Raw genomic sequence first — 51,430 nt, forward strand, 5'->3', positions numbered from 1 at the left:
TGGCTCGGAGACAACAGTCAATATCAAGTCACATAAAGAAACAGACCATGATTACCTCAACGGGCCCTCAAAACAAAGAATCCAGGGATCTTCTAGATGAAAGTGCATTCCTGGAATTACCAGATGCAGAATACAAAAGTTTAATATACAGAACCCTTCAAGACATCAGGAGGGAAATGAGGCAATATGCAGAACAAGCCAAGGAACACACAGATAAAGCAACTGAAGAACTCAGAAAGATTATTCAGGAACATAATGAAAGGTTTAATAAGCTGGAAAAATCCATAGACAGGCAGCAATCAGAAATTCAGAAGATTAACAATAAAATTACAGAATTAGATAACTCAATAGAAAGTCAGAGGAGCAGAACTGAGCAAGTAGAAGCTAGAATTTTTGAACTCGAAGATAAATCACTTGATACTAATATATTTGAAGAAAAATCAGATAAAAGAATTTTAAAAAATGAAGAAACCTTAAGAATCATGTGGGACTCTATCAAGAGAAGTAACCTACCAGTGATTGGAGTACCAGAACAGGGAGGGATAACAGAAAATACAGAGAAAATTGTTGAGGATTTGTTGGCAGAAAACTTCCCTGATATTGTGAAAGATGAGAAGATATCTATCCAAGATTCTCATCGAACTCCACAGAAGGTAGATGTTAAAAGAAATTCACCAAGACATATTATAATCAAGTTTGCCAAAACCAAAGATAAAGAGAGAATTATAAGAGCAGCAAGGGATAAATGAAAAGTCACCTACAAAGGAGAGCCAATAAGAATAAACTCGGACTACTCGGCAGAAACCATGCAGGCAAGAACGCAATGGGATGACATATTTAAAAAACTGAAGGGAAAAAATTGCCTGCCAAGAATCATATATCCAGCAAAACTGTCTCTTAAATATGAAGATGAAATTAAGACATTTCCAGATAAACACAAGTTGAGGGAATCCATAAAAATGAAACCAAAACTACAAGAAATACTAAAGGGAGTTCTTTGGTTAGAAAATCAATAGTATCAGATATCAACCCAAGACTAAAACACTGGGCAGAGCAACCAGAAGTCAACCCAGACGGGGAAATCAAAACACAAAGCAAGATTAAAAAAAAAAAAAAAAAAAGTTCAAAACAGGGTAACAGTGATGTTATTATACGAAAGAAGACAACATTAAAATAATAGAGAGGGGGAGAGCGGAGCCAAGATGGCGGACTAGGCAGACGCTACCTCGGAGCCCTCTTACAACAAAGACATGGAAAAACAAGTGAATCGATCACATACATAACAATCTACGAACCCTGAACAACAAACACAGATTTAGAGACGGAGAACGAACTAATACGGGGAAGCAGCGATTGTTTTCAGAGCCTGGAGCCAGCGTACCAGTCAGGTACAGCACAAGCACAGACAGCTGCTCCACCCCCCTGAACTAACCCCAGGAGGGGGACCAGCCGGTTCCGCGGGCGGCGTGGGACACAGCCGGTAGAAGAAGTCCCCGGGAGGCAGTGACGGGTCTTGGAACGGGGAGAGCAGCGTCCCAGCCAGGGAACCATCCCACCGGGATTTGGACTGGATGCAGGTATGGCATAAACACGGAGAGCTGCTCCACCCCCCTGAACTAACCCCGGGAGGGGGGCCAGTTGGGTCGCGCGGGCGGCGTGGGACGCAGCCGTAGGAGAAGTCCCCGGAAGGCAGTGACTGGTATTGGAGCGGGGAGAACAGCGTCCCAGCCGGGACACTCGGTCACGGCACAAGCACGGGGAGCTGCTCCACCCACCTGAACTAACCCCGGGAGGCGGCCCAACTGGTTCCTGGAGGCGGCACGGCAACACGGCTGGAGGGACGAGAAGTCTCCGGGAGGCAGCGACTGATTTTGGAGTCGAGATTGCACTGTCTCAGTAGGGGAGCCTTGACTCTGGGCGTGGGGCTGGAAGCGGAGGATCTGACCTTGACTCCAGCGGGCCAGACCCCCCGGGGGCAATCTCCACACAGCCAGCACACATAGGCGACGCGCCCGCGGGGATCTCAGATATAATAGTCATTACAAGCAAGACAAGCAACTCTGGCTATATTCTGAGGTGCTACTCTCCTATCTCTCTGTTCCCCCCCCCACCCTCCCCAGGCGGCTTCATTAACATCCGAATAGCCTGAGCCAGAGGGAGAACTCTGATAGGGATCTGACTGCATTTTTTTTTTTAGCGGATTTTCTGGAAAAACTAGTTTCCCAGTGATGGCTCGGAGACAACAATCCATATCAAACCACTTAAAGAAGCAGACCATGACAGCTTCTCCAACCCCCCAAACAAAAGAATCAAAATCTTTCCCAAATGAAGATACAATCCTGGAATTATCAGATACAGAATATAAAAAACTAATTTACAGAATGCTTCAAGACATCACAAATGAAATAAGGCAAACTGCAGAACCAGCCAAGGAACACACTGATAAAACTGTTGAAGAACTCAAAAAGATTATTCAAGAACATAGTGAAAAAATTAATAAGTTGCAAGAATCCATAGAGAGACAGCATGTAGAAATCCAAAAGATTAACAATAAAATTACAGAATTAGACAACGCACTAGGAAGTCAGAGGAGCAGACTCGAGCAATTAGAAGGCAGACTGGGACATCTGGAGGACCAGGGAATCAACACCAACATAGCTAAAAAAAAATCAGATAAAAGAATTAAGAAAAATGAAGAAACCCTAAGAATCATGTGGGACTCTATCAAGAAGGATAACTTGTGGGTGACTGGAGTCCCAGAACAGGGAGGGGGGACAGAAAACACAGAGAAAATAGTTGAAGAACTCCTAACAGAAAACTTCCCTGACATTATGAAAGACGAAAGGATATCTATCCAAGATGCTCATCGAACCCCATTTAAGATTGATCCAAAAAGAAAAACACCAAGACATATTATCATCAAACTCACCAAAACCAAAGATAAACAAAATTTTAAAAGCAGCCAGGGAGAAAAGAAAGGTTTCCTTCAAGGGAGAATCAATAAGAATAAGTTCAGACTACTCAGCAGAAACCATGCAGGCAAGAAGGGAATGGGACGACATATACAGAACACTGAAGGAGAAAAACTGCCAGCCAAGGATCATATATCCAGCAAAACTCTCTCTGAAATATGAAGGCGAAATTAAGATATTTACAGATAAACACAAGCTTAGAGAATTTGCAAAAACCAAACCAAAGCTACAAGAAATACTAAAGGATATTGTTTGGTCAGAGAACCAATAATATCAGATATCAGCACAACACAAGGTCACAAAACAGAACGTCCTGATATCAACTCAAATAGGGAAAGCACAAAAACAAACAAATTAAGATTAATTAAAAAAAAATACACATAACGGGGAATCATGGAAGTCAATAGGTAAAAGATCACAATAATCAAAAAGAGGGACTAAATACAGGAGGCATTGAACTGCCATATGGAGAGTGATACAAGGCGATATAGAACAATACAAGTTAGGTTTTTACTTAGAAAAATAGGGGTAAATAATAAGGTAACCACAAAAAGGTATAACAACTTTATAACTCAAGATAAAAGCCAAGAAAAACGTAACGACTCAACTAACATAAAGTCAAACACTATGAAAATGAGGATCTCACAATTTACTAAGAAAAACGCCTCAGCACAAAAAAGTATGTGGAAAAATGAAATTGTCAACAACACACATGAAAAGGCATCAAAATGACAGCACTAAAAACTTATTTATCTGTAATTACGCTGAATGTAAATGGACTAAATGCACCAATAAAGAGACAGAGAGTCACAGACTGGATAAGGAAACACGATCCATCTATATGCTGCCTACAAGAGACACACCTTAGACTTAGAGACACAAACAAACTAAAACTCAAAGGATGGAAAAAAATATATCAAGCAAACAATAAGCAAAAAAGAAGAGGAGTAGCAATATTAATTTCTGACAAAATAGACTTTAGACTTAAATCCACCACAAAGGATAAAGAAGGACACTATATAATGATAAAAGGGACAATTGATCAGGAAGACATAACCATATTAAATATTTATGCACCCAATGACAGGGCTGCAAGATACATAAATCAAATTTTAACAGAATTGAAAAGTGAGATAGATACCTCCACAATTATAGTAGGAGACTTCAACACACCACTTTGGGAGAAGGACAGGACATCCAGTAAGAAGCTCAACAGAGACACGGAAGATCTAATTAAAACAATCAACCAACTTGACCTCATTGACTTATACAGAACTCTCCACCCAACTGCTGCAAAATATACTTTTTTTTCTAGCGCACATGGAACATTCTCTAGAATAGACCACATATTAGGTCATAAAACAAACCTTCGCAGAGTCCAAAACATCGAAATATTACAAAGCATCTTCTCAGACCACAAGGCGATAAAACTAGAGATCAATAACAGAAAAACTAGGGAAAAGAAATCAAATACTTGGAAAATGAACAATACCCTCCTGAAAAAAGACTGGGTTATAGAAGACATCAAGGAGGGAATAAGGAAATTCTTAGAAAGCAACGAGAATGAAAATACTTCCTATCAAAACCTCTGGGACACAGCAAAAGCAGTGCTCAGAGGCCAATTTATATCGATAAATGCACACATACAAAAAGAAGAAAGAGCCAAAATCAGAGAACTGTCCCTACAACTTGAACAAATAGAAAGTGAGCAACAAAAGAACCCATCAGGCACCAGAAGAAAACAAATAATAAAAATGAGAGCTGAACTAAATGAATTAGAGAAGAGAAAAACAATTGAAAGAATTAACAAAGCCAAAAGCTGGTTCTTTGAAAAAATTAACAAAATCGATAAACCATTGGCTAGACTGACTAAAGAAATACAGGAAAGGAAACAAATAACCCGAATAAGAAACGAGAAGGACCACATCACAACAGAACCAAATGAAATTAAAAGAATCATTTCAGATTATTATGAAAAATTGTACTCTAACAAATTTGAAAACCTAGAAGAAATGGATGAATTCCTGGAAAAACACTACCTACCTAAAATAATAAAGAGGGACTAAGAAATGTAATCATAGATCTTCCATATGGAGAGGAAGATACAGCAATACAAAGAAATAAAAGTTAGGTTTAAATTTAGAAAAATAGGGGTAAGTAATAAGGTAACCACAAAGGAGACAAACTATCCTACTCATCAAAATAAAATACAAGGGAAAAATACAGACTCAGCAGAAAGAAAATCAACACAACAAATATGAGGAAAGGACAATATATAAAGAAAATCTACTCAGCACATAAAATCAAGTGGGAAAAAGAAACTGTCAACAACACACAAAAAAAGACATCAAAATGATAGCACTGAATTCATACCTATCCATAATTACCCTGAGTGTAAATGGACTAAATGCACCAATAAAGAGACAGAGAGTGGCAGAATAGATTAAAACACAAGATCCGTCTATATGCTGCCTACAAGAGACACACCTTAGACTTAGAGACACAAACAAACTAAAACTCAAAGGATGGAAAAAAATATATCAAGCAAACAACAATCAAAAAAGAGCAGGAGTGGCAATATTAATTTCTGACAAAATAGACTTTAAAGTTAAACCCATCAGAAAGGATAAGGAAGGAAACTATATAAGGAGTAAAGGGACAATACACCAAGAAGATACAACCATATTAAATATTTATGCACCCAATGACAGGGCTGCAAGATATATAAAACAAACTCTATCAGCATTTAAAATTGAGATAGATGGCTCCACAATAATAGTAGGAGACTTCAACACACCACTTTCGGTGAAGGACAGGACATCCAGAAAGAAGCTCAATAAAGACACCGAAGATCTAAATGCCACAGTCAACCAACTTGACCTCGTAGACATATACAGACCACTCCACCCAACGGGAACCAAATATACTTTCTTTTCTAGTGCACATGGAACATTCTCTAGAGTAGACTACATATTAGGTCATAAAGCAAGCCTTAGCAGAATCCAAAACATTGAAATATTACAAAGCATCTTCTCTGACCATAAGGCCATAAAAGTAGAAATCAGTAACAGAAAAAGCAGGGAAAAGAAATCAAACACTTGGAAACTGAACAATACCCTGCTCAAAAAAGACTGGATTATAGAAGACATTAAGGATGGAATAAAGAAATCCAGAGAATCCAATGAGAATGAAAACACTTCCTATCAGAACCTTTGGGACAGAGCAAAAGCGGTGCTCAGACGCCAATTTATATCAATAAATGCACACATCCAAAAAGAAGAAAGGGCCAAAATCAAAGAATTATCGCTACAACTTGAACAAATAGAAAGAGAGCAACAAAGGAAACCCACAGGCATCAGAAGAAAACAAATAATACAAATTAGAGCTGAACTAAATGCAGTAGAAAAGAGAAAAACAATTGAAAGAATTAACAAGGCCAAAAGCTGCTGCTTTGAAAAAAATCAACAAAATTGATAAACCACTGGCCAAACTGACAAAAGAAAAACAGGAGAGGAAGCAAGTAACCCAAATAAGAAATGAAGTTAAAGTGAGGGCACTGATTAGGAAGAAAGGGGATCCTGAAACTTGAGATGGGGACATATGGGCAGATACTTAGGAAGCTAGGGATACTGAGCCCCTAGTTCCTTTGAATCACTCCTGCCAACAGAACCAGCCCTCTCACTCCTATCTGAAGAGATTACTCCATCTTTGTCTGCTAAGCTACCCTCCCCAGTAAAACCATTAGCCCCTCCACCCCCATCTAATGAGATTAACCCAGCTGTGTCTAAGAGCCTTTATCTGAGCCATTGCTGGGGCATTGCCTACGGCAAATGCCTTACAAGGCAATGCTGAGTGTTCTCATAACACATCCCCACCATCCATTTTGGCTTATAGACCTATAGCTAGACTTAAGTCCCAGCAAGCCCCAAAAGGTGAAATACAAAGTGTGACCCAAGAGGAGGTATGCTACACTCCAAAAGGACCTCTTCAGTTTTCTAATATGTATAAACAAACCTGAGGAATATGTGTGGGAATGGCTATTAAAGGTGTGGGATAATGGTGAAAGGAACATAAAGATATATCAGCCTGAGTTTATTGATACGGGCCCACTAAGTACAGATTCTTCTTTCAGTGTTTCATCTCGAAAGGTTAAAAAGGATCTAATAGTTTATTTGGTTGGGTTGCTGAAGCATGGATTACACGGTGGCCCACACTAAAATCAAGTTGAAGTACGAGACCTGCTTTGGTATATACTGTAGAAGAAGATATCCAAAGGGTTAGGGAAATTGACATGTTAGAATGTATTTATCAGGTTAAACCCATAGACCCACACATGGAGCACCCAGAGGACACACCTTTTACCACAAGGATGATGAACAAATTTGTGAAGGAAGCCCAAACATCCTTGAAGACTGCTGCGATCGTTATTTTATGTAAGTCAGATTTGACAGTGGGAACTGCCCTAACTTAATTAAGACACCTAACTATAATGGGGCTGATTAGACCCCGTGGTGGTAGGGGCCAAGTGGCAGCACTCAATTTGGGTGTGGTTACTGTAATGGACAGTGGAGTCAAAGCAGTAATCAGAATAGTCTAACCCATATGGACTTATGGCTACTTAGTCATTGTGTCCCAAGAGTGAAATAGATTGGAAATCTGCTATTTGCTTGATCTCTACAAACGGAAGAATTCCAGGTCAAGGGAACAACAGTATAATTCAAATTGCCAGAATAGAGAGTCACAGCCCCTCAATCAATTCCCAGACTTGAGTGACTTTACAGACCCACAACCCCTTGAATGAAGGGGAGGCTGGGTCTCCTTGCAGAAAGACCTCACTACACTGCCAAAAATTTATACTGTTAATCTTTCTCCCAGCCTTCCCAAAAGGAATATATTGCCTTTTACAAGAGTGACTGTTCATTGGGGAAAACGAAATAATCAGACTTTTCAGGAATTACTGGATGTTGACTCTGAACTGACACTAATTCCAAGAGACCCAAAACATCACTGTGGCCCACTAGTCTGAGTGTAAGCATTGGGAGGTCAGGTTATTAATGAAGTCTTGGCTCATGTCTGTTTCACAATAGGTCCAGTGGGTCCCTGAACACATCCAGTTCCAGAATGTATAATTGTAATAGATACACTCAGTAACTGGCAGAATCCCCATACTGGATTCCTGACAAATGGAGTAAGGGATATTATGATAGGAAAAGCCAAGTGGAAGCCATTAGAACTGCCCCTAACTAGGAAAAGAGTAAACCAAAAGCAATGCCACATTGCTGGAGTGATTGCAGAGATTACCGTGACCATCAAGGACTTGAAGGATGCAGGGGTGGGAATTCCCACCACATCCCCATTCAACTCACCTATTAGCCTTGTGCAAAAAAACAGGTGGATCTTGGAGAATGACAATGGATTATCAAAAACTTAACCAGGTGATGAGTCCAAGTGCAGCTGCTTTTCCAGATGTAGTTTCATTGCTTGAGCAAATTAATACATCTCCTGGTACCTGGTGTGCAGCTGTTCATCTGGCATATGTCTTTTTCTCAATACCTATTTTGAAAGACCACCAGAAGCAGTTCGCCTTCAGCTGGCAAGGCCAACAATATACCTTCAATGATCTACTTCAGAGCTATATCGACCTTCCAGCCCTATGTCATCATTTAGTCTGCCTCTCCCTTCCACAAGATGTCACACTGGTCCATTACACTGATGACATTATGCTGATTGGACCTAGTAAGGGAGAAGTGTCAATCACTCTAGACTTACTGGTAAAGCATCTGTGTGCAGCAGGTGGAAAATTAATCCAACAAAAAGTCAGGCACCTTCCACCTCAGTGAAATTTCTAGAGGTTCAGTGGTGTGGGGCATGTCAAGATAGTCCTTCTAAAGTGAAGGATAAGTTAATGCATCTGGCCCCTCCCATAACCAAAAAGGAGGAACAATACCTAGTGGGCTCTTTGGATTTTGGAGGCAGTGAATCCCTCATTTGGGTGCACTACTCCTGTTTATCGAGTGACTTGAAAAGCTGCTGGTTTTGAGTGGAACTCAGAACAAGAAAAGGCTCCGTAACAGGTTCAGGCTGCCATGCAAGAGGCTCTGCCACTTGGGCCATATGGTCCTGCTGATCCAATGGTGCTTGAAGTGTTGGTGACAGATGGAGATGTTTGAAGTCTTTGGCAGGCCTCTGTTGGTGAATCACAGTGCAGACCGTTAGGATTTTGGAACAAAGCTCTGCCATCCTGTGTAGATAACTACACTCCTTTTGAGAAACAGCTTTTGGTTTGTTACTTGGCCTTAGCAGAGACTGAATGCTTAGCCAAGGGCCACCAATTCACCATGTGGCTTGAGGTGCTCACCATGAACTAGTTGTTGGCTGACCGACAGAGTCATAAAGTTGTACATGCACAGCAGGACTCCATCATTAAATGGAAGTGGTGTGTATGAGATCAGGCCAAAGTAGGGCTTGAAGTCACAAGTAAGTCGCGTGAGGAAGTGGCCCAAATGCCCATGGTCTCCACTCCTGTCACATTACCTTCCATCTCCCAGTCTGCACCTGTGTCCACAGGGAGAGTTCCTCATGATCAGTTGACTGAGGAAGAGTAAACTTGAGCCTGGTTTACAGATGGTTCTGCATGATATGCAGACACCAGTTGAAAATGATCAGTTGACTGAGGAAGAGTAAACTTGAGCCTGGTTTACAGATGGTTCTGCATGATATGCAGACACCAGTTGAAAGTGGACAGCGGCAGCACTGCAGCCCCTTTCTGGGAACTCCCTTAAGGCAGCACTGCAGCCCCTTTCTGGGAACTCCCTGAAGGACAGTGCTTAAGGGAAATCCTCCCAATGGGCAGAACTTCGAGCGGTGCACCTGGTTGTTGATTTTGCTTGGAAGGCGAAGTGGTCAGATGTGTGACTGTATACTGATTCATGGGCTGTCGCCAGTGGTTTGGCTGGATGATCAGGGACTTGGAAGGAACATGATTGAAGAAAGAGGTATGTGGATAGACTTCTCTGAATGGGCCAAAGAAGTGAAGATATATTAGTGGTCTCATGCAGTATTTGTCCTTTTGTGATTCACTTATTTCAGTCAGCACAATGACCTCCAGGTTTATCTATGTTGTGAAATGTTTCACAGATTCATCATTATTCTTTAATGTTGCATAGTATTCTGTTCTGTGTATGTATTGTAGTTTGTTTATCCATTCATCCTTTGATAGGCATTTAGGTTATTTTCATCTATTTGCTATTGTGAATAATGGTGTGATGAACCTGGGTGTGAGTACATCTATTTAGATCACAGCCCTTATTTCTCTAGGATATATACATAGTAGTGGGATTGTTGGGTCACAAAGCATCTCCATTTCTAACCCCAGAGTGTTTCTTAGGCTGTAATCTTTATGGAAGCAGACTGCCACATCTTTCTTCCATGGAGTGGCTAGTGAGTTTGAGCCACAGACCTTTCGGTTAGCAGCTGAGCAGTTAAGCACTGCACCATTAGGACTCCTTTGGATAAGAATGAGATAAGAATAGAGGGGCATAAAATCAAGAGTTATTTAGGTGATGGATGAACTTCCCTTACTATTGGTAAAATAGAAATAGTTTTAAATGTTCAGGGATCTTTTAAATTGGTTCTACACTAAAACAAAAATTAACTTTCTGTGATTGGGGTAATATTTCTTGTGGAAAGGAAACAGACTTAGAAGTAACAATGGATAAAGACATTTCTCTGGATGGAGAATTGCAATAATAGAGTTCTTAGTAAGAGAAAACAAGTTTCTAGGAACAATAAGCTTTTACCACAAAGCAAAGTAACAAGCCACTCTACCTGACATCAAAGAATATTTTTAAAATATGCGATTAAAACAGTGTAAATTAGTGTAGGTGTAGACAAGTGAATCAGTAGAACCTAACAGAGTCCAAAATGGACTCTTGTGTGTATGGCAATTTAGTATATGATAAAGGTGGCTTTTCAGATCAGTGGGAGAAGGAAGGACTAGTCAATGAATGGGAATGAGAACTTACCATCTAAAAAAAACTAGATTAGTTCCCTGCCTGGTGCCATTTATAAAAAAAAAGTTCAAGATGAATTAAAGTCCCAAGTATTAAAACAAAGCAAAATAAAACAAAATTCTGGAAGTAATAGAAGAAAATATGGAGAATATTTTAATGCTTTGGGGTAGGGAAGGTATTAATCAGGTAAAAGACCATATATTTATAAGATTAACCACATAAAAATTTAAAACTTCTCAATGATTAAAAAAAAAGTTCCATAAACAAAATTGAAAGATCAGTGCCAGACCGGGAGGAACTTTTTGTAGCATATATAACCAAGACATTATCTATTTATCTGTTTGTCTGACTATCCATCCATCCATCCATCCGTCCATCCATCCGTCCATCCATCCGTCCATCCATCCGCCCATCCATCCGCCCATCCATCCGCCCATCCATCCGCCCATCCATCCGCCCATCCACCCACCCACCCACCCAACCATCCACTCACCCTTCCAATCAAGAAGAAAGGGAGATACAACCAAATAGGAAAAAAAAAAAAAGCCATAAGATATAGATACTTCATGAAAGAGGCAATACAAATGGCCAGTAAACATGAAGACATGCTCAACCACATGAGATGTGAGAGCCACAAGCAGAGAGCTACTATATTTCACCATCAGGTTGACATACGTAAAAGTGTTTGATGTAGTAAACGGTGGTGGTGTAGGAAGTGGATGCCTGCGTATGCTGTGGGTAAGGGTGGAAATTGCTGGGGCAATTTGTTGCCTCTTTGAAATTTAAAATTACAGTAATTTTATATCTTGCTGCCTTTCTTACAGAAGCACATGGGAATATGAAGGTATGTTCAAAATTTTGGAAACAACTTAAATGTCTGTTCAATTACTTTGTCCGTAATTTAATTAGGTGGCCACCTGTTAAGTGGTGGTGCTCTGATTGTGTGGTCAGTGGTTGAAACTTGACACTCACTTTAATCTGAGATTTGGTTCAGCATAATGTCTGTTCCATTCGTTTTCTTTGAGATATAACGTAGAATACTGAAAACCTTATTTATAATAGCAGTAAGCAATGGAGTAAAGAGTTTTAATGGGCAGTATATGTAAGAAAACAAAACTATAAGATCTGTTTTGCTAAAGCTTGATTACTGGTATAGTCCAACTCTTCTCTTGTGAGGCAACTAATTTCCTTTAATTTAGAGTAAAAGCCCTTCCAAGGTCTGGCCTTTCCCCCTTGTTCTTGCTCTTTGCCCTAAGAGTTCCTCTGTTTTCTCTGTTCAGCGATTAAAAGCAGGGAAATTACAGCCACCAAGTCGTCTTTCCCTTTTCTGATGTGAAACTCTGTAATTATCCCATCTTCAACCAGAGGAAGCAGCTTGCCTTTCACAAAGCAAAAAGGAGCATCTCAATGCCAAAGGGGAATGTTATTTAGATTCATACATGTTCTTGGGTATATCAGTAGTTCATTTCTTTTTGTTGCTGTGTGGTATTCCATTGTAAGGATATACCATATTTTGTCCATCCTAATTCTCTTGAGGTTAAGAGCTTGGCTGCTAACCAAAAGGCCGTCAGTTCAAATCCACCAACCACTCCTCAGAAACCCTATGGGGCAGCTCTACTCTGTCCTATAGGGTTGCCAAGAGTCAGAATCGACTCCCTGGCAGTGGGTTTAATTCTCTTGTTAATGAGCATTTTTCTTATCTTTTTGTGGACAGATGCTTTCATTTTTTAAATACTGAGGAGTGGAATTTCTAGATCAAAATCTGAAGTATCTATTTAACTTATAAGAAATGGCCGATTGTTTCAAAGTAGTTGAAAAGAAAAGGCGCTTGTACCATTTTACATCCCAACTAGCAATAGATGAGGAATCTAGTTGCTTGGCGTATCCTCTCCAACACTTGGCATTATTAGTCTTTTTAATTTTAACCATTCTTGAGGGTGCATAGTAAAATATTCTTGTGGTTTTAATTTGCATTTCCCCAAACCAAAATATTGAGCATCTTTTAATGCGCTTATTAGACATTCATATATCTCCTTTTTGAAGTGTCTGTCCAAGCCTTTTGCCCCTTTTTATAGAATTGTTTTTTTTATTGGATTTTGTTTCTTAATACCAATTTGTATGTGCTCTTTACAAACAAGTTGTTTACTGGCTATGTGTGTTACATATATTTTCTCCCAGCCTGTGACTTGTCTTTTCATATCATTAATGGTGTGTAGATAAGCAGTAGTTTTAATTTTGATGAGGACCAGCACACCATTTTTTTCTTTTATACTAAGTGCTTGTCATGATACTATTTCTTCCCTGAATGTTTAAGAAATTTTGTCCAAGATATTCTTCTATGTTTTCTTCTAGGAGATTTATAATTTTAGTATTTACATTTATTTAGGTCTGTCATTCATGCAGAGTTGATTGTTGGATATGGTATAAGATATGGGTCAGGTTTTGTTTTCGTTTTTTTCCCCCGTACAGATGTCCAATTGATCCAGCCTTATTCCTTGAAAAGTCTTCCCTTTCAACATTGACTTAAACTGGCAACTTAGTAAAAAGTCATTTTCCTGTGTATAGTTGACCTATTTCTGAACTCTGCTCCTCTCGATCCTGTCGCATTGATCGATCTATTTGTACACCGTTATGCTAATACCACCTTCTTGATTACCGTAGCTTTATGTTTTGAAATCTGATTGTGTAATTCCTCCAACTTTGTGCTGCTTTTCCAAGACTGCATTGTCAATTCTAGGACCTTCGTATTTCCACGTGCATTTTAATGTTAGTTTGCCAATTTCTACAAAAAAAAAAAAAAAAAATAGGCCCAATGAGATTTTGATTGGGGTTGGCTTACATTAACTCTATAGATTAATTTGGGAAGAATTGGCAGATTCACAGTAATTAGTCATCTGATTCATGAACATAGGATCTTTCTCTCTACACACACACACATACATGCACACACACGATTTATTTAGATCTTTAATTTCTCTCAGCAGTTTTTCAGTTTTCCATGTAGAGGCTAATTTTTGCTGCTATTGTAAGGGATACTGATTTTTTAAATTTCATTTTCCAGTTGTTTGGTGCTAGCATAAAAAAATACAATTTAATATATTGACCTTGTAATTTGAAACATTCTCAATTTTCTTCTCGGATCAAATAGTTTATTTTATAGACTTATTTACTGACCTAAATATACAATCATGTATCTGCAAATAAAGACATTTTTACTTCTTTTCTCACAATCTTTGTGCCTTTTTATATCCTTTTCTTGCCTTGTTGCATTAGCTGGGACTGCCAGTGCAGAAAGGTGAGAGTGAACTCCCTTTCTTTAGTCCCAATTTTCAGCAGGAAGTGCCCACTCTTTCGTCATTAAGCGTGATGTTTTAGCTGACTTTCATTTGTAGGTGCCTTCTAGATGGGGCAAGTTTCCTTTTGTTGCTCGTTTGCCGAGAGTTTTAATCATGAATGGATGTTGAATATCGTCAAATGCTTTTACTGCATCTATTGAGATGATCGTATGATTTTCTCTTTTATTCTCTTAATGCGATATATTACATTGATTTTTGAATATTAAACCAGTCTTGCATTCCTGTGGTAAATCCCACTTGGTCATGATTTTTTATTATTAGTGTTTTCATATAGTGTTAGGTTCGACTTGCTAATATTTCGTAAAGGATTTCTTGCCTCCATGAGGAATATTTGAGTATGTTTTTCTTTTCTTTGTAATATTCTTGTCAGAGTTTGGTATTTGCTGCTCTCATAAAGTGAGTTCGGGAGGCTTGCTTCCTCTAGTTTCTGAGGGAGTTTGTGTAAGACTGATACTATTTCTTCTCAAAATGTTTGCTATAGTTCATCAGAGATGCCATCTAGGCCTGGGTTTTCTTTTTTGGGAGATGTTAAATTATGAATTCAATTCAAAATGAACCATTCAAATTTTCTGAATTTTTGTGTCATTTTTAATATTTTGTATAAATCTGGAATAACCACTGGGAGATGGTCCCCCACCCTAAACAGGGGCAATGAATAATATCCATTACCACAGGGGCCTTCCAATTTTATTATCCCCCTTATACCTCTTATTATGCTTTCATTACTCCTTTCCCCTTCTTGAGCTCTGTACATGCCATTTGGCACCTAGACATGGCTGACCTGTTAGTGTATTAAACCTGGGAGAGAGGGGCTCCCGTGTTCCTCTTCCATGGCGTGAGATGGGGCACACTTGGATGCGATCATAAGATCACACTCTGGGACGAGAGCCGAACTTCGAGGAAACTTGGCTGACGCTTGTGTTTGCCATTACGCTAATCCCTGTCCTGTTTATTCTGTGAGTGATAAACGCCTGTTGACCACACCGTTAGAACAGCGTCTGTTCTGTGCTTTTGCTCCAAACAGTCTTCACTTAAAACTTGCGAACGCAGCACATTGCAGCATTCATCCTGACACCATCCAGTGCAATGTTAGCTCTAGGCTTTTTGCACATGCTCTTTATCAAGTTGAGGAAGTTTCCATCCATTTCTATTTTGCTGAGAGGTTTTTTCTTTAATAATGAATGAGTATTGAATTTTGTTAACTGCTTTTTTGTATCGGTTAATATGGTCATGTGAATTTTGTAATTTAGGCTGTTGATTTTTGACTATTGAACCAATAAATCCCATTTGGTTATGGTATATAATTCTTCTTAAATATTGCTGAATTCTATTTGCTAATATTTTATTAAGGACTTTCGCATCTATATTCAATCTATATTCATCAAAATTTTTGACCTGTCTTTTTTTTTTTTTGTTCTGTCTTTGTCTGACAGTTTTGATATCACGTACCTTATTCCCCAATTCTCTCCTGTTAACTAGCAGGCCTACAGTTCAGCCTGTATCTTGAATCTCCTTCTAACCGCGTTTCACCACAACCTCCAGCTTACTTAAGAGTGGCCTCAGACTTGAACTTCTCCATGTTTTGTTGCAAATAAAGCCAGTTTCTTTGGGAAGAGATTAGGAGTTCTTTGTTTTACTGCCTGTATCTCCACCCAGACAAAATCTCTGAGCAAAGGCTCTGGAGATGGGTGGGAACAATGACAAGCTTCTCTTTGGGTGACATCCTCACTCAAGGAACAGAGTGTTAAGTGTGTGCGTGTGGGAGGGCAGCAGCTTGAGTTCTCTTGGCTTGCCTTGCCTTGCCTGGTGTAGAACCTCCACCTTGAGGGTCAGGTCAAGGGTTATCTTAGTTTCCTAAAGATGCTGTAACAAAATATCACAAACCTGGTGGCTTATAAGAACAGAAATATATTGTCTCACACTTCTGGAGGCTAGATCTGCGAAGCAGGGGATGGCCATGTTGAACCCTTCTGAGGACTCAGAGAGAAACTGTTCCATGCCTCTCTCCTAGGTCCTGGTGGCTCCCAGCAATCCTTGGCATTTCTTGGTTTGTAGATGCATCTCCACATGGACATCTCTCCTCAGTCTATTTCTGTGTATCTTCTTGTTTATAAGGATACTAGTCATATAGGATTAGGATCCTACTCCAACATGACTTCACCTTAACCTAACTGATAATATCTTTAAAGACCCTATTGCCAAGCAAGGTCACATTCACAGCTACAGGGGTAGGACTTCAACCTGTCTTTTGGGGGCACACAGTTCAATCCATAACAAGGGTGATCAGGGCCTCAGTATTCTCAGTACGCTGCACCCCAAAAAAAAAGACAACATCTATTCCACAGGTGGGGGCTGGGTGGAAGAAGAGAGCCAGGACTTAGCCTCGGCAACAGGTAGCAGGGGGCATGATGAGAAATGCTGATGTCCTGCTCCTCCCACGAAGAAAGCTCTCCAACTAGGAGTGGGAGTGAGAGGGAGCCCTGCTGCAGCAGCCTGGGGTCTTCACCTCACAAACTTGGAGGGGAGAAGGAGGGAGCAGTCTTGTTTCAAATACCACAAATTCTTGTATTTCTTACCAAATTTTCATACTTTTTTTCTTTTTTTTTATTATATTTTAGATGAGGTATTAAAGAACAAACTAGCTTCTCATTAAACAGTTAGTAAACATGTTATTTTGTGACATTGGTTACCAATCCCAGGACATGTCAACACTCTTCCTTCTCGACCTTGGATTTCCTGTTACCAGCTTTCCTGTCCCCTCCTGCCTTCTAGTCCTTGCCCCTGGGCTGGTGTGCCCCTTTAGTCTCGTTTTGTTTTATGGGCCTGTCTAATCTTTGGCTGAGAGGTGAACCTCAGGAGTGACTTCATTACTGAGGTAAAAGGGTGTCTGGGGGTCATACTATCGAGGGTTCTCCAGTCTCTTTCAGACCAGTAAGTCTGGTCTTTTTTTGTGAGTTAGAACTTTATTTTACATTTTTCTCCAGCTCTGTTTGGGACCCTCTATTGTGATCCATGTCAGAGCAGTCAGTGGTTGTAGCCAGGCACTATCTAACTGTACAGGACTCAGTCTGGTGGAGACCGTGGTAGATATGGTCCGTTAGTCCTTTGGACTAATCTTTCCCTTGAGTCTTTAGTTTTCTTCATTCTTTCTTGCTCCTGAAGGGATGAGACCAGTGGAGTATCCTAGATGGCTGCTCATAGGCTTTTAAGACCCCAGACGCTACTCACTAAAGTAGAAATGTAGAATATTTTCTTTATAAACTATGTTATGCCAATTGATCTATATTTTCCCTCATATATTTTCTTGATAAATGTTTCTTCATTGGCTGTTTGTCCTTAGAACCATTTCCAGAGGATTTAAATGGTTGTTTTTAAAATAATTTTTACCATTTTCTCTGGGGAGTGCTTCAGAGACCTCCTCATGCTGTCATTCAGGAAGTTAATCCTGTTTTTAATGTTTTTTTACTATATGTCTTTGTACATCATTTTTAGTCATTACTCCAGGCATTTGTACACACATACACACATCTTATCATTGTCTACCGATGTTGTTATTTTACCAGTTATAATGAAATACAGAAACCTTACTCCCCCTTAAGTCCCTTTACCCTTTTCCATTTATCATGTAATTGTCTTAAATATTTCTTCTACGTACATTTAGAACCACATCAGACAATGTTATAATTTTTGCTTCAATCATCAAATATAACTTAGAAAACTCATGTGGATAAAGAAAGTCTACTGTATCTAGTCCTATTTTTGCATACCACATTTTTTCCTACTTTTTGATGTCCCAAGTTTCTTCCTTTTATTGTTTCCTTTCTGTTTAGAGAGCTTCCTTTAGCCTTTCTTTTAAGTTAGGTCAGCTGGTGACAAATTCTCTTAATTTTTCTTTATCTGAGAATGTCTTGATTTCATTCTTGAAAGAGTATTTTTGACCGTTCTGTTTTTTCAGCACCTGAAAAATATTGTCCAACTGCCTTCTGTGGTTTCTGGTGAGAAATGCACTAGCATTTGAGTGGTTTTTCTTCTAGAGGTAAGATGTCATGTTTTCTGGATGCTTTCAAGATTTTTTTCTTTGTCTTTAATTTTCAGAAGTTTAACTATGTGTTGGTGTGAATTTCTTTGAGTTTATCCTGCTTGGATAAACTCCTTGAATTTGTACATTTATGACTTGTGAAATTTGTGGAGTTTTCCATCATTATTTTTCAAGTACTTTTTCATTCCTTCCCTTTTCCTCCTCTCCTTACAAGATATTAGATCTTTTGTTATAGAGGCACAGAACTCTGTAACAGTCTATTTTCTCTCACTTTTTCAGGGGGGGTGATTTCCATTGCTTTATTTTCCAGTTCACTGTTTCTTTCCTCAGTCCCCTCCATTTTGTTCCTTTTTAATTTTGGTTATTGTATTTTTCAGCTCTAAAATTTCCATTTCAGTCTTCTTTATATCTTTTTTTTTTTTTTTTACGATACTTTCTGTTTCTTTGCTGAGATGTTCTGTTCTTTCATTTGTTTCAAGTATGTTTATAGTGGCTCTTGGAAGCATTTTTATCATAACTGCTCTAAAATCTTTGTTAGAAAAATCTAACATCTGAATCATCTTGGTTTGGGCTTTTTTTTTATTCATTTGCCTTTTTTCATTTAGCATGAAATTGTCTTGATATGAGGAGTGATTCTTAGTTGAGCCCTGGACATTTTTGTATTATGTTCTGAGAACCTGGATCTTATTTAAACCTTTTAGCTGCCCGTCTCTGACAGTGTTCTGGCAGGGGAAGGGGGAGTCACCACTTCATTACTGGCAAGTGAAGGTAGAAGTCCAGGTTCCCTGTTTGGCTTCTGTTGACACCCAAGGGGGAGCTCCTCACTACTTCTGGGCAAGATGGGAGTTCTGGCTCCCCACGTGGTCTCCACTGACACCACGGTGGGGCTGGCCTCCGTGGGCCGTGGTGAAAGTCCTGACTCTCCAGTAGGGCTCCTCTGACACCACGGTGGGGCTGGCCTCCGTGGGCCGTGGTGAAAGTCCTGACTCTCCAGTAGGGCTCCTCTGACACCACCCAAGTTAGAAGGATAAGAGATACCTTGTTATTGCTAGGTGAGGCGGAAGTCAAGGATCCCCATGTCATTCCCACTGACACCACAGAACCCATTACTAGCCAGTAGGGATGAAAGTCCTGTCTTCCCACCTGGTCTTTCCTGACACGACTCCAGCAGGGGTGTTCAGGTACCTCATTACAGCCTCAAGAGGGTGGAAGTATGGCTTCCCCTGTGGCCTTTCCTGAGGGACAGTATCACAGTTTTCTCTATGGTGTTTGGTTGGAGGAGAGCAGTTATTGTGTACAAGTTTTCTGTCTTGCTAAGTTGACCCTTTCTCTTAGATATTAAACAAATAAATTAATAGGTGATGATGAGTATCATGGACAGTTATAAAACAAATCAAAGGGATAAGAATTGTAATTTGTGAGGGCAGGAGAAGGGCTTTCCTTTTGATATGGGGTGGCTAGGGAAAGCCTTTCTGGTAAAGTGTAATTTGACCAGAATCCTGCAGATGTAAAGGGTCAAGGCATATAGATATCTGAGTGAAGAACAGAGACCCTTCCTCTGCTCTGGTGAAAGGACAGATTACTGACCTTGTTTTAAGGGAAGAATGTCATCATAACTTTTCATGGAACCTTTGTCAGGACATTGAGAAGAGAAGAAATGGGCCTCAGGACGGATTGTTAGGAGATGTTATTGTTGCCTTGATGTCTGGCTAGATACCAAGATCACTAGAGCATGATCAACTCTGCCTAGTTCCCTGTGTGTTATAAATAAGAGAAAAAGGCCCTCGCCCTGTGCCACACTTCAGTCTTCTTCCAGTTGCTTTTTGTCTTCCCGCATTGCAGTGAGTCTTAGTGCTGTGATCAGGGAGGAATCAGACTGAACTACCTGCCTTGCTCCTGATTCATGGTTGTTTGTTCTGGGGGATAGCCTCCTGCTTTATTGCACGCATTCTGTTTGGTGCTCTTATTGGGCATTAATAGGTTAGAAATAATTCCCAAATCTCAATGATCCCTCATATTAACTAAAGAAAAGGTGAAGAGTATTGTAAGCAGTCCTAGACTATAATAGGTAAGGACTTTGTTATAACAAAACCAAAATAATAGATAAGAAAATAAGTCAATAAATCACGTGGTCTGTAAGAAGATAAGGAAGAAATACTAACTGGGATAGTTTTGATCTAAATCCTTGCTACTTTGATCAGGGAACCAAGAATAACTGACCCGCGTATAGTGGAATCCACTCTCAACTCTTTACATAACCAATTATTTAAAGAGTTAAGAGGTAGGATAATAAAGCCATTACCTGGTGCTTTTGAGGTCAGTAGGTTAACCCTACAGAGTTTAATTAAAATTTGATAATAAATGCCTACTCTGGGCAGGAATATGTCATTAGTCTTCTTTATGGCATAGGTGAAATATTTCTCATAATTACTTTCTACCCTTTAAAAATTCTGTTCTTATGAGGCAAGCTTCTCATTGCTAATTAGAATTCTCACACTGGTAACAGAGATTTCCCGAAGCAGCTTCCTCCTTAGAAACAGATTCCTACCACTGTCAAAGAACAAACCGGTATTTTACCGTTTTTTAAAGTGTCCACACAATGAAGCCAAATTATAAGCTTTAAAAAGGTATCAAAGAAAAAATCCAACTGGCAATGGCTATGTTAAAATCTCAGCCATATCCCCTTTCTGGTTCTTTCTTAAAATGTTAGGTACTGAGAAAAATAAGGCTCTTTGGTACACAGAATTATATGTAGAAATTGTAAGGTCAATAGGAATATTTGTCTAAAAAGTTCTGTCCTTCTCCTTGGAGAGGGAGAAGGTTCAGAAGAAAAGAATTTCCCCCCACAGGAAATAAAATTTGTAATGACAAAGTGACTGGGAGGTGTGAAAGCTGGGAAACTGTTTGAGCTTTCCAGTGCTTTCCCAACCATTTCTTTATACCAGCGTTTGACCTTTGCTTTCATTCATTTCCATCATCGTCATCTCTAATTTGGACCATTTCAGTGGCCTTCTAAACTGGTCTTTCCATCCTATTCCATCCTCCATACACTGCCAGAATTGTGTCAACTCTTCTTGTAGCCAGCCTGATGCATATCCTAATTCCTGGACTGCAATACATTTTAGTCAGGCCTTAACTTTCATCTCTGGCTTCATCTGCTGCCCTTTGCACATAAAGCCTACACTTAAACTACTCTGAAATCTCATGTCTGTTTTCTTGGAATGCCCATCTCCTCTTGTCTTTCACCTAATAACTGCCCGTCATCTTTTAGGGCCTAGCTCACAGCGTCCTTTGAGAAGCCCTCTGGATTCCTCAGGTTAGTGGCTTCCTCTAGTTATTACCACACTTTGTTTTCATACTTTTATCAGAGGACATATGTTGTACCATAATCTGTTTGAATTGCTGTCTCCTCCACTGGACTGAGCTTCTCAAAGGCAGAGATGATTGTCATATCCTTGGTGTCCATTTCTGTACCAGACACATACTTGGTACTCAATAAAATTGGTTGAATGGAACTAAGGGTGCCTTACTCAACTTTGCATTCCCTCAGAGAACCTTATTTCATTTGCTTTCTATTAACTTGGTTCACTGCCCACATTCATTTTTGTCATCTCTGATTGTACAGAGTTGGAACGTAACAGGTATTGGGTAAACGAACTAGTTTTAATAAAACCCCAACCAAGCCTGTTGCTGTCTAGTCGATTCTGACTTATAGCAACCCTACAGGACAGAGTAGAGCTGCCCCATATGGTTTCCAAGGCTGTAAATCTTTACAGAAGCAGATAGCCACATCTTCCTCCTGCAGTTCTAACAGAGCTTGTAATTAAGAGACAGTGTATTTTTAGATTGCAAAATTCTCTGCAGATTTTATTTCCTTGATATTACAGGACAGTGACCAAGAACTTCACATTTTGTGCATTTCTTTGGTCACCTTTCAGCATTAGAATGAATTACTCTTCACTTTTGACTTTTGTGTGAACCTCCCGGCTCTTCATCCTCAGTTTATTGACCTGGGACTCGGCAATGTCAGCCCGCTCCTCGGCCTCCTCTAGCTCGTGCTGGAGCTTGCGGAACTTGGCAAGGTTGACGTTGGATTGTTCCTCCTAAGAACAGAAAAGCATTTGTGAGGAAAAAGATTTTATATTTTCTAATTCTTACTGCTTTTGTTACTAAATTAGACGTAATATTTGCTTCCAGGATGAGAAAGCAAAAGGTTCTGTTATTTGGTGACATATTTTGGGGGACCAAGACATCCCACAAACTCACCTGTATGAATGAATGGGCTTACAACTCCTCTCCCAACACCCTCTCCCCTGACTGTCTTCCTGGTAAGCTTAAAACGCTACAAGGACAACAGGGAGATCAAAGTTTCAGGGATCTGAATCAATCTTGTTTCTCTAGAAGAGAATTTAAGGAGTAGGTGTAATGGTGGTATTGGGTGCAGAGAGGCTTAAGGAAGTTTTCAGAATTAACAGGATGAGAAAGATAACTTCAGTCAAATGAAAAAAAAAGGCAACCCTTCCTGAAATGTGTTTATTATTAAGTTAAAGAGGCTTAGACTTCAGAGCCCTCATTTGTTCAGGCCCATATGTTGGCTGGCAATTGCTGGTAGTTGCTGGGAGTCGTCAATATTCTAGATACGGAGGGAAGGGGATTGCAACCAAGAAGGATTTCTGTGTTAACACATCTGGAAAATTGCGTAAAGAGGTGTCAGCAGAAATGAACCCAAGTCTCTAAGGCTTCAGTAATTTGCGATAGTTTTTTCTCATTTTAAATATTAATTTTTATACCTAATTTTGTATTCATAATTTTGAGTTCTTTGCCTTAGAGAAAGCCCCTTAAAATTCTAAAACTTCACCCTGGATCTGCTCCTGAACCTTTCTTTCTATGAAGATACTCACAGCCTCTTCAGCTTGTCTCTTATAAACTTTAACTTTGGTTTGTAATTTGTCCACTAAGTCCTGCAACCTGAGAACATTCTTGCGGTCCTCCTCAGCCTGAAAGAGGCAGCAAATAGATAGTATTACTTGAAACAACTCATTATTTTTATTTTCTTAAAAGCACTAGGCCTGGAAAACATGAAAAGGCCAGTCACCTGATAAGCGAGCTCCTTTACTCTTCTCTCATGTTTGCGAAGACCCTTGACAGCCTCGACATTGCGCTTCTGTTCATTTTCAACCTCATTTTCAAGCTCTCTTACCTGGATGAGAACAAAGATGTTTCAAAATTTGGCTGTAACTAGCGGGATGAAAAAACTGACAATAGAATGAAGTGGTGAAGACCCACCCTGGCCTCCAGTTTCTGGATCTGCTTCTTGCCTCCCTTCAGGGCCAGCTGCTCAGCCTCATCCAGACGGTGCTGCAGGTCCTTCGCCATCTGTTCCAGGTTCTTTTTCATCCGCTCCAGGTGGGCGCTGGTGTCCTGCTCCTTCTTCAGCTCCTCAGCCATCATGGCTGCCTAATTAGGAATAAAACTAAGTGGTTAAGAGAGGCGAGATGGTACATCAACATTCAAGTTTGACCACCACTGTGTTGCCTTCCACTCACATCAGTGATGGCCTTCTTGGCCTTCTCTTCTGCATTGCGAGCTTCCTGGACAACGTCCTCCATCTCGCCCTGGATTTGGGAAATGTCTGTCTCTAGCTTCTTCTTGGTGTTGAGCAGGCCGGTGTTCTGTTTGAAGTTAATAAAAAAGAAGAAAAGGTCATTTAATTATATTATACGCATTCACGTTATCATTTTAACAAGTGTTCACAGGCAGAAATTGTTGATCATAATGCTGTTCAAAATAAAAACCATATCAGAAGTTAGTTCTAAGATTCTGTCTTCTCCTCTTTCTCCCCTTATCTCAGTTAATAAAAATTCTCCTAAATTTTTCCAGGTAAAACTGAATTTTCATACGAAACATATTTGACTAATATCAGTTGCTACTTCTAAGCATAAAGCATAGCCCAAATAACTTAAAGGGTGATACCATACAGCACCACATACCACATAGCTTGTGAAAAATGGATTTTTAGTTTTTAGTTGTTCATTCACACCGTTTAGCTCCATATTTTAAGTACATGAATAGCATTATTACAGTTAAAAGTATGAACCAAGAATCCTTTATATTTTTGGAAAGTTGTCAGTATTTAAAATATTTAATCAGTTCTGTGATAGTTATAACAAATGAATAAGAACAAGCCTGCATTTTAACTTGATTTTAAAGTTATGTATATAGTATGTGATTTTACCATTTCCATAATGGCTACTTCATATGTTGCCACGTCCAAAATTATACAATAATATGGTTATTTGAAAAAATAGCAGAACATACAGATTAGCAAAAAGAATAATATTGTGCTCTCACTACAAAGATTACCACTGAGAGTACTTTTGCTTATCTTTCTGGATGTTTCCTTATATCTTTAATGTAGAAGATCATGACATATATATATATTTTTTAAATTTTTATTAAGTGGAATTTTACAAATCAAGTCTCTCACACAAAAACTTACATACACCTTCCTGCATACTCCCAATTGCTCTCCCCTTAATGAGACAGCCCGCTCCTTCCCTCCACTCTCTCTCTTCGTGTCCATTTCGCCAGCTTCTAACCCCCTCTACCCTCTCATCTACCCTCCAGGCAGGAGATGCCAACATAGTCTCAAGTGTCCACCTGATCCAAGAAGCTCACTCCTCACCAGCATCCCTCTCCACCATTGTCCAGTCCAATCTCTGTGCAAAGAGTTGGCTTTGGGATTGGTTCCTGTCCTGACCCAACAGAAGGTCTGGGGGCCATGACCACTGGGGTCCTTCTAGTCTCAGACCATTAAGTCTAGTCTTTTTACAAGAATTTGGGGTCTGCATCCCACTGCTCTCCTGCTCCCTCAGGGGGTCTCTGTTGTGTTCCCTGTCAGGGCAGTAATCGGTTGTAGCCGGGCACCATCTAGTTCCTCTGGTCTCAGGCTGATGTAGTCTCTGGTTTATGTGGCTATATATATTATTTTTAATTTGCTTTTTTCACTTACTATATTGTGAACATCTTTTCATAACACTCAGTGCATATCTGTGATGGTTGCCTATTAGCCATCATGAGGATACACGACCACTTATTTAACAAATCCCCTATAAACAACAAATACTAATTAGCAGTAATGACTGCCTCCATGAATTTGAACTTAAGTTTCTTCTTGTATCCCATGAAGATAGCATTATGTGCGTAGGTAATACAGAAACATTATTTGGCAACCTATTCTCTCACCTCTGTTTTATTTGCCAACTATTTGCAGCTTAAAGTTGTGAAAGACAAGATGCCTGACAGTGTCGTTTATATGATTATTAATAAGTAGTATTCTGTGATTCTCTGTAAAAGTTTCTAGAACTCTAGATTATTTCTCATCAACATGATTATGCCAGCCCATAAATACACTTGTGAGTCAGCTACGCCCCAGTATATACTGATGTCACTCTATACATTTCTCAGAACTCTGTGAAGGGGCCAGTGCCAAGATAGCTCGTTACTTTATAAACAGTCTTATCCTCTCAAATTGTCTTCAACTGCAGGTAGTATAGTTACTAAACTATAACCCTGAGCCTCACCTGGGTGTGCAGGAGTTGCACGCGCTCATTGGCATCCAGAAGCTCTTGCTCTGCTACCTTCCTGCTCCTCTCGGTCTGTTCCAGAGATGCTCTTAGCTCTTCAGTCTCAGCCTGCATCAGGTTAGCTCTGCGCTCAGCCATTGCTAGTTGCTCTTTAAGGTCATCTTGGCCTCTAATGGCATCATCCAAATGTAGCTGAGTGTCCTACACAGAAAGAGAAAAGACTCTTACTCATGGTCCAGTTAAAGTGAACACAAATTTAGGGTCATGTTCATACTTAGGTCTTAATAACTTAGAGTATGATTAGATAGAAACAATCTGTAAGAACCTTTTAATGATACATTCTTTGAAGTCTAGGGCAGAACTCTACTCAAAAGAACACAATGTGATATTACTTTAGATCCTGAATCATAGGAAAATACCATGGCCAGTTATACAGAATTTTGGGTCAGGAATGTATTCTTAGAGATCAGTTAGTCTGACCCTGTTATATTATATATTAAACAAATGAACTCCAGATAGAGTGATTCAAGCAATGTCATGTAGTTAAACTCTCTGATCACTTCCTATCTCACCCCATCCCTCACTGCTTCGTTTTCTCTTCAGATGACAAAGTTTTACCCTGGAACTTCCAGAATTCAGTCCTTTTTCAGTTCTGTGCATGCATTCTACCTACTACTATATCTATTTTCATCTTAAAGTTGCAAAAGACAAGATGTCTGACAGTGTCGATTCGTAGCTGATTTGTAGCATATAGTCCTAAAATGTTAAAATTTGAGTTATGCAGTAGTACTCAGACTGTATGACATCAAGTGTGTTTGCCCAACGTACTTTAAGGATTCCTTGTGTGCTTCTCAGGTTCCTTATTGCCTCAGCAGCCTGGCGGTTGGCATGGTTCAGCTGGATTTCCATTTCATTGAGGTCTCCCTCCATCTTCTTCTTGATCCTTAGGGCATCATTCCTGCTCCTGATCTCAGCATCCAGTGTGCTCTGCATCGACTCCACAGCTCTGAGATGGTTCCTCTTCAGCTGATTGATTTCTTCATCTTTCTCAGCAATTTTTTGGTCAATCTCAGATTTCACCTGATTTAACTCCAGCTGGATACGAAGAATTTTACTTTCCTCATGCTCAAGAGATCCCTGAATAAATGCAAACATCTAGGTTACCTAAAGAGCATTTATGTATTTTGCACATCATGATGATTTCTTCAGGAAGGCATTAATAATAATAAAAACCAACCTTCCATACATCTTAATATAGCCTATTCGCTTTGTATTTCCAAGGAACAATTCAGTATTTCTCAATGACTTGCATGCATTTTTCCTTAAAGTTGGCAACGTAATAGAGCTCAGCTGCTATGCCTTTTTTCAGTTTATCTATGGTCCATAGGGGAGTGAGCGAAGCAGGTACCTCCGCTTCCTCTAGGGCCGCCTGGAGTTCACTCTTCTCTTGATCGATCTGTTTTTTTACTTTCTCCAATTCATGAATATGCTTTCCTCCCTCTGCAATTTGCTCAGTCAGGTCAGAAATCTCCTCTGCAGTTTTAATAAGCAAATACCAAAATTCAGGTGAGGCTTTTGAAAAATTTAAAAGACTCCTCTCTACATTTTTTTTTAGATAGAATGATTACAAAGACTCACGCTCTAAGTTCTTATTTTCCCTCTTCAGTGTTTCAAGCTGGTCCAGGGATTCCTCATAGGCATTCTTCACCTTGAACAGCTCAGTGCTGAGAGAGCGGGACTCCTTCTGGGAGGCTTCAAGTTCAGCCTGAGTTTCCTCATATTTTTGTTTCCAGTCTGACAGAATCTGCAAGTATGTTGATATTAAGCCTCTGTAACCAAGAATCATGCCAGTTCCCCCCTAGGGAGACAGTTATGTAGGTCACCTTGTCAAAGTTTCTTTGCTTCTTCTCAAGAGCCGCACAGGCGGCAGTCGATCTTTCCACATCGAGCATGAGGTCCTCCACTTCATTCTGGAGCCGCTGCTTCGTTTTTTCAAGGGAAGCGCATTTGGCGATCGCGGCTTCCACGTGCTCCTCAGCATCCTGCAGACGCTGGGCCAGCTTCTTCCTGAAGAGTTAGTTTGTGTGACCAAGAGCAGAATCAAGGTTACCACGGGGGACTTTATAAAGCTGCTGACTAGGAAGCTGTATTTTCCTCAAGATTTTTTTCTTTTATGTCCACCAGTTGTTACGGTTTTTTTAATATAGCTTCTCAATACCCATTTCATCTCTTCTAGAACAGTATTTTCTCCAGTGACTTCTTATGTTTATCACAGGAGTTATCAAACATATTCATGAGGTCATTGTATGTGTGTGTGTGAGACAGACAGAGAATGAATAAGTAGGTGAGCTGGGTGAGCAAGGTGAGGGTGAGGAATAAGTGGTAACTGTGAACAGGAGCCATATCATCAAAGGGTGTTAGCATTGAATGGTCCCTTTAAATATCTTCTGTGGTCCTCTCTATTTTAGAAATGAGATACCTGTGACCCAGAGCGACATGTCCAAAGCCATACAACTAATCAGTAACTTTCAGGGTTCGGTGACCCCAGACAATAAATGTTACCCCATTATTGTTCTTGCCAAATATTCTCCCAAGTCTTTTTCGCTGCTCTCTCTACCAGTCCACACTCTTACCTAGCACGTTCCTTCTACAACCACACTCTTACCTAGCACGTTCCTTCTACAACCACACTCTTACCTAGCATGTTCCTTCTACAGACTGCTTGCCAACCCTCCTCTGTTTACTTCTAATAACTACTGAGATAAATTTAGGAAGGCTTTTTTCACTGGGAACATATAGTTATTTTTCTTCCATGTGTACCTTTCATGAGTTTTGTCCCACAAACAATATGAATACTTATGCCTTGAGTAAGTCATTGATACTGGTTGTTAATTAAATGATGACAGGGTATGATAGTCCTATATGGAACTTTCAATACTCCAGTAAGCAAAAACTGGTTATTGTTAATTATAATATCCATAACAATGTATTTGATGGTCTCAGTGTCTCCATTTTTTCTTACTTTAAAAAAAAAAAAAAATTGCCATCAAGTCAATTCCGACTGATAGCAACCCTATAGGGCAGAGTAGAACTGCAACATAGGGTTTCCAAGGAATGTCTGGTGGATTCAAACTGCTGACCTTTTGGTCAGCAGCCAAATTCTTAACCACTTTGTCCTTTTTCTTATGTTAAGGGAAATTAATGCTACTTAATTCATAAGAGGTATGCTGATAATTACTTTTTATGCTGATAATTACTAGTTCGTTTTGGAGGAAAGAAATTTTAAGATGCTGTGTTAATAGACCAGAATGGGAGGAGGGCTCTCATCTTGTGCTACTCTCTACTTGGCATACACTGGGATGTAAGAAGAAAGAATATGTCGCAACCTGCCACCCTACAGTCAAATAGCCTGAAATCCTTCACCTACCCTCATGTCTAGAATATTCCTTTTCCTCTCTAATTTTCCTGGGCTGTTTTTTTAACTTTTCTTTCTTTCTTCCCCCTCACTAGAAGTCCGTACTTGGCGTCCTCCAGCTCCTCTGTGCGCTGGATGGCATCCGTCTCGTATTTGGTCCTCCACTGGGCAACCTCACTGTTGGCCTTGGACATTGCCCTCTGCAGTTCGGCTTTGCCTTCCTGCTCCTCTTCATATTGTTCCCGTAGCAGGTCACAGTCATGATGAGCGGACTGTAGGGCATGGGCCAGGGCATTCTTGGCCTAGACCAACCAAAACATGTGTGATGTAAGTTTATCTTGATTGATATTTGATTGACAATTGATATTGTCCATATGAAGTTCGATGGCGGGTCATGCTGTTCAGTTTAAGCAATTGAAAGTATCAACTGGAGAATTCTCACCTTAGACTCCTCTTCTAGCTGCCTCTTTAATTCTTCTACCTGTTGTATATATGCTTGTTTACCTCGGGATAGCTGAGAAACCAGAGCATCTTTCTCGTCTAGCTGTCGTGAAAGTTCACCTGTGGAAGACAAAACATGAACAATTTAGTTCTGTTGTCCAGGTAAAGAAAGAAAAAAAAAAGAAATAATATTAGAACTCCCTTATTTCATGTGATTAAAAAAAATAACTCAAGAGCTTTAGTGCTTTCGAGAAGGTTATTTCTTGCTTTTCCAAAAATTTCTGAGCTTTCTTTGATATTTCAGGATTTGGAGCTTTTTTTTTTTTTAAGTAATGCCGAGACAACAAAAATCTTCTCAGCCAGGGAGCTTCTTTTTTTCCCCTAATTATCGCTTAGAGTCATTACTTTCTAGCATCACGTTGGAAGGATGAAGGAGTAAATAAGAAGTGATAAGTGCATATACATGATGCAAGGAATGATTTGTGTTTGATAGACAGATGCAGGTGGAGGCTCTCCTTTCATTCTTCACCTCCCCCAAACCTGACTGTACTCGTTACTGACCTGATTCTGTGTGTAAACGTGCCTTCTGGGTGGACAACTCATTTATTAAGCGTTGATGCTCTTCTTCCTTTGATTTCACTTCACTGAGCTGGTCCTCTAAGGTGTGGCACATTTTCTCGAGGTTTCCCTGTGGTGGGAGATAGAAAAAAGGAAAAAACAACACATTTCTGTTTGCCAGTCTGGGATTTGGAGATCTGTAACTGCTTGCGGAAAGGTGCTGAGTTGTATGTACGGTTCTATCTACTTAGAGCCCTGCATGGTACTTTGGAAGTACTAGAGACACATCATTTTTGACTAAATGAATAAGTGATAGTCCACATTAGATTATTTTCTTTCGGAAAAAATGAACATTATTTAAGTTCTGCCTTGTGTAGAGTATGGTTTTTCGATAAGTCTGTTTTCCTTGTAATTGCATTTTTCATGTGCTAGTAACAAAGTTTAAAGTGATTTCCACAAATAAGAGATGAAGGCTGAAATGATTCAATGCGATACAGTAATACCTATTAGGAATAATTTTAAAATTTGAGATGACACCTATATTTTGTGCAATTAGACTGAAATACAGACATATATACACTTGATCATTTTGAATCACTGCAATTAAAGATGAAAAGGGGACAAGTTAATAAAGACCTTGGCTTTGGAGACAGTCTCCATGTTACTAGTAAGGTCATCAATCTCCATCTTCAGCTCACTCTTCTCCTTCTCCAGCTTCTGTTTGACCCTCTGCAGATTGTCTATCTGCTCCCCGAGCTCGGCCACGCTGTCCGCGTGCTTCTTCCTCAGGGTGGCCGCGGTGGTCTCATGCTGCAGGGTGGCCTCCTCCAGGTCCCTGCGCATTTTCTGGAACTCAGCCTCCCGCTTCTTGTTCAGCTCAATCTGGGTGGAAGTCGCCCCTCCAGCTTCTTCCAGGCGCTCGCTGATCTCCTCCAGTTCCCGGGAGAGGTCAGAGTGCTGCTTCTCGGCTTTGGCCCGGGAGGCCCGCTCTGCCTCGATTTCCTCCTCTAGCTCCTCAATGCGGGCCTGGGATTGAGTGATATGTTGACATTAGTGTAATTTCATGGCAGTTTTCGTTCCTATAATGATGCTCAGGAAAGGTGGAGGTTTTCCTTACCTGTAACTCCTTGATCTTCTTCTGCAGCTGCATACCAAGGACCTGTTCATCTTCAATCCTGCCTTGCAGATTGTTCATTTCAAACTCTTTCCTGTTAGAAGAGCAACACATTAAAAAAATTAGCTCATAGTAAATTCTTTTAGCAGCCGTCTTTTCTATGTATAATTAAACTTCTTTATATCGCCGTTATTGAGATTGAGTAGTGTAAACTTTACCGGTCAATAATGTGTCACAGCACTGGGTCTGGGTAATGTGTGATTTTCATCAAATAAAAAAGTCAAAGATGGCCTTATGCATTTTTTGGCATGCACTGGAATAATATTCTAGAGACATTTCAAAACATATTCTACCTGAATTGTCAACAATAATTAATTGAATTATAGCATACTTACTTTTTGAGTTTCTCATCAAGTTGCTGTTTGTCATTTTCTATATCCATTGTGGATTCTTGGGCCAATTTTAGGTCACCCTCCAGTTTCCTCTTTGCTCTTTCTAAGTCCATGCGAAGTTTCTTTTCTTGTTCCAGAGATCCTTCAAGCTAAGTTTGTAATGGATTTTATTTATTTGATTTTTAAGCACTGAGCCCTATAGCACTAGCCTTCAAAGATATGCAAGAGAAATTTAAAAGGCACAACAAATAGAATGAGAACTTGAGTTAACATTTATAAAACCCGTAGATAAAGGTTCATAAACATCAGTGATGGTTTCATGCCACAATTGTTTATTTCATCTTAAGGTAAAACGCCACTACCTGTCTGTCAGTTTGCTATACTGTGGTGGCTTGCTTGTTGCTGTGATGCTGGAAGCAATGCCACTGGTATTTCAAATACCGGAAGGGTCATCCATGGTAGACAGGTTTCAGCAGAGCTTCTAGACTAAGACAGACTCGGAAGAAGCACCTGGCAGCCTATTTCTGAAGAAACTGGCCAGTAAAACCTTATGAATAGCTGCAGAACATTGATATAGTGCCAGAAGAGAGCCCCTCAGGTTGGAAGGCACTCAGAATATGACTGGGGAAGAGCTGCCACCTCAAAGTAGAGTCAGCCTTAATGATGTGGATGGAGTCGAGCTTTGGGGATCTTCATTTACGGATGTGGCACAATTCAAAATGAGAAGAAACAGCTACAAACATCCGTTAATAATCGGAATGTGAAACGTATGAAGTACGACTCTAGGAAAATTGGAAGTTGGCAAAAATTGAATGGAATGCATAAAGACCAATATCCTAGGCATTACTGAGCTGAAATGGACTGATATTGGCCATTTTGAATCAGACAATCATATGGCCTACTATGCCAGGAATGTCAACTTGAAGGGGAATGGCATCACATTCATCATCAAAAAGAATATTTCAAGATCTCTCCTGAAGCACAGTGCTGTCAGTGATGATATCCATACAGCTACAAGGAAGACCAATTAATTTGACTATTATTCACATTTATGCACCAACCACTAAAGCCAAAGATAAAGAAATTGAAGATTTTTACCAACTTCTGTAGTCTGGAATTGATCAAACATACAATCAATATGCATTGATGATTGCTGGTGATTAGAATGTGAAAGCTGGAAACAAAGAAAAAGGATCAGTAGTTGGAAAATAGGGCCTTGGTGACAGAGATGATGCTGGAGATCACATGACTTTTGCAAGACCAACAAGTTCTTCATTGCAAATCCCTTTTTTCAGCAACATGAATGGCAACTATATACATGAACCTCACCAGACGGAATACACAGGAATAAGATTGACTACATCTGTGTGGAAAGAGACAGTGAAGAAGCTCAATATCATCAGTCAGAATAAGACTAGGGGCTGACTGCAGAACAATCAATTGCTCGTATGCAAGTCCAAGTTGAAGCTGAAATAAATTAGAGCAAGCCCACAGGAACCAAAATACAACCTTGAGTATATCTTACCTGAATTTAGAGACCATCTCAAGAATAGATTTGAACACTAGTGACCAAAGACTAGACGAATTATGGAATGATGTCAAGGATCCTCATACATGAAAAAAACAAAAGGTCATTAAAAAGGAAAGAAAGAAAAGACCAAAATGGTTGTCAGAAGACACTCTGAAAGTTACGCTTGAACATAGAGTAGCTAAAGCAAATGAAGAAATGATAAGGTAAAAGAGCTGAACAGAAGATTTCAAAGGGTGGCTTGAGAAGACAAAGTATTATAAAGAAATGCACAAAGACCTGGAGTTACAAAACCAAAAGGGAAAAACACTCAGCATTTTTCAAGCTGAAAGAGCGGAAGAAAAAATTCAAGCAATTTTGGAGGATTCTACGAGGAAAATATTCAACGACACAGGAAGCATCAAAAGAAGATGGGAGGAATACACAGCCACTGTGCCAAAAGAATCGGTCGATGTGCAACCATTTAAGGAGGTAGCATATTATCAAGAACTGATGGCACTGAAGGAAGAAGCCCAAGCTGCACTGAAGGCATTGGTGAAAAACAAGGTTCCAGGAGTTGATGGAATTCCAAGTGAGATGTTTCAACAAACGGATGCAGTCCTGGAGGTACTCACTCACTGATGCCAAGAAATTTGGAACATAGCTACCTGGCCAACTGACTGGAAGAGATCCATATTTGTGTCCATTCCAAAGAAAGGTGATCCAACAGAATGCCTAACCTATCAAACAATGTCATTAATATCACATACAAGAAAAATTTTGCTGAAGATCATTCGAAAGCTGTTGCAGCAGTACATCGACAGAGAACTGCTAGAAATTCAAGCTGAATTCAGAAGAGGACATGGAATGAGGGAGATCGTTGCTGATGTCAGATGGATCTTGACTAAAAGCAGAAAATACCAAAAAGATGTTTATCTGTATTTCATTAACTATGCAAAGGTATTTGACAGTGTGGATCGTAACAAATAATGGATAATATTGAAAAGAATGGGAATTCCAGAACACTTAATTGTGCTCATGAGGAACCTGTACAGAGACCAAAAGGCAGTCATTCAAACAGAACAAGGGGATTCTTCACGGTTTAAAATCAGGAAAGGTGTGCGTCAGGATGTATCCTTACACCATACATATTCAATCTGTATGCTGAGCAAATAATCCGAGAAGCTGGACTATATGAAGAAGAACGCAGCATCAGGATTGGAGGAAGGCTCATTAACAACCTACAATATGCAGATGACACAACCTTGCTTGCTGAAAGTGAAGAGGAGTTGAAGCACCTCAAAATAAAGAAAACAAAAATCCTTACAACTGGACCAATAAGCAACATCATGGTAAATGGAAAAAATATTGAAGTTGTCAAGGATTTCATTTTACTTGGGTCCACAATCAATGCCTATGAAAGCAGCAGTCAAGAAATCCAAAGACTTACTGCATTGGGCAAATCTGCTGCAAAAAACCTTTTTATAGTGTTCAAAAGCAAAAATGTGACTTTGAGGACTAAAGTGTGCCTGATCCAAGTCATGGTATTTTCAGTTACCTCAAATGCATGCAAAAGCTGGACAATGAATAAGGAAGACCGAATAATTGATGCCTTTGAATTAAAGTGTTGGTGAAGAATATTGAATATACTGTCATAGACTGAATCGTGTTCCCCCAAAATATGTGTCAACTTGGTTAGGCCATGATTCCCAGTATTGTGTGGTTGTCCTCCATTTTGTGATTTTCCTAGGTGTTATAAATCTTAATCTCAGCCAGTGGTTAAAGAGGATTAGGGTGAGATGTTAACACCCTTGCTCAGGTCACATCCTGATCCAATGTAAATGGAGTTTCCCTGGGGCATGGCCTGCACCACCATTTATCTTACAAGAAAAAGGAAGCAAGCAGAGAGTTGGGGACCTCATACCACCAAGCAACAAAAGCCAGGAGACTAGCACATCCTTTGGACCTGGAGTTCCTGCACCGAGAAGCTCCTCAGCCAGGGGAAGGTTGATGACAAGGGCCTTCCTCCAGAGCCAACAGAGAGAGAAAGCCTCCCCCTGGAGCTGACACCCTGAATTTGGACTTGTAGCCTACTAGATTGTGAGAGAATAAATTTCTCTTTGTTAAAGCCATCCACTTGTGGTATTTCTGTTATAGCAGCACCAGATGACCAAGATATATACCATGGTCTTCCAAAAGAGTGAACAAATCTGTCTTGGAAAAAGTATAGCCAGAATGCTCCTTAGAAGCAAGGATGGCAAGATTTCGTCTCATGTACTTTAACATGTTATCAGGAGGGACCATCCCTGGAGAAAGACATCATGCTTGGTAAAGTAGAGGGTCAACATAAAAGAGGAAGACCTTCAACAAAATGGATCGACACAGTGGCTGCAAAAATGGGCTCAAGCATAACAGTGATTGTGAGGATGGCGCAGGACCAAGTGGTGTTTTGTTCTGTTGTATATGGGGTTGCTATGAGTCAGAACCAACTCTACGTTTCCTAACAAAAACAACAAAGAAAAACATTTTGTTTTTCAAACTTACATCATCCACTTGCTGTTCCAGCTTGGTTTTCACCTTGGTCAGGGTGTTCACTTTGTCCTCCTCTGCCTGAAGATCATCCAGTGTCTGCTGGTGGGCCTCTTGGAGGGCTTTCTTCTCCTTGGTCAACTTTGCGATGGTTTCATCCAGGCCTGCCATCTCCTCTGTGAGGTTTTTCACCTTTTAGATTTGAACAGTTGACAGGAATATTAATGATATCCTGTTGTGTTGAAGAATAACATGGTAATTTTTTAGGACAATGTCAGCCTGAGGTAGAACATGGAAACTAGAAGTTAAAACAGGCCTATGTGGCTGAAATAAATAGGAGATGATGGTCAGGGTAAATAGATGGAAATGGTGGAGACTAAGAAGAAGACATAATATAACAGTATTTTTCTTTCGTATTCAACAGTTTTGGTTAACCTTTCAATTACAATACTTTGGTCACATATTAGTACTTGATTTGTACCTTGTTCTCTGTGGCATGTTTCTCCTTTTCAACCTTGGCCAATGTCAGTTCAAGGTCATCTATGTCTTTCTTCAGTTCTGAACATTCATCCTCCAGTTTTCTCTTCTTGGCAGTCAGCTCAGCATTGATCTCTTCCTCATCGTCTGCCCTTTCAGTTAGCTCTTTGATTTTGACCTCAAGTTGGATTTTGGTTTTGATCAGCTGATCACATCTTTCTTCTGCATCAGCCAAGCCATCTGCTTCCTAGAGTGGGAAATAAACATTTTTATTTTTCTAAGCTATATGTGCACAACAATAATTTATTAAGAGGGAGAAACTTCAATGACTTAGTTTGGTCAACATGTTTTCCAACTTTTAAAAATAAAATAGACCAAATTTTAATAATTTCAATCTACTGGTTAAGTATAGTAACAGACTTCTTCCAAATATCCACATGTGGAAGGCTAAATCATGAAAACCAAACTTTTGGCAAAAATTTGAGATTTATTAACCTTTGCTACCCTGGAAAAGTTACATATTCATTCTAATACCCAGTTTTCTCACATTTAGGTGGAAGTTTGATTTAGCCTTTTTCCTGCCCTGATAAAAAGAACATAATTTCTATTTTATGTGTAAAAATATTTACTAAGGAGAGAATAACCTAAGAGAAGGTTCTATAAAGAAAAGAAAATATCTAGGGGTATTTTTATGACTTTCTCACTGTTGACCAAACTATGTATGAATATAAATATGAGTATATACAGCATAATACGTGACTGCAATTATTGCTTCTTTAGATCTGAGGCTTAGTATTTAAAAAAAAAAAAATTTTTTTTTTTTAATAGGAAGGGCAAATTGAATTATAAACAATGTTTTAGTGGTAACCGCTTATTATAAACCTCAACTGAAAAAAAAAAACCTCTCAGATCCAGTCAGCCAGTAATTGGATAATAAGGTGTGGCTAAGCTGTGAAACGTGTAATACTCACAGATTGAACTTGGAGTTGCAAGTCGTTTTTCTCTTGTATCAGAGCTACCATTTTTTCTTCCAGCTCTTTCCTTTTTGCCTCTGACTTAGCCAGTTCTTCTTTGGTTTTCTCAAACTCTTCCTTCATGGTGGCCATCTCCTTCTCGGTCTCCGCACTCTTGAGGAGGGGCTTGATCTTGAAGTACAGCTTCATCCAGGGCCAGTGCTTGACGTTCATGAAGGCACGGATGTTGTACTGGATGCAGAAGACGGACTCTCTGTAGGAGTACAAGAAATGATGAAAATAAAAAAGAATGTGGAAAGTGACCGTACAGTCAACAAAAGTAATGATCACATTAGATTCAACTATGAAACTGTGGAGGAGGACTTGTGCTTAGTCTCTCACCTCCTCTCCATCATCTTCTTGAACTCCACCCTCATCAGGTACCCTCTGCACAAGGCTTGAGTGCGTGTGATGAGTTGAGCCAGCTTGTCATCTCGCATTTCCTCTAGAGTTCCCAGCAGACCAGCTTTAAAGAAAACCTTGCCAAAGAACAAGTAAAATGTATTATTTCCACTCATGAGAAAGTCCAAAGATGATGAAATTATGATAGATAAAAACTTCAATTGGTGGTACCTTGGTATGACCAAATTTGTACTGGGTATGGTCAATGTCAATAGACCCTAGAAGTTTCTCAGAAGCCTTCTTGCTGTCAATGAACTGACCCTCTGGGATAGCACTTGCATTTAGTACCTTGTATCTGTCAGAATAAAAAGAATATAAAAATGTGGTTTTCTTCCTTAAAAAAAAAAAATGTAGAACTCTGGGTAGCTATCAATGAAAGGACCATGACTTGAGTTTTAAAGAACAAAATGCTGTTAAAAAATCAAACAGTGCTTTACATAAACAGGGAAGATATAATAAAAAGCTTTTGATAATATAAACCAGGTCGTTTTCTTTTATGATCGCCTTTCAAATAATTTGCATTTCAGTTTTCAAGGAAAAGTTTAAAAATGTTTGAACTAAGTGGTGATTTTGATAGGGACTGTGACGTTGAAAGGGAAAAATAAAGGATAAACAAGTGAGACACAAACCGCTGTTTGAAGTCTGCATAAAGGATTCTGCTGGGGAATCCCTTCCTGCAGATGCGGATGCCTTCAAGTACACCGTTACACCTCAGCTGGTGCAGCACGAGTTCATGTTCCATGGCACCTAAAGAAAAAAGATATGTTTTCTATATAACAGTTGAATGAGAAGTCATACTGGAGTCTACTTGGATATCACAAATATCTTACCAGGAGTTTTAGTTTCATTGGGAATGAGACAGCGCACAAAGTGGGGGTGAGTGCTCCTCAAGTTGGTCATCAGCTTATTTAAATTCTCCTATAAAACCACATGAAACATTTTAAAATAATTTCTAGTTGCATCCACGTGAGAGCCTCTACCAATGATCCATAGTGGACCGTGCCACCATTTCACATTTTTTTTTTTTAATCTCAATGAAAGACAAATCATGAAAGCCAAGAGGAACCATACAGGTAGAGTACAGGATAGGAAATTACGGGTTACACAAAAACCAGTCAACGTTGGTAAATTATTCTGACTGCCAGTCAGAGAACATTTGCTTTGAGACTTTGATCATATGGAATAGATTTAACTGAATATAGTGGTTTGAGTTTCATGTGAAATTTGTTCAGTATCAGATCTGCTAGATTTGAGGCTTCAATTGGTAATGTTTCATTCATCATAAGGTTTGATTTGAAGAAACACACGGTGGGTCTTATTTTTGTTAAAAATTTTGACAGCATTTTTCAGGGTCTTTTAGTGCATCATTACTTTCTTTTTTACAGTTATTATTAATTTTTTTTTACAAAAGTACTCCGTTGGAAATCAGGACTATACTGTACCCTGAAAAGAGCAGACACAGTCTGGAAAGAAGAGCCCTTCTTCTTGCCACCTTTCTTTCCACCACTGCCAGCCTCTGAAAAAATGAAATAGAAAAATTAAAATGATTTGCAACAGCTGTTTAAGTACTATCCATACACATCAGGACTGCCAAAATTCCCTCTGCAATTTAAAGTTGCACTAATTCATGTATACCACCCCATCCTTCTTTCCATATCTCGCCTCCTTCAACTATTGATCAAGAGTGTGTCTGTTCTAACTTCTAGTTCATGCATAGTGTGTGAGGTCTTAAAAGCTTGCAAGTGGCCATCCAAGGCACAACAGTTGGTCTGTATTCACCTGGAGCAACAGAGAAATAAGGAAAGTCAGGAATAGGAGGAGGATATGCAATGTGTGCCTCCATGAACAACTATCTCCTTTGCCATGAGACCAGAGGAACTGAATGGTGCCCAGCTACCATTATTGAACATTTTGATCAAAGATTCCATAGAAGAATCCTGATCCAAAGGGGAAAGTGCAGAACAGAATTTCAAATTCTATGGACTCCAGACTTTCTGTAGCCATGGAGGGTGGATGAACCTCTAAAACTATTGCCCTGATATTATGTTTAAACCTGAAGCCAAAAACATCCCCTGAAGTCTTCTTAAAACCAAAGAATAGCTTAGCTAGTAAAAAAAGGTCTGCCTTGAGTATTATGCGCTTTTAAGAACTAACTGTATGGGATCAAATTGACAATAACAACTTGAAAGATCAGGGGGTAGCGAGTTTATGTTAATGGGGAGGAACAACTCATAAAAGGAGGGTGAGAATGGTTGCACAACTGGGAGAATGTAATCAGGGTCACTGAATTGTACATGTAGAAATGTTGAATTGGTATCCGTTCTAAACATAAAGTTTAGAAAAAGAAAGAAATTATAAGATTCTGTTCACAGTACAGTCATTCAGGGTAAAAAAAGATTGTGGGTGAAAAGGGTAGGTTGTGTGTGTGTGTGTGTGTGTGTGTGTGTGTGGAGGGGGTCTGGGACTGTCCTAATCCAAACAGGCAAAGTCTGTTCCCTTAAGTAAGTGCCCAGGGGATAGAGCTTTAATGCCTCCATGGTGCATGACCCCAGAGAACAGGCAGAGTTGCATGCATGGGCCCCAGGTAGGTGAGCTTCTGCAGGCAAGTCTTATTTCCTGTGTTGCTTTTGCTTCTACGTTGTCACCTGTGTTTCTGGTCTACTTAAGAGAACAGAACTTCTAGTTCCTCAGGTACTAGCACCCTGACATAGGACTGCTTCATCTTCAACTTAGCTGGATCCTTGAAGGAACAAATGCTATTAAAATTGTAAAAATGAGTTATATGATCCTGAGCAAGTCGCTTGACCTTTCTGAATCTCTCCTTCCTCATTGGTGAAATGAGACCATGGGACTAAGTGATCCATAGTATCAGTCTGAGCTCTGAAAGTTTATGAGTGTAGGACTGTACCACACTTGTTAAATATACTTCCTTTCATTGGATGCATATTGGTCAGTATTCTCACTGTTAGGTTTTTCTATAACTACATTCTGTCTCTGGTAAACAGTATATTTATTTTTTTGTGACTCTCGGAACATATCAATGCTATTGAATATTACCTGGTTCAGCACTTTGTCCCCCAGCGAAGAGGAAAGCCAGAGTCTTCAGTGCAGACTTCTGGTACAGCCCGACCACGGTCTCATTCAGTGGGTCCTTGTTCTTGTCAAGCCAGCCGGCAATGTTGTAGTCCACGGTGCCAGCGTAGTGTACCAGCGAGAAGTGGGCCTCAGCCTTGCCTTTAGCAAGCCTGGGCTTCTGGAAGTTGTTGGACTTTCCAAGATGCTGTTCATAGAGCTTGTTCTTGAAAGAGGTGTCTGTGGCCTTGGGGAACATGCACTCCTCTTCCAGGATGGAGAAGATGCCCATGGGCTAAGAGTAGGAAAAAAGGGATAATTATGAGTCCCTCAGAAAATTACCCTCCAATAGCTTGTAGACTTGGTGAAACCTGAAAATACAGTGTTTCAAAAGGTTTGGAATGATAAGAAATTAAATAGGTATTTTATTGCTTCTGCTACTGACACGCAAAGCAATCATTACGTACCAAGGATATATGGGAAATATGTCTACTAAGGAGACTCAGTTAAAAGAAAAAGGGGGTCTATCTCTGCCATTTGGTGAACTGTATGTTCAAAGCATAAAATTAAATTTCAGAAGCATCATTTCAAAGCTGAATTCTTTATTCCATAAATATGTATATCTGAATACTTTCTTCCCTGCTGACAAAGTAATTTCCTTCACCTCAAATCTGGACACAACACAAGTGTGAAGAGAAGAGAGATTAGGTATAACCACTAAAAATGATCCATTCCCAGGGGAAGAGTGCGTCTGAAGTCATATCATTAAAACTTTTTGTACTTTAAGCTATGCTTCCACCACTGGAGTTCCATGACGATAATTAGGTTTGCTGCTTTGCTTTCGAAGCAGATTGACTCTTTTCTGTAGTGCATTTGACAGAAAAGATTGAAAGAAATTTCAACATGGATGATTTCATTTCAGTCACAAATTGTCTTCCAAAAACTATTTTGATGGTCCAGAAATGGAAATAATAGAGAATACCAGTGCCTTTCCTGAAGACTGTATCGTTTTCATGCATAGTAAGGAGATTATATCACTAAATGAAAATATTATTTTCCAAGTTGGGCAGACCTAGTCTGCTTTTACACTCGTATCTTTCATATTTTTCTGAATTTTGACCTAAGTATTTAAAGTTTCTCTAGATGGCAATGGTATTTGTGTCTGCTTCCCATTGCTTAGGGTAAGGTTCACACATAACCATATACTTTATTGGTATCAATAGGTACGTGTTGAGCTCTCAATACACTTTTGAAAATGTTTAATGATTGATGGGCTTGAACATCTCCATTTTTGATACACCTATTGCTCCCCTCCTTGATAATGGGGAATTTGGGGTTATTTTTCAGGTAAAGTCATAGAGAGGTATGATATTGATCCAGTAGTCGTCACGAGTAGAGAAAGAAGGGCTAACTTACCAACCTTTCAGACATCTTGACGTGTCCTGCCCTGACACACATGAAGGATGATGCATGCACAATACACTGTCATAGGTACCTCATCACAGGGCTAATTAGAATCCTGGAGGACTAGCTGTAATTTCACCCCTTTCTCTCAGATGCATGATATCATGTAAGAATAAAAGTGCGGGACAATGAAGTTACTAGAGGGATAACTCTGAATCTGTGTGTGTATGTGTGTGTGTGTAACCATTTTTTTTTTTATGAACTACTGCACTTTATTCATCAGTAACAGATCACAGAGCGCCACTGCTCTGAGAGACTGGTCCTTTGAAATTTGGGATTGAAGTGAAGTTTATGTTTTGAAGGCTTGAAAAGTTACACAAACCTTCTCGATGAGCTCAATGCAGGCGGCCAGGTCCATCCCGAAGTCAATGAAGGTCCACTCGATGCCTTCCTTCTTGTACTCCTCCTGCTCCAGCACGAACATGTGGTGGTTGAAAAACTGTTGCAGTTTCTCGTTGGTGAAGTTGATGCACAGCTGCTCCAGGCTGTTGAACTGCAGGATAAATGTAGGAAACAACTGAAACTTGAGTATCTGTATCTACAGAACAGCTACTAATGTTTTCTTCTGTATTTAAGGCATGTTGGTTTATTAAATTACAGACATTCAGACTGTTTTCTTAATATATGACCTAATTTTAAACAAAGGAGAGTTGACTCATCAAATTCTTTGTTTTCCAAAGTAACTGCATGAAATGATGCATATTAGGCAAAATCTTGCGAAATGAGAATGTCTTTTAAATATTGCCTTCAAAAAAACCAAACCCAGTGCCGTCGAGTCGATTCCGACTCATAGCGACCCTATAGGACAGAGTAGAACTGCCCCATAGAGTTTCCAAGGAGCACCTGGCGGATTTGAACTGCTGACCTCTTGGTCAGCAGCCGTAGCACTTAACCACTACGCCACCAGAGTTTCCAAATATTGCCTTAGCTTACTTTAAAAAAGAGTTTGTATGATCTGCTTGGATGCAGGATAGATTTGGGATATTTTAGCCTCTCATGGACCGTTCTTTGAGACCTCCAGACTTGAAAGAATAAAATTCTCTCTCTTTTCTTCCCTGTTGTTTTTGTATCTCTTCAAAAACTCTCTTTCACCATGAATTCCAGTTTGTACTTTTTGTAAAGATAATTTTGAATCCTCTAACAAGATCGATCAAATGGCCGGTGGTTTTGCAGTTAGTAATCTTCGGTCAGTTCACTACTCACATCAAAGATCTCGAAGCCAGCAATGTCCAAGACGCCGATGAAGTACTGCCTGGGCTGCTTGGTGTCCAGCTGCTGGTTGATGCGGGTCACCATCCACAGAAACATCTTCTCGTAGACAGCTTTGGCCAGGGCACCCACGGCGTTGTACACCTGCAAGAAGAGTGGTAGGTTAGGTTTTTGAGTTCGAAACAATGATGAACCCTTGAGTCTCCCGTGGTTCAAATGAATCATGGGGCTTAAATCATGTTTACTTGCTGCACAGTCTGGCCTTTTGTGACGAACTCATTGCCAACCTTCACCCTAGGGTAGCAGAGGGCTTTGAGCAGGTCAGCAGAGTTGAGACTCTGGAGATAGGCCGCCTTGTCAGCAACTGCATGAAAAAGAGGAGAACGATGGCTTACACAACTTGAAATGTGAATGATGATGACAAAGAAAAAATGTTTTCCCAAAGAGTAATCCATGCCAATGTGGCGACATCTGCCATTTGTTTATTATTGCTCTAAAAGTATTCACCGTTCACTGAACACTGTGCACTGCTCACTTTAGTCATTTGTGGCAAAGATAATTTGGAGCTTGGGGACTAGATGCTCTGTGTGATATTTAAAATGTAGCTAAAGTAGATCACAGACAAAAATAGTTTGAGAAACCCTAACCTAAAGAGCAGTGTGCACACAGATTATTCACTCATTTTATTTTTCTGTATATAAAATGGGTTAAAAATGTTTGAATCAAATAGCAAATATAGCTTACAAAAAATCAACGGAAGTATGGAATGGGCAGACATCACATCTCCACAGGTCTGCTCAGTCATGTAAAACGGCAAACAGTGTCATTTCTTTTCTGTAATATTATTTTCCCCTCATTAGATAGGTCAAGGAATGCAAAACCATGATCCCTGCTCCCGAGGGGCTGATGGTGTCAGTTCTGTCAACCGGAAGATACCAACAGGGAGTGTTACCTTCAGTTCCATCTGGCTCAGCTTGCTCTTCCCTTTGCTTTTGCTTGAATTTCATGTTCCCATAATGCATTACAGCCCCTGTGAGCTTGTAAATGGCCACCTTTTCATCTGCGGTGAAACCCAGGATGTCCACAGCACTCTGTTGAAAGAGTTGAAATGAGCTCACTTCACAATCGTCATCATAGCCAACTCCCTCAGCACACGGGGGCCTGCTCCCCCCTTGGTCCTCATCATGCCTTGCTGTTTCCAGAAGGCACTTGCATTCCTCACCTTTTTGATTCACATAGCAACATTGGAAAGTACGTGTCAGTCCTCCTGTTTGAGCCATGTGGACAGTAAAGGTGTGATGTGACTTGTGCACACCTACTCAGCCAGGACTCAGAGCCAGGACTGTTGATGCCCTAACCAATGCTTTCCCCATTTCTCCACATTGATCTGGCCTTGCTCCCCAGGCACTCGCTCCTCATTGTCTCTTGGCTTTCCTTGCTTCTTTTCTCCGTCTCATAATTCTCCATTTGCTCCTTCCCCTAATGGTCCTAGCCATAATCACCATCTGCCTTCCCACTCCTGTGGGCATGAAGGATGCAGATGGAAAGAGGATGTGAGGAGAAAAGGAATGACCCTGAGTTTTTCTCCAGGTGCCTCTCTCAGATCAGGCCACATCTCAGCCTGGGAGTGGATTAAACCTGGTCATGTTTTGGGCAGGCAAGAGACATTGGCGAAACATCTCTCTCCTTTTAGTCAAATAGTTCGTGGGTGTGTGTTTGGTTTTCCCTCAGATTTTAATTTTCTTCTCAGTTGCCTGTGTTAAGCTTTGAAAAGGCTTATATTATGTGGACAGGCATCAGAGAAAGTAAAGTATTTTATTTACCACTTTTACCACCTAAGCCTCTTTCCCTAGATTATCGCCTTTCAGTTCTAGCTCACTAACTCTGCCTACTTCAGAAACTAGACATTATACAGAGGCCTAAGAACAAGACTGCTACATTTTTGTTTAACCTCCCAGACTACAGAGCATTTCATAATTCCATATAACTTTTGGATGAGGAGCATATAAACATAATAATAAGTTATAGGGAGTAAAAGCTGATATTTTTAAGGTAAATGCATACAAATAGTTTATTGACTTCTTGGAAAATAATATTTTAAAAGAAAAACAATTTGCAAGCAACTTTCAACCTTATCTTGGGAGTGTTGGAATATCCCTACTGGTATTAAAATAAAAAATGATTAAAGCAGATTGACTATTCAGAAATTTAAAAGAAAACATGAAATATGTATAAAGTATATGTAAGAAAATAAGCCCAAAAGTACTAGTCCTTATTTTAAAAAAGGGAGGGTATCTATAGTTCCAAAAACCAATAGAAGGGCTCATGGAGTCCCCCAAAAGGTATTTTTGAGGTAGACAACCATTTCTGCTAATGCCGCATCGAGGGGAGAGGGCTAGACCAGAAGGTCCCAGAGGTTCCTTTGAAATACAGCTCATGTTAACATCCGACTATAAAGGAACATAGGAATTTCTGTATCCTGTTACAAAACATGTACAAATATTGTAGCTTTTCTGTGATTTTTGGGTCTGGAGTCTGGCTTAAATTCAAGAGAAACATCAATATTGGAGTACAAAAATTAATATAAAATGATAAGAAAGAATAAAAAAAATTAGCTAAGGAATGCCAAAGACCTGAAGTTTATTACAGGCATTTTCAGCTCTCTAACGCATGTGTGAGGACATTGAAATGCCCTGTAGTTTTAGGTCAGGGATAAGAAATCCTGAATGGTAGTATTCCCTATTTGCAGCTTTTTGGCCAATTCTGCCCTTTCTAATAGAAGAGACTGTTGTATACTGGAAAACGAATTTGCTTTTTCCTGGTTTGTACATATTACTTACATCTGTGGCCATCAGTTCTTCCTGGTCATCAATGCTGGGCACGGTAATTTCACCTTGACTGACAAAGGCGAAGTCATATGGATTGGTGGTGATCAGAAGCATTTCTGAACACATGGAAAAGGACACGTAGAGATAGTCACTTTGATCATCAAAAACATTTTGGAGGGTTTTATTGGAAGGGCTGTTATTCTTCCTTAGTATAAATCAAAGATGCTTCTTACCAATAAGCTCTGGTTTCTTGTTGGACATGATCTGATAAAATATATGGTAGCTTCTTTCAGCCTTTAGCTGGAAAGTAACTCGAGACTTCTCTAGCAGATCTGGAAAGACAGGTTACGCATATTTGAAAGAAAAGGACACAATGAAAAATTAAATGCTTGAAAAGTTAACGTAATAAGAATAAGATTTTCCCATTTGTACCCCAAAGAAAAGGATTCTCAAAGTCACTAATATTTGTAACTTACATGTTTCAATATCTGCAGAAGCCAGTTTGCCTGTGGCGCCAAAATGGATTCTGATGAATTTACCCTTAAAAAGGTAAAAGAGGATTACTGTATGTATTAAAAGGCAGAACATACTTCTTTAGCTCTGGACCAAATAGATGGGAAATATATTGATACCATATGTACACAAGTGCCAGTGCTGATTCTCACATTAGAAGGAAGAACAAGAGACTTACAAAGCGAGAAGAGTTGTCATTTCTCACTGTCTTGGCGTTGCCAAAGGCCTCCAGTAGGGGGTTGGCACTGATGATTTGATCTTCGAGTGTCCCCTTAAGAGAAATTATGAGACAGTTAAAGAAATGCTAGAAAAGATGAGTTGCAGTCTGATAAAATACCTCTGCGTTCACTTCCTTCCCTTCGCCTTCCCCCTTCTCTGTATACTTTGACTTTTGGGTAAGGCTTTGTAAGGTGAGTGAGAAAGAGGACAAACTGAGGCCAGTGACATGGTCTTGATTTGTATATCTCTCAGGCCTACTTTTCGCCCCTTATGAATAGTTGTGAGAACTTTTGCCCATGAAACCTGCCAATACATTGTCCTGTCCCTCTCCATCTCACAAGCCCTTCCAAATATTATTTTCTGAATTCTAGCATCGCACGCAGTTGTGTTCTATGGTTCTGAAATACCGTCGTCAAAATTTGAAAAACAATTATTCCCTCTTGTCCTCAGATTAATGTCAGACTCACCTGCATTTTGCCGGGTTCCTCCTTCTTTTTCTCCCCAGTAACTGCAATTGTTGCAAAGTACTGGATGACACGCTTGGTGTTCACAGTCTTCCCTGCCCCGGATTCTCCGCTGTCCAGTCCAAACATAAGAAGAAGTAAGAATCGGAAACAGTGGTAGCCACTACATCGATCGAAACTCAACAGAAAGCAAGACATGCAAACTACATACGTAATCAGGATTGACTGGTTCTCACGATCTGTGAAAGAGAAACCAAATATCATGTTTAAAAAACATACTTAGCACATAGATGAAATCACTCCTTGTAAACTCAAAATCGTCCTTTAAGTACTGTGTCAATTTGTGCTTCCCTCTTCACAACATTCTTTTTAAAGTAAGTAGCGAAAGATGTGCTCATTCATCATGGTGTTTTCTCCTGTTACCGTTAATGTGATAGAATATGTAACGCATTGTTTCATTGTATTGTCCATGAGAATAATCTGTCGGTATGCATGAGTAACAGTTTTGGGTTCCGTTCAGTCACTTAGTTGATAGTTCAAAATCCTGTCATGTTATACTGTCCAATTCAACATTTCTTACATTGTTCCTGTTCACTTACCACTGTGAGATTTTAAAGCTTATTTTTAGGTATAAGGTGATGATACTTAAGGTATAACTAAAATGCAGAGTTGGTGCCTAGAGTTGGTTAGTTGTGAGTTGGAATCATCATTAATTAATTTGGATCTTTGTATACAAATCTAGGCAAAATTCCCTGTATTTTTGGAAGTGGTGCATTTTATCCTGAATGTATTTCTCCAGTTTTATTATTGCTGTTATCATGTTTGTGCTGAACATTTTATTCTTAAAGTACTGAGAGCCTTATGTTTTCTGCGTAGTCAGTATACATTTAACAAACGACTATAAAAGTTGTAAGTAGTTATGGACTCACCAGTCAGCATGAACTGATAGGCGTTGTCAGAGATGGAGAAGATGTGGGGTGGGGCCTCCTGGCGCTTCTTGCCTCGGTAGGCCGTCACCACCTCGGGGTTATACACCGGCAGCCACTTGTAGGGGTTGACGGTGACACAGAAGAGGCCTGAGTAGGTCTGTGGGAAAGGATAGGATGGCTCAATAAGCAGTCACCTCATTAAGCAGCCTTGAAAATACCTCTCTAAGTACAAAGGGGTAGAGACCCAAGCACTGTGTTGTTTCTCGTAGGCTTAATGGTTTCACCGATTTTTGCTCCCCTCCAACACCTCCTTGCACAAGATGCTTCAGTTTCCCCGTTTGAGTATTTAATAGATGGCCTTTCACATGTATGTCTGCAAGTACATCACAGTTGGTAATACTAACCAAATGACTGGCCTTAACATAATATTGCAATAGAAAAAACTGGGAATAATGCCTTGAATGTATTCACTAACACAGCACATGGAGTTTGTGAAAAACAATGTCGAGGGGGGCACTCACGTAGATCATCCAGGCTGCATAGCGCTCTTTGAGGTTGTACAGCACAGCGGGCTCGTGCAGGTGAGTCATCATGGCCATGTCCTCGATCTTGTCATATTTGGGAGGGTTCATGGAGAAGACTTGATCTTCCTTAACTGTGAGGGTCTATTAAGAAAAGAAGGAGCCAGCGGGTATCAACTAAGTAGTAGAAAAGGTAGTGGCATCACTAGGAGGTCCAGGGGGGTGCAGACCACACCAGGTGACACTGTCAGAGGGGATGACACCGAAATGACTGTCTCTAAAATTTGTGTGCAGTGTTTCAGCGGGACTTTATTATTTTTACAGAAATATCTTTGTAGTTAGTTATAACAACAAAAACATTCTCACAAGCCCAGCTGACATGTATCAGTATACCTACAAGGCTAAAACCCGGTGCCGAGTTACTCTTTGAACCTTCTAGTGTGCTCAGATCAGAGCTGTCGTTATTCCCCGGTTACAGTGACGCCTGGAATCCTGTGGTTCCTCTGCACACCCTACAAGCACGGGCTGCTGTTTCTATTGCTGCCAGTGTTTGTGTGGTCATTGATTTTGTCAAATGTTCTGGTGTTTTAGCTACAATAAAATTAGTGTAAATTAGTATTTGTGAACCTGTATCAGTAACTTTTTTGAGAACAAAGTAGTAATTAAAGGAAAAGAAGGAGCGATAGATGAGAATTAGACGATTTACAAGTAACATTAGTACAAAAAACATTACTAAGGATTCTGTATGGTCTGGTACAGGAGAAGGTCCATGGGGGGTGACACTATGAGTTACCGCACTGGGTGACACCAACCCTAGTGACACCACTGAGAAAGTTATATGTCCCCTCCCCTCCCCTCTTTCTATATTACTTACAGCACCAGCTTCAGTTTTTACTGTCACTTTCCCTCCTTCCCTGCTCTGAACTGTACTTTTCACATAGGACTCCTTAGCATCCACCACAAAGACAGAGTTCTTGGCGTCAAAAGGCTTGTTCTGAGCCTCAATGCGCTCCTTTTCAGACTTTCGGAGGTAAGGAGCGGCCTCCCCAAAAACGGCCATGTCCGCGTCGGAACTCATGGCTGTGGGTTGGTGGCAACGCAGCACCAGGTGTACCTAGAGAGAAGAGGTGAAGCCCAACGATGCTTCATTTGCCATGTTTATTTCCTCACCTTTGCCTTCAGGGCCCGCTCCTGGAACTGCATAAAGGGGCTGAGAGATCAGAATATTGAGTTGAAAGACCCGTGTTAGTAACTTAATTTTTGTGATGTTTTAAGCCTCCATCCCATCCTCTGTATTGTAAGCCTTGGTTGAGGAGTTGCTATTTCAGTCAGCAACGTTTGTGGTGCCCCAAGTGTGTTCAGAATCTTTTCTTCTTCTGCTTGCTTTTCTTTCCTTTCCTCCCCCTACCCCTCACCTTTTTTGGGGGGGCCGAGGGGGGACATCATGATAATACAAAGAAATGCAAACTTCCTCGAATTACTTGGCAATCTAAATGAAATCTATTTTAAAACCTCAAAATACTTAGACAAATTTTCCTCCTGTCCCACATTATGTCCTTTTTTCAATACTGGGTGTATAAAAAGTTACATCTGTTCAAAACACCTAACAACCACGATTGAACTTCTAATTAACTGACAAGTATTAAGTGAGTCAGGGGGAAAATATACCAGGACAACTGAGAAGCCAACAAATGCTTTTGTCTTGAGTCAAAAATTAAGTATTATCAGTTCTTAAACTGCTTGAAAGTCAGCGATATTATCTAAACAAAAATATTTTAGCAGGTTCTTGGAGAAAAACAAGATCTCAGTTTTTTTAATAAAATTCCCTAACGCTGGTATATTTTTAGTCTATATTTCTCTCTGTCCTTACCCAGATTTCAGCATGCCAATTTTTTTTTATCTGATTCTTATTGTTTGAGGTTTCTATTTATGCCTTTCTCTCTCTCTCCCCCTCTCCTCTCTTTTAAAAAATACCAACTCTCTAAATATCTTCTGAAATGGATAACCAGTCTAAAGTTTCAAGCCAAAATGAACTTAAAAAACTTCCCACTGAAAAATTCATTAGGAGAAAATAAGTCCCGTTGCCCTGATGGCAAGGATAGAATAAGTGTCCAGTGTCATAAAAAAGGGACCTCTGTGGAGCAGAAGGAGGGATGGTTTATGGAAAGCGATGCCTTGTTTGCTCACAAGAACAACAAGAAAGTCCTCAAGCTTTTGTAGGCTTTCTAGAAAAAGTCTGGGTTCTTTTTTATATGCATTAAACTTTCTTTTGATTTAGAATGTTAGATATGGAATTTGCCACCTATTATATCTCCAGTTCACACCTATGAAAGTTTCTTAATGATAGAGTAAAATTTAGATACATTGTTAGGGATAGGTATTGAAACATCAAATGTTA

The 51,430-nt window shown here is 39.9% G+C and overlaps 1 protein-coding gene across 2 annotated transcripts; it reads right to left on the reverse strand.

Moving 5' to 3' along the window:
* Window positions 1–21,854: 21,854 nt before the first annotated feature.
* On the reverse strand, window positions 21,855–50,977 carry MYH4 (myosin-4). Of its 2 annotated transcripts, none has more exons than XM_003416928.4 (38): window positions 49,907–50,977; window positions 49,033–49,176; window positions 48,512–48,668; window positions 47,794–47,821; window positions 47,586–47,694; window positions 47,078–47,170; window positions 46,863–46,926; window positions 46,620–46,718; window positions 46,399–46,502; window positions 44,511–44,649; window positions 43,804–43,922; window positions 43,553–43,702; window positions 42,672–42,842; window positions 40,871–41,180; window positions 39,256–39,329; window positions 38,644–38,731; window positions 38,443–38,560; window positions 37,985–38,108; window positions 37,754–37,890; window positions 37,370–37,625; window positions 36,403–36,645; window positions 35,937–36,113; window positions 31,889–32,034; window positions 31,497–31,587; window positions 31,016–31,405; window positions 30,383–30,509; window positions 29,823–29,941; window positions 29,486–29,682; window positions 27,849–28,032; window positions 27,604–27,769; window positions 27,374–27,498; window positions 26,794–27,102; window positions 25,963–26,166; window positions 23,926–24,051; window positions 23,666–23,836; window positions 23,475–23,579; window positions 23,281–23,376; window positions 21,855–22,482 (listed from the first exon to the last, which is right to left on the reverse strand). In XM_003416928.4, the coding sequence occupies exons 1-38, from the start codon at window positions 50,108–50,110 to the stop codon at window positions 22,330–22,332; spliced, it is 5,817 nt and encodes a 1,938-aa protein (XP_003416976.2). In that variant the 5' UTR covers window positions 50,111–50,977; the 3' UTR covers window positions 21,855–22,329. The 2 variants fall into 2 exon arrangements, with proteins under 2 accessions (XP_003416976.2, XP_010594915.2); XM_010596613.3 differs by having other exon boundaries at window positions 47,078–47,203.
* Window positions 50,978–51,430: the final 453 nt, after the last annotated feature.

The sequence above is a fragment of the Loxodonta africana genome, chromosome 18, assembly GCF_030014295.1.
Source record: "Loxodonta africana isolate mLoxAfr1 chromosome 18, mLoxAfr1.hap2, whole genome shotgun sequence".
Taxonomy (NCBI): Eukaryota; Metazoa; Chordata; class Mammalia; order Proboscidea; family Elephantidae; genus Loxodonta; species Loxodonta africana.

Bases quoted from the DNA above. Each gene is read 5' to 3' on its own strand.
- MYH4 (XM_010596613.3), bottom strand. From the start codon at position 50,110: ATGAGTTCCGACGCGGACATGGCCGTTTTTGGGGAGGCCGCTCCTTAC. The intron at 38,561-38,643 runs GTAAGATATTTG...TTTTTTCTTTAG, and splicing joins CAATGAAACTAAAACTCCTG to GTGCCATGGAACATGAACTC. The intron at 27,103-27,373 runs GTACCTGCTTCG...GCATTTATTCAG, and splicing joins CGGCCCTAGAGGAAGCGGAG to GGATCTCTTGAGCATGAGGA.